The sequence below is a fragment of the Schistocerca serialis genome, chromosome 12, assembly GCF_023864345.2.
Source record: "Schistocerca serialis cubense isolate TAMUIC-IGC-003099 chromosome 12, iqSchSeri2.2, whole genome shotgun sequence".
NCBI lineage: Eukaryota > Metazoa > Arthropoda > Insecta > Orthoptera > Acrididae > Schistocerca > Schistocerca serialis.
The window spans coordinates 186,397,717-186,469,805 of record NC_064649.1 but is presented as its reverse complement, the minus strand read 5'-3'; positions in this window follow the sequence as shown (position 1 = coordinate 186,469,805).

The window sequence follows — 72,089 nt, the reverse complement described above, 5'->3', positions numbered from 1 at the left end:
CTCATCGGCATTTAACTTCTTCTTCTTTCGTGTATTCAACACAAAAGGCATGCTAGGAACTAGAGTACCATAGGGCACTTTAGATAAGAGTCCAGTTGTCTCTGCTATACTCCATGTCTTCCATGTTAAAATATTTGCATCAGGAAAAGCTTCAAGGCCACCGTAATCACAATGATTGCCCCACACAACTGCAAGTGTGAGCCATGTACTCCCTCCAAATAGAGCTTGTACATCACAAGTGAAATTTAATTTAAGTCCACGAAACACATTTGGACCTCCAATCAGTTGTTGTTTATTGAACTGACCAGCCAAGTCAATATCAATTGCCTTCAAAGATCGCATTTAACTTCTTCTTCTTTCGTGTATTCAACACAAAAGGCATGCTAGGAACTAGAGTACCATAGGGCACTTTAGATAAGAGTCCAGTTGTCTCTGCTATACTCCATGTCTTCCATGTTAAAATATTTGCATCAGGAAAAGCTTCAAGGCCACCGTAATCACAATGATTGCCCCACACAACTGCAAGTGTGAGCCATGTACTCCCTCCAAATAGAGCTTGTACATCACAAGTGAAATTTAATTTAAGTCCACGAAACACATTTGGACCTCCAATCAGTTGTTGTTTATTGAACTGACCAGCCAAGTCAATATCAATTGCCTTCAAAGATCTGTAAACAGGAACGCTGCGTCGCCAGCGACGACGCCATGCACGTCGCAGAGGCATTGCTGTGGCACGTTGATACAAGTACATGGCTCTGCGACGTGCATGGCGTCGTCGCTGGCGACGCAGCGTTCCTGTTTACAGATCTTTGAAGGCAATTGATATTGATTTGGCTGGTCAGTTCAATAAACAACAACTGATTGGAGGTCCAAATGTGTTTCGTGGACTTAAATTAAATTTCACTTGTGATGTACAAGCTCTATTTGGAGGGAGTACATGGCTCACACTTGCAGTTGTGTGGGGCAATCATTGTGATTACGGTGGCCTTGAAGCTTTTCCTGATGCAAATATTTTAACATGGAAGACATGGAGTATAGCAGAGACAACTGCACTCTTATCTAAAGTGCCCTATGGTACTCTAGTTCCTAGCATGCCTTTTGTGTTGAATACACGAAAGAAGAAGAAGTTAAATGCCGATGAGTACTTGTTTATATGGGCTAAAGTTGGCAATGGAAATTGTAAAATAAAAATAACTGGTGATTGTATGTTAAGTGGTCACGTGACTTGCGTCACGCGCGTAGCGAAGCGAACAGCCAAGCGTGCTAAGTCCCGCTCAAGGTCACGCGCCTAGCACACAACCAACATAGACTGTAAGAAGTGTCAATTTTCTTGTACTTAAGACGGCATTGGGCCTTTTGTATATAATTCCGATACAATTTCTGTGTTTTATCGCCAATAAGGTCAGCTGGATACAGTAAACCTTAAGTGAAACATCGGAATCTATAATTAGTGTCACAGGAATGGTTCAAATCATAGACAGGAAGAAGAGTCAGTTGTCTTGTACTTAAGTCGGCATTATGCCGATTGTATTTAATTCCGAAGCAATTTCTGTGTTTCGTCGTCAATAAGAAGGTCCAAGGGATACAGTAAATCTGAAGTGAAGGATCGGAATCTATAAATAGGGTCACAGGAATGGTTCAAAACATAGACAGTAAGAAGAGTCAGTCTTCTTGTACTTGAGTCGGCATTGTGCCTTTTGTATATATTTCCGATGCAATTTCTGTGTTTCATCGTCAATAAGAAAGTCAGAGAGATACAGTAAAACTAAAGTGAAGCATCGGAATCTGTAACTAGTGTCACAGGAATGGTTCAAAACATAGACAGTAAGAAGAGTCAGTCTTCTTGTACTTAAGTCGGCATTGTGATTTTTGTATTTAATTCCGATCCAATTTCTGTGTTTCATCGTCAATAAGAAGGTCAGCTGGATACAGTAAACCTGATGTGAAGCATCGGAATCTATAATTTGTGTCACAGGAATGGTTCAAAACATACACAGGAAGAAGAGTCAGTTTTCTTGTACTTAAGTTGGCATTGTGAGTTTTCTATTTAATTCCGATGCAATTTCTGTGTTTAGTCGTCAATAAGAAGACAAAGGGATACAGTAAACCTGAAGTGAAGCATCGGTATCTAAAACCAGTCTCACAGGAAAGGTTCAAAACATAGACAGTAAGAAGAGCCATACTTCTTGTACTTGAGTCGGCATTGAGCCTTTTGTATTTAATTCCGATGCAATTTCTGTGTTTCAACGTCAATAAGACGGTCAGAAGGGATATAGTAAACCTGAAGTGAAGCATCGGAATCAATAACTAGTGTCACAGGAATGGTTGAAGGCATAGACAGTAGGAAGAGCCAGTCTTGTTGTACATAAGTCGGCATTGTGCCTTTTGTATATAATTCCGATGCAATTTCTGTGTTTCATCGTCAATAAGAAGGTCAGCAGGATACAGTAAACCTGAAGTGAAGCATCGGAATCTATAACTAGTGTCACAGGAATGGTTCAAAACATAGGCAGTAAGAAGAGGCAGTCTTCTTGTACTTGAGTCGGCATTGTGCCTTTTGTATTTAATTCTGATGAAATTGCTGTGTTTGATCGTCAATAAGAAGGTAAGAGGGATACAGTAAACCTGAAGAGAGGCATCGGAATCCTTAACTAGTGTCACAGGAATGGTTCAAAACATAGACAAGGAGAAGAGCCAGTCTTCTTGTACTTGAGTCGGCATTGTGCCTTTTGGATTTAATTCCGATGCAATTTCTGTGTTTCATCGTCAATACGACGGTCAGAGGGATACAGTAAACCTTAAGTGCAGCATCGGAATCTATAACTAGTGTCACAGGAATGGTTCAAATCATAGATAGTAAGAAGAGTCAGTCTTCTAGTATTGGAGACGGCATTGTGCCTTTTGTATTTAATTCCGATGCAATTAATGTGTTTCGTCGTCAATAAAAAGGGCCAAAGGATACAGTAAACCTGAAGTCAAGCATCGGAATCTAAAACCGGTCTCACAGGATAGGTTCAAAACATAGACAGTAAGAAGAGCCAGACTTCTTGTACCTGAATCGGCATTGTGCGTTTTGTATTTAATTCCACTGCAATTTCTGTGTTTCGTCGTCAATAAGACAGTCAGTGGGATACAGTAAACCAGAAGTGAAGCATCGGAATCTATAACTAGTGTCAGAGGAATGGTTCAAATCATAGACAGTAGAAAGAGTCCGTCTTCTTGTGCTTAAGTCGGCATTGTGGCATTTGTATTTAATCCGATGCAATTTCCGTGTTTCATCGTCAATAAGAAGGTCAGAGGGATACAGTAAACCAGAAGTGAAGCATCGGAATCTATAACTAGTGTCACAGGAATGGTTCAAAGCATAGTCAGTAGAAGGAGTCCGTCTTCTTGTACTTAAGCCGGCATTGTGGCATTTGTATTTAATACGATGCAATTTCCGTGTTTCATCGTCAATAATAAGGTCAGCTGGATACAGTAAACCTGAAGTGAAACATCGTAATCTATAACTAGTGTCACAGGAATAGTTCAAAACATAGACAGGAAAAAGAGTCAGTTTTCTTGTACTTAAGTCGGCGTTGTGCATTTTCTATTTAATTCCGATGCAATTTCTGTCTTCGCCGTCAATAAGAAGGTCCAAGGAATATAGTAAACCTGAAGTGAAGCATCGGAATCTAAAACCGGTGTCACAGGAAAAGTTCAAAACATAGACAGTAAGAAGAGCCACACTTGTTGTACTTGAGTCGGCATTGTGATTTTTGTATTTAATTTCGATGCAATTTCTGTGTTTCATCGTCAATAAGACGGTCACAGGGATACAGTAAAACTGAAGTGATGCATCGGAATCTATAACTAGTGTCACAGGAATGGTTCAAAACATAGGCAGTAAGAAGAGGCAGTCTTTTTGTACTTGAGTCGGCATTGTGCCTTTTGTATTTCATTCCGATGAAATTTCTGTGTTTGATCGTCAATAAGAAGGTCAGAGGGATACAGTAAACCTGAAGAGAGGCATCGGAATCCATAACTAGTTTCACAGGAATGGTTCAAAAGATAGACAGGAAGAAGAGCAAGTCTTCTTGTACTTGAGTCGGCATTATGCCTGTTGTATTTAATTCCGATGCAATTTCTGCGTTTCATCGTCAATACGACGGTCAGAGGGATACAGAAAGCCTGAAGTGCAGCATCGGAATCTGTAACTAGTGTCACAGGAATGGTTAAAAACATACATAGTAAGAAGAGTCAGTCTTCTAGCATTGGAGTCGGCATTGTGCCTTTTGTATTTAATTCCGATGCAATTTCTATGTTTCATCGTCAATAAGAAAGTCAGACGGATACAGTAAACCTGAAGTGAAGCATCGGAATCTATAACTAGTGTCACAGGAATGTTTCAAAACATAGACAGTAAGAACAGTCAGTCTTCTTGTACTTAAGTCGGCATTGTACCTTTTGTATTTAATTCTGATGCAATTTCTGTGTTTCATCGTCAATAAGAAGGTCAGCTGGATACAGTAAACCTGAAGTGAGGCATCGGAATCTATAACTAGTGTCACAGGAATGGTTCAAAGCACAGATATTAAGAAGTCGGCATTGTTCCTTTTCTATTTAATTCCGATGCAATTTCTGTGTTTCGTCGTCAGTAAGAAGGGCCAAGGGATACAGTAAACCTGAGGTGAAGTATCGGAATCTAAAACCTGTCTCACAGGAAAGGTTCAAAACATAGACAGTAAGAAGAGCCAGACGTCTTGTACCTGAGTCGGCATTGTGACTTTTGAATTTAACTCCGATGCAATTTCTGTGTTTCATCGTCAATAAGACGGTCAGAGGGATACAGTAAACCTGAAGTGAAGCATCGGAATCTACAACTAATGTCACAGGAATGGTCCAAAACATAGACAGTAGGAAGAGTCCGTCTTCTTGTAATTAAGTTGGCATTGTGCCATTTGTATTTAATCCGATGCAATTTCCGTGTTTCATCGCCAATAATAAGGTCAGCTGGATACAGTAATCCTGAAGTGAAACATCGTAATCTATAACTAGTGTCACAGGAATGGTTCAAAACATAGACAGGAAAAAGAGTCATTTTTCTTGTACTTAAGTCGGCGTTGTGCATTTTCTATTTAATTCCGATGCAATTTCTTTGTTTGATCGTCAATAAGAAGGTCAGAGGGATACAGTAAACCTGAAGAGAGGCATCGGAATCCATAACTAGTGTCACAGGAATGGTTCAAAACATAGACAGGAAGAAGAGCCAGTCTTCTTGTACTTGAGTCGGCATTGTGCCTTTTGTATTTAATTCCGATGCAATTTCTGTGTTTCATCGTCAATACGACGGTCAGAGGGATACAGTAAACCTGAAGTGCAGCATCGGAATCTATAACTAGTGTCACAGGAATGGTTCAAAACATAGATAGTAAGAAGAGTCAGTCTTCTAGAATTGGAGTCGGCATTGTGCCTTTTGTATTTAATTCCGATGTATTTTCTGTGTTTCATCGTCAATAAGAAGGTCAGAGGGATACAGTAAACCTGAAGTGCAGCATCGGAATCTATAACTAGTGTCACAGGAATGGTTCAAAACATAGACAGTAAGAAGAGCCAGACTTCTTGTACCTGAGTCGGCATTGTGCCTTTTGTATTTAATTCCGAAGCAATGTCTGTGTTTCATCGTCAATAAGACGGTCAGTGGGATACAGTAAATCTGAAGTGAAGCATCGGAATCTATAACTAGTGTCACAGGAATGGTTCAAAACATAGACAGTAGGATGAGTCCGTCTTCTTGTACATAGGTCGGCATTGTGCATTTTGTATTTAATTCCGATTCAATTTCTGTGTTTCATCGTCAATAAGAGGGTCAGCTGGATACAGTAAATCTGAAGTGAAGCATCGGAATCTATAACTAGTGTCACAGGAATGGTTCAAAGCATTGACAGTAAGAAGAGCCAGTCTTCATGTACTTGAGTCGGCATTGTGCCTTTAGTATGTAATTCCGATGAAATATCTGTGTTTGATCGTCAATGAGAAGGTCAGAGGGATACAGTAAACCAGAAGTGAAGCATCGGAATCTATAACTAGTGTCACAGGAATGGTCCAAATTACAGACAGTAAGAAGAGTGACTCTTTTTGTACTTAAGTCGGCAGTGTGCCTTTTGTATTTAATTAAGATGCAATTTTTGTGTTTCATACTCAATAAGGAGGTCAGAGGGATACAGTAAACCTGAAGTGAAGCATCGGCATCCAAAACTAATGTCACAGGAATGGTCCAAAACATAGACAGTAGGAAGAGTCAGTCTTCTTGTACTTAAGTCGCCATTGTCCCTTTTGTATTTAATTCCGATGCCATTTCTCTGTCTCATCGTCAATAAGAAGGTCAGAGGGATGCAGTAAAACTGAAGTGACGCTTCGGATTCTATAACTGGTGTCTCAGGAATGGTTAAAAACATAGACGGTAAGAAGAGTCAGTCTTCTTGTACTTAGGTCGGCATTGTGCTTTTTGTATCTAATACCGATGCAATTTCTGTGTCTCATCGTCAATAAGGTCGGCTGGATACAGTAAACCTGAAGTGAAGCATCGGAATCTATAACTAGTGTCATAGGAATAGTTCAAAACATAGACAGTATGAAGAGCCAGTCTTCTTGTACTTGAGCGGCATTGTGCATTTTGTATTGAATTCCGATCAATTTTCTGTGTTTGATCGTCAATAAGAAGGTCAGAGGGATACAGTAAACCTGAAGTGAAGCATCGGAATCTATAACTAGTGTCATAGGAAAGTTCAAACATAGACACTAAGAAGAGTCAGTCTTCTTGTACCTAAGTCGGCACTGTGCCTTTTGTATATAATTCCGATGCAATTTCTGTGTTTCATCGTCAATAAGAAGGTCAGCAGGATACAGTAAACCTGAAGTGAAGCATCGGAATCAATAACTAGTGTCACAGGATTGGTTCAAAACATAGGCAGTAAGAAGAGGCAGTCTTCTTGTACGTGAGTCGGCATTGTGCCTTTTGTATTTAATTCCCATGAAATTTCTGTGTTTGATCGTCAATAGGAAGGTAAGAGGGATACAGTAAACCTGAAGAGAGGCAACGGATTCCATATCTAGTGTCACAGCATTGGTTCAAAACATAGACAGGAAGAAGAGCCAGTCTTCTTGTACTTTAGGCGGCATTGTGCCATTTGTATTTAATTCCGATGCAATTTCTGTGTCTCATCGTCAATAAGAAGGTCAGCTGGATACAGTAAACCTGAAGTGAAGCATCGGAATCTAAAACCGGTGTCACAGGAAAAGTTCAAAACATAGACAGTAAGAAGAGCCAGACTTCTTGTACTTGAGTCGGCATTGTGATTTTTGTATTTAATTCCGATGCAATTTCTGTTTTTCATCGTCAATAAGACGGTCACAGGGATATAGTAAAACTGAAGTGAAGCATCGGAATCTATAACTAGTGTCACAGGAATGGTTCAAAACATTGACAGTGAGAAGAGTCAGTCTTCTTGTACTTAGATCGGCACTGTGCATTTTTGTATTTAATTCCTATGCAATTTCTGTGTTTCATCGTCAATAAGAAGGTCAGCTGGACACAGTAAACCTTAAGTGAAGCATCGGAATCTATAACTAGTGTCACGGAAATGGTTCAAAACATTGACAGTAAGAAGAGCCAGTCTTCTTGTACTTGAGTCGGCATTGTGCCTTTAGTATATAATTCCGATGAAATTTCTGTGTTTGATCGTCAATGAGAAGGTCAGAGGGATACAGTAAACCAGAAGTGAAGCATCGGAATCTATAACTAGAGTCACAGGAATGGTTCAAAAGATAGACAGTAAGAAGAGTCACTCTTGTTGTACTTAAGTCGGCAGTGTGCCTTTTGTATTTAATTAAGATGCAATTTCTGTGTTTCATCGTCAATAAGAAGGTCAGAAGGATACAGTAAACCTGAAGTGAAGCATCGGAATCTATAACTAGTGTCATAGGAATAGTTCAGAACGTAGACAGTAAGAAGAGTGACTCTTTTTGTACTTAAGTCGGCAGTGTGCCTTTTGTATTTAATTAAGATGCAATTTCTGTGTTTCATACTCAATATGCAGGTCAGAGGGATACAGTAAACCTGAAGTGAAGCATCGGAATCCAAAACTAATGTCACAGGAATGGTTCAAAACATAGACACTAGGAAGTGTCAGTCTTCTAGTACTTAAGTCGCCATTGTCCCTTTTGTATTTAATTCCGATGCCATTTCTCTGTCTCATCGTCAATAAGAAGGTCAGAGGGATGCAGTAAAACTGAAGTGACGCTTCGGAATCTATAACTGGTGTCTCAGGAATGGTTCAAAACATAGACAGTAAGAAGAGTCAGTCTTCTTGTACTTAGGTCGGCATTGTGCTTTTTGTATCTAATACCGATGCAATTTCTGTGTCTCATCGTCAATAAGGTCAGCTGGATACAGTAAACCTGAAGTGAAGCATCGGAATCTATAACTAGTGTCATAGGAATAGTTCAAAACATAGACAGTATGAAGAGCCAGTCTTCTTGTACTTGAGCGGCATTGTGCCTTTTGTATTTAATTCCGATCAATTTTCTGTGTTTGATCGTCAATAAGAAGGTCAGAGGGATACAGTAAACCTGAAGTGAAGCATCGGAATCTATAACTAGTGTCATAGGAAAGTTCAAACATAGACAGTAAGAAGAGTCAGTCTTCTTGTACCTAAGTCGGCACTGTGCCTTTTGTATATAATTCCGATGCAATTTCTGTGTTTCATTGTCAATAAGAAGGTCAGCAGGATACAGTAAACCTGAAGTGAAGCATCGGAATCAATAACTAGTGTCACAGGATTGGTTCAAAACATAGGCAGTAAGAAGAGGCAGTCTTCTTGTACTTGAGTCGGCATTGTGCCTTTTGTATTTAATTCCCATGAAATTTCTATGTTTGATCGTCAATAAGATGGTAAGAGGGATACAGTAAACCTGAAGAGAGGCCACGGAATCCATATCTAGTGTCACAGCATTGGTTCAAAACATAGACAGGAAGAAGAGCCAGTCTTCTTGTACTTTAGTCGGCATTGTGCCTTTTGTATTTAATTCCGATGCAATTTCTGTGTTTGATCGTCAATACGACGGTCAGAGGGATACAGTAAACCTGAAGTGCAGCATCGGAATCTATAACTAGTGTGTGTGGTTCAAAACATAGATAGTAAGAAGAGTCAGTCTTCTAGTACTTGAGTCGGCTTTGTGCCTTTTGTATTTAATTCCGATGCAATTTCTGTGTTTCATCGTCAATAAGAAGGTCAGAGGGATACAGTGAAACTGAAGTGAAGCATCGGAATCTATAACTAGTGTCACAGGAATGGTTCAAAACATAGAAAGTAAGAAGAGTCAGTTATCTTGTACTTAGGTCGGCATTGTGCCATTTGTATTTAATTCCGATGCAATTTCTGTGTCTCATCGTCAATAAGAAGGTCAGCTGGATACAGTAAACCTGAAGTGAAGCATCGGAATCTAAAACCGGTGTCACAGGAAAAGTTCAAATCATAGACAGTAAGAAGAGCCAGACTTCTTGTACTTGAGTCGGCATTGTGATTTTTGTATTTAATTCCGATGCAATTTCTGTTTTTCATCGTCAATAAGACGGTCACAGGGATACAGTAAAACTGAAGTGAAGCATCGGAATCTATAACTAGTGTCACAGGAATGGTTCCAAACATTGACAGTGAGAAGAGTCAGTCTTCTTGTACTTAGATCGGCACTGTGCATTTTTGTATTTAATTCCTATGCAATTTCTGTGTTTCATCGTCAATAAGAAGGACAGCTGGACACAGTAAACCTTAAGTGAAGCATCGGAATCTATAACTAGTGTCACGGGAATGGTTCAAAACATTGACAGTAAGAAGAGCCAGTCTTCTTGTACTTGAGTCGGCATTGTGCCTTTAGTATATAATTCCGATGAAATTTCTGTGTTTGATCGTCAATGAGAAAGTCAGAGGGATACAGTAAACCAGAAGTGAAGCATCGGAATCAATAACTAGTGTCACAGGAATGGTTCAAAGCATAGACAGTGAGAAGAGTCAGTCTTCTTGTACTTAGGTCGTCATTGTGCATTTTGTATTTAATTCCGATTCAATTTCTGTGTTTCATCGTCAATAAGAAGGTCAGCTTTATACAGTAAACCTGAAGTGAAGCATCGGAATCTATAACTAGTGTGACGGGAATGGTTCAAAGCATTGACAGTAAGAAGAGCCAGTCTTCATGTACTTGAGTCGGCATTGTGCCTTTAGTATATAATTCCGATGAAATATCTGTGTTTGATCGTCAATGAGAAGGTCAGAGGGATACAGTAAACCAGAAGTGAAGCATCGGAATCTATAACTAGTGTCACAGGAATGGTTCAAAACATAGACAGTGAGAAGAGTCAGTCTTCTTGTACTTAGGTCGGCATTGTGCAATTTGTATTTAATTCCGATTCAATTTCTGTGTTTCATCGTCAATAAGAAGGTCAGCTGGATACAGTAAACCTGAAGTGAAGCATCGGAATCTATAACTAGTGTCACGGGAATGGTTCAAAGCATTGACAGTAAGAAAAGCCAGTCTTCATGTACTTGAGTCGGCATTGTGCCTTTAGTATATAATTCCGATGAAATATCTGTGTTTGATCGTCAATGAGAAGGTCAGAGGGATACAGTAAACCAGAAGTGAAGCATCGGAATCTATAACTAGTGTCACAGGAATGGTTCAAAACACAGACAGTAAGAAGAGTGACTCTTTTTGTACTTAAGTCGGCAGTGTGCCTTTTGTATATAATTAAGATGCAATTTCTGTGTTTCATACACAATAAGGAGGTCAGAGGGATACAGTATACCTGAAGTGAAGCATCGGAATCCAAAACTAATGTCACAGGAATGGTTCAAAACATAGACAGTAGGAAGAGTCAGTCTTCTTGTACTTAAGTCGCCAATGTCCCTTTTGTATTTAATTCCGATGCCATTTCTCTGTCTCATCGTCAATAAGAAGGTCAGAGGGATGCAGTAAAACTGAAGTGACGCTTCGGAATCTATAACTGGTGTCTCAGGAATGGTTCAAAACATAGACAGTAAGAAGAGTCAGTCTACTTGTACTTAGGTCGGCATTGTGCTTTTTGTATCTAAAACCGATGCAATTTCTGTGTCTCAACGTCAATAAGGTCAGCTGGATACAGTAAACCTGAAGTGAAGCATCGGAATCTATAACTAGTGTCATAGGAATAGTTCAAAACATAGACAGTATGAAGAGCCAGTCTTCTTGTACTTGAGCGGCATTGTGCCTTTTGTATTTAATTCCGATCAATTTTCTGTGTTTGATCGTCAATAAGAAGGTCAGAGGGATACAGTAAACCTGAAGTGAAGCATCGGAATCTATAACTAGTGTCATAGGAAAGTTCAAACATAGACAGTAAGAAGAGTCAGTCTTCTTGTACCTAAGTCGGCACTGTGCCTTTTGTATATAATTCCGATGCAATTTCTGTGTTTCATCGTCAATAAGAAGGTCAGCAGGATACAGTAAACCTGAAGTGAAGCATTGGAATCAATAACTAGTGTCACAGGATTGGTTCAAAACATAGGCAGTAAGAAGAGGCAGTCTTCTTGTACTTGAGTCGGCATTGTGCCTTTTGTATTTAATTCCCATGAAATTTCTGTGTTTGATCATCAATAAGAAGGTAAGAGGGATACAGTAAACCTGAAGAGAGGCAACGGAATCCATATCTAGTGTCACAGCATTGGTTCAAAACATAGACAGGAAGAAGAGCCAGTCTTCTTGTACTTTAGTCGGCATTGTGCCTTTTGTATTTAATTCCGATGCAATTTCTGTGTTTGATCGTCAATACGACGGTCAGAGGGATACAGTAAACCTGAAGTGCAGCATCGGAATATATAACTAGTGTGTGTGGTTCAAAACATAGATAGTAAGAAGAGTCAGTCTTCTAGTACTTGTGTCGGCTTTGTGCCTTTTGTATTTAATTCCGATGCAATTTCTGTGTTTCATCGTCAATAAGAAGGTCAGAGGGATACAGTGAAACTGAAGTGAAGCATCGGAATCTATAACTAGTGTCACAGGAATGGTTCAAAACATAGAAAGTAAGAAGAGTCAGTTTTCTTGTACTTAGGTCGGCATTGTGCCATTTGTATTTAATTCCGATGCAATTTCTGTGTCTCATCGTCAATAAGAAGGTCAGCTGGATACAGTAAACCTGAAGTGAAGCATCGGAATCTAAAACCGGTGTCACAGGAAAAGTTCAAAACATAGACAGTAAGAAGAGCCAGACTTCTTGTACTTGAGTCGGCATTGTGATTTTTGCATTTAATTCCGATGCAATTTCTGTTTTTCATCGTCAATAAGACGGTCACAGGGATACAGTAAAACTGAAGTGAAGCAACGGAATCTATAACTAGTGTCACAGGAATGGTTCAAAACATTGACAGTGAGAAGAGTCAGTCTTCTTGTACTTAGATCGGCACTGTGCATTTTTGTATTTAATTCCTATGCAATTTCTGTGTTTCATCGTCAATAAGAAGGTCAGCTGGACACAGTAAACCTTAAGTGAAGCATCGGAATCTATAACTAGTGTCACGGGAATGGTTCAAAACATTGACAGTAAGAAGAGCCAGTCTTCTTGTACTTGAGTCGGCATTTTGCCTTTAGTATATAATTCCGATGAAATTTCTGTGTTTGATCGTCAATGAGAAAGTCAGAGGGATACAGTAAACCAGAAGTGAAGCATCGGAATCAATAACTAGTGTCACAGGAATGGTTCAAAACATAGACAGTGAGAAGAGTCAGTCTTCTTGTTCTTAGGTCGGCATTGTGCATTTTGTATTTAATTCCGATTCAATTTCTGTGTTTCATCGTCAATAAGAAGGTCAGCTGGATACAGTAAACCTGAAGTGAAGCATCGGAATCTATAACTAGTGTGACGGGAATGGTTCAAAGCATTGACAGTAAGAAGAGCCAGTCTTCAAGTACTTGAGTCGGCATTGTGCCTTTAGTATATAATTCCGATGAAATATCTGTGTTTGATCGTCAATGAGAAGGTCAGAGGGATACAGTAAACCAGAAGTGAAGCATCGGAATCTATAACTAGTGTCACAGGAATGGTTCAAAACATAGACAGTGAGAAGAGTCAGTCTTCTTGTACTTAGGTCGGCATTGTGCATTTTGTATTTAATTCCGATTCAATTTCTGTGCTTCATCGTCAATAAGAAGGTCAGCTGGATAGAGTAAACCTGAAGTGAAGCATCGGAATCCAAAACTAATGTCACAGGAATGGTTCAAAACATAGACAGTAGGAAGAGTCAGTCTTCTTATACTTAAGTCGCCATTGTCCCTTTTGTATTTTATTCCGATGCCATTTCTCTGTCTCATCGTCAATAAGAAGGTCAGAGGGATGCAGTAAAACTGAAGTGACGCTTCGGAATCTATAACTGGTGTCTCAGGAATGGTTCAAAACATAGACAGTAAGAAGAGTCAGTCTACTTGTACTTAGGTCGGCATTGTGCTTTTTGTATCTAAAACCGATGCAATTTCTGTGTCTCAACGTCAATAAGGTCAGCTGGATACAGTAAACCTGAAGTGAAGCATCGGAATCTATAACTAGTGTCATAGGAATAGTTCAAAACATAGACAGTATGAAGAGCCAGTCTTCTTGTACTTGAGCGGCATTGTGCCTTTTGTATTTAATTCCGATCAATTTTCTGTGTTTGATCGTCAATAAGAAGGTCAGAGTGATACAGTAAACCTGAAGTGAAGCATCGGAATCTATAACTAGTGTCATAGGAAAGTTCAAACATAGACAGTAAGAAGTGTCAGTCTTCTTGTACCTAAGTCGGCACTGTGCCTTTTGTATATAATTCCGATGCAATTTCTGTGTTTCATCGTCAATAAGAAGGTCAGCAGGATACAGTAAACCTGAAGTGAAGCATTGGAATCAATAACTAGTGTCACAGGATTGGTTCAAAACATAGGCAGTAAGAAGAGGCAGTCTTCTTGTACTTGAGTCGGCATTGTGCCTTTTGTATTTAATTCCCATGAAATTTCTGTGTTTGATCGTCAATAAGAAGGTAAGAGGGATACAGTAAACCTGAAGAGAGGCAACGGAATCCATATCTAGTGTCACAGCATTGGTTCAAAACATAGACAGGAAGAAGAGACAGTCTTCTTGTACTTTAGTCGGCATTGTGCCTTTTGTATTTAATTCCGATTCAATTTCTGTGTTTGATCGTCAATACGACGGTCAGAGGGATACAGTAAACCTGAAGTGCAGCATCGGAATCTATAACTAGTGTGTGTGGTTCAAAACATAGATAGTAAGAAGAGTCAGTCTTCTAGTACTTGTGTCGGCTTTGTGCCTTTTGTATTTAATTCCGATGCAATTTCTGTGTTTCATCGTCAATAAGAAGGTCAGAGGGATACAGTGAAACTGAAGTGAAGCATCGGAATCTATAACTAGTGTCACAGGAATGGTTCAAAACATAGAAAGTAAGAAGAGTCAGTTTTCTTGTACTTAGGTCGGCATTGTGCCATTTGTATTTAATTCCGATGCAATTTCTGTGTCTCATCGTCAATAAGAAGGTCAGCTGGATACATAAACCTGAAGTGAAGCATCGGAATCTAAAACCGGTGTCACAGGAAAAGTTCAAAACATAGACAGTAAGAAGAGCCAGACTTCTTGTACTTGAGTCGGCATTGTGATTTTTGTATTTAATTCCGATGCAATTTCTGTTTTTCATCCTCAATAAGACGGTCACTGGGATACAGTAAAACTGAAATGAAGCAACGGAATCTATAACTAGTGTCACAGGAATGGTTCAAAACATTGACAGTGAGAAGAGTCAGTCTTCTTGTACTTAGATCGGCACTGTGCATTTTTGTATTTAATTCCTATGCAATTTCTGTGTTTCATCGTCAATAAGAAGGTCAGCTGGACACAGTAAACCTTAAGTGAAGCATCGGAATCTATAACTAGTGTCACGGGAATGGTTCAAAACATTGACAGTAAGAAGAGCCAGTCTTCTTGTACTTGAGTCGGCATTGTGCCTTTAGTATATAATTCCGATGAAATTTCTGTGTTTGATCGTCAATGAGAAAGTCAGAGGGATACAGTAAACCAGACGTGAAGCATCGGAATCAATAACTAGTGTCACAGGAATGGTTCAAAACATAGACAGTGAGAAGAGTCAGTCTTCTTGTACTTAGGTCGGCATTGTGCATTTTGTATTTAATTCCGATTCAATTTCTGTGTTTCATCGTCAATAAGAAGGTCAGCTGGATACAGTTAACCTGAAGTGAAGCATCGGAATCTATAACTAGTGTGACGGGAATGGTTCAAAGCATTGACAGTAAGAAGAGCCAGTCTTCATGTACTTGAGTCGGCATTGTGCCTTTAGTATATAATTCCGATGAAATATCTGTGTTTGATCGTCAATGAGAAGGTCAGAGGGATACAGTAAACCAGAAGTGAAGCATCGGAATCTATAACTAGTGTCACAGGAATGGTTCAAAACACAGACAGTAAGCAGAGTGACTCTTTTTGTACTTAAGTCGGCAGTGTGCCTTTTGTATTTAATTAAGATGCAATTTCTGTGTTTCATACTCAATAACGAGGTCAGAGGGATACAGTAAACCTGAAGTGAAGCATCGGAATCCAAAACTAATGTCACAGGAATGGTTCAAAACATAGACAGTAGGAAGAGTCAGTCTTCTTGTACTTAAGTCGCCATTGTCCCTTTTGTATTTAATTCCGATGCCATTTCTCTGCCTCATCGTCAATAAGAAGGTCAGAGGGATACAGTAAAACTGAAGTGACGCTTCGGAATCTATAACTGGTGTCTCAGGAATGGTTCAAACATAGTCAGTAAGAAGAGTCAGTCTTCTTGTACTTAGGTCGGCATTGTGCCTTTTGTATCTAATACCGATGCAATTTCTGTGTCTCAAAGTCAATAAGGTCAGCTGGATACAGTAAACCTGAAGTGAAGCATCGGAATCTATAACTAGTGTCATAGGAATAGTTCAAAACATAAACAGTATGAAGAGCCAGTCTTCTTGTACTTGAGCGGCATTGTGCCTTTTGTATTGAATTCCGATCAATTTTCTGTGTTTGATCGTCAATAAGAAGGTCAGAGGGATACAGTAAACCTGAAGTGAAGCATCGGAATCTATAACTAGTGTCATAGGAAAGTTCAAACATAGACAGTAAGAAGAGTCAGTCTTCTTGTACCTAAGTCGGCACTGTGCCTTTTGTATATAATTCCGATGCAATTTCTGTGTTTCATCGTCAATAAGAAGGTCAGCAGGATACAGTAAACCTGAAGTGAAGCATCGGAATCAATAACTAGAGTCACAGGATTGGTTCAAAACATAGGCAGTAAGAAGAGGCAGTCTTCTTGTACTTGAGTCGGCATTGTGCCTTTTGTATTTAATTCCCATGAAATTTCTGTGTTTGATCGTCAATAAGAAGGTAAGAGGGATACAGTAAACCTGAAGAGAGGCAACGGAATCCATATCTAGTGTCACAGCATTGGTTCAAAACATAGACAGGAAGAAGAGCCAGTCTTCTTGTACTTTAGCCGGCATTGTGCCTTTTGTATTTAATTCCGATGCAATTTCTGTGTGTGATCGTCAATACGACGGTCAGAGGGATACAGTAAACCTGAAGTGCAGCATCGGAATCTATAACTAGTGTGTGTGGTTCAAAACATAGATAGTAAGATGAGTCAGTCTTCTAGTACTTGAGTCGGCTTTGTGCCTTTTGTATTTAATTCCGATGCAATTTCTGTGTTTCATCGTCAATAAGAAGGTCAGAGGGATAAAGTGAAACTGAAGTGAAGCATCGGAATCTATAACTAGTGTCACAGGAATGGTTCAAAACATAGAAAGTAAGAAGAGTCAGTTTTCTTGTACTTAGGTCGGCATTGTGCCATTTGTATTTAATTCCGATGCAATTTCTGTGTCTCATCGTCAATAAGAAGGTCAGCTGGATACAGTAAACCTGAAGTGAAGCATCGGAATCTAAAACCGGTGTCACAGGAAAAGTTCAAAACATAGACAGTAAGAAGAGCCAGACTTCTTGTACTTGAGTCGGCATTGTGATTTTTGTATTTAATTCCGATGCAATTTCTGTTTTTCATCGTCAATAAGACGGTCACAGGGATACAGTAAAACTGAAGTGAAGCATCGGAATCTATAACTAGTGTCACAGGAATGGTTCAAATCATTGGCAGTGAGAAGAGTCAGTCTTCTTGTACTTAGATCGGCACTGTGCATTTTTGTATTTAATTCCGATGCAATTTCTGTGTTTCATCGTCAATAAGAAGGTCAGCTGGACATAGTAAACCTTAAGTGAAGCATCGGAATCTATAACTAGTGTCACGGGAATGGTTCAAAACATTGACAGTAAGAAGAGCCAGTCTTCTTGTACTTGAGTCGGCATTGTGCCTTTAGTATATAATTCCGATGAAATTTCTGTGTTTGATCGTCAATGAGAAAGTCAGAGGGATACAGTAAACCAGAAGTGAAGCATCAGAATCAATAACTAGTGTCACAGGAATGGTTCAAAACATAGACAGTGAGAAGAGTCAGTCTTCTTGTACTTAGGTCGGCATTGTGCATTTTGTATTTAATTCCGATTCAATTTCTGTGTTTCATCGTCAATAAGAAGGTCAGCTGGATACAGTAAACCTGAAGTGAAGCATCGGAATCTAAAACTAGTGTGACGGGAATGGTTCAAAGCATTGACAGTAAGAAGAGCCAGTCTTCATGTCCTTGAGTCGGCATTGTGCCTTTAGTATATAATTCCGATGAAATATCTGTGTTTGATCGTCAATGAGAAGGTCAGAGGGATACAGTAAACCAGAAGTGAAGCATCGGAATCTATAACTAGTGTCACAGGAATGGTTCAAAACATAGACAGTGAGAAGAGTCAGTCTTCTTGTACTTAGGTCGGCATTGTGCATTTTGTATTTAATTCCGATTCAATTTCTGTGTTTCATCGTCAATAAGAAGGTCAGCTGGATACAGTAAACCTGAAGTGAAGCATCGGAATCCAAAACTAATGTCACAGGAATGGTTCAAAACATAGACAGTAGGAAGAGTCAGTCTTCTTGTACTTAGGTCGTCATTGTCCCTTTTGTATTTAATTCCGATGCCATTACTCTGTCTCATCGTCAATAAGAAGGTCAGAAGGATGCAGTAAAACTGAAGTGACGCTTCGGAATCTATAACTGGTGTCTCAGGAATGGTTCAAAACATAGACAGTAAGAAGAGTCAGTCTACTTGTACTTAGGTCGGCATTGTGCTTTTTGTATCTAATACCGATGCAATTTCTGTGTCTCATCGTCAATAAGGTCAGCTGGATACAGTAAACCTGAAATGAAGCATCGGAATCTATAACTAGTGTCATAGGAATAGTTCAAAACATAGACAGTATGAAGAGCCAGTCTTCTTGTACTTGAGCGGCATTGTGCCTTTTGTATTTAATTCCGATCAATTTTCTGTGTTTGATCGTCAATAAGAAGGTCAGAGGGATACAGTAAACCCGAAGTGAAGCATCGGAATCTATAACTAGTGTCATAGGAAAGTTCAAACATAGACAGTAAGAAGAGTCAGTCTTCTTGTACCTAAGTCGGCACTGTGCCTTTTGTATATAATTCCGATGCAATTTCTGTGTTTCATCGTCAATAAGAAGGTCAGCAGGATACAGTAAACCTGAAGTGAAGCATCGGAATCAATAACTAGTGTCACAGGATTGGTTCAAAACATAGGCAGTAAGAAGAGGCAGTCTTCTTGTACTTGAGTCGGCATTGTGCCTTTTGTATTTAATTCCCATGAAATTTCTGTGTTTGATCGTCAATAAGGAGGTCAGAGGGATACAGTGAACCTGAAGTGAAGCATCGGAATCTATAACTAGTGTCACGGGAATGGTTCAAAACATTGACAGTAAGAAAAGCCAGTCTTCTTGTACTTGAGTCGGCATTGTGAATTTAGTATATAATTCCGATGAAATTTCTGTGTTTGATCGTCAATGAGAAGGTCAGAGGGATACAGTAAACCAGAAGTGAAGCATCGGAATCTATAACTAGAGTCACAGGAATGGTTCAAAAGATAGACAGTTAGAAGAGTCACTCTTGTTGTACTTAAGTCGGCAGTGTGCCTTTTGTATTTAATTAAGATGCAATTTCTGTGTTTCATCGTCAATAAGAAGGTCAGAAGGATACAGTAAACCTGAAGAGAAGCATCGGAATCTATAACTAGTGTCATAGGAATAGTTCAGAACATAGACAGTAAGAAAAGCCAGTCTTCTTGTACTTGAGCGGCATTGTGCCTTTTGTATTTAATTCCGATCAATTTTCTGTGTTTGATCGTCAATAAGGAGGTCAGAGGGATACAGTGAACCTGAAGTGAAGCATCGGAATCTATAACTAGTGTCATAGGAATGGTTCAAACATAGACAGTAAGAAGAGTCAGTCTTCTTGTACCTAAGTCGCCATTGTGCCATTTGTATTTAATTCCGATGCAATTTCTGTGTCTCATCGTCAATAAGAAGGTCAGCTGGATACAGTAAACCTGAAGTGAAGCATCGGAATCTAAAACCGGTGTCACAGGAAAAGTTCAAATCATAGACAGTAAGAAGAGCCAGACTTCTTGTACTTGAGTCGGCATTGTGATTTTTGTATTTAATTCCGATGCAATTTCTGTGTTTCATCGTCAATAAGAAGGTCAGCAGGATACAGTAAAGCTGAAGTGAAGCATCGGAATCTATAACTAGTGTCACAGGAATGGTTCAAAACATAGGCAGTAATAAGAGGCAGTCTTCTTGTACTTGAGTTGGCATTGTGCCTTTTGTATTTAATTCCGATGAAATTTCTGTGTTTGATCGTCAATAAGAAAGTCAGAGGGATACAGTAAACCTGAAGAGAGGCATCGGAATCCGTAACTAGTGTCACAGGAATTTTTCAAAACATAGACAGTAAGAAGAGTCAGTCATCTTGTACTTAGGTCGGCATTGTGACTTTTGTATTTAATTCCGATGCAATTTCTGTGTTTCATCGTCAATAAGAAGGTCGGCTGGATACAGTAAACCTGAAGAGAGGCATCGGAATCCATAACTAGTGTCACAGGAATGGTTCAAAACATAGACAGAAAGATGAGCCAGTCTTCTTGTACTTGAGTCGGCATTGTGCCTTTTGTGTTTAATTCCGATGCAATTTCTGTGTTTCATCGTCAATACGACGGTCAGAGGGATACAGTAATTCTGAAGTGCAGCATCGGAATCTATAACTAGTGTCACAGGAATGGTTCAAAACATAGATAGTAAAAAGAGTCAGTCTTCTAGTATTGGAGTCGGCATTGTTCCTTTTGTATTTAATTCCGATGCAATTTCTGTGTTTCATCGTCAATAAGAAGGTCAGAGGGATACAGTAAAACTGAAGTGAAGCATCGGAATCTATAACCAGTGTCACAGGAATGTTTCAAAACATTGACAGTAAGAAGAGTCAGTCTTCTTGTACTTAAGTCGGCATTGTACCTTTTGTTTTTATTTCCGATGCAATTTCTGTGTTTCATCGTCAATAAGAAAGTAAGCTGGATACAGTAAACCTGAAGTGAGGCATCGGAATCTATAACTAGTGTAACAGGAATGGTTCAAAACATAGATATTAAGAAGAGTCTTTTTACATGTACTTAAGTCGGCGTTGTGCATTTTCTATTTAATTCCGATGCAATATCTGTGTTCGTCGTCAATAAGAAAGTCCAAGGAATACAGCAAACCTGAAGTGAAGCACCTGAACCTAAAACCGGTGTCACAGGAAAAGTTCAAAACATAGACAGTAAGAAGAGCCAGACTTCTTGTACTTGAGTCGGCATTGTGCCTTTAGTATGTAATTCCGATGAAATTTCTGTGTTTGATCGTCAATGAGAAGGTCATAGGGATACAGTAAACCATAAGTGAAGCATCGGAATCAATAACTAGTGTCACAGGAATGGTTCAAAACATAGACAGTAAGAAGAGTCACTCTTGTTGTACTTACGTCGGCAGTGTGCCTTTTGTATTTAATTAAGATGCAATTTCTGTGTTTCATCGTCAATAAGGAGGTCAGAGGGATACAGTAAACCTGAAGTGAGGCATCGGAATCCAAAACTAATGTCACAGGAATGGATCAAAATATAGACAGTAGGAAGAGTCAGTCTTCTTGTACTTGAATCGGCATTGAGCCTTTTGTATCTAATTCCGAAGCAATTTCTGTGTTTCATCGTCAATTAGAAGGTCAGAGGAATACAGTAAAACTGAAGTGAAGCATCGGAATCTATAACTAGTGTCACAGGAATGGTTCAAAACATAGACAGTAGGAAGAGTCCGTCTTCTTGTAATTAAGTCGGCATTGTGCCATTTGTATTTAATCCGATGCAATTTCCGTGTTTCATCGTCAATAATTAGGTCAGCTGGATACAGTATACGTGAAGTGAAACATCGTAATCTATAACTAGTGTCACAGGAATGGTTCAAAACATAGACAGGAGAAAGAGTCAATTTTCTTGTACTTTAGTCGGCGTTGTGCAATTTCTATTTAATTCCGATGCAATTTCTGTGTTCGTCGTCAATAAGACGGTCCAAGGAATACAGTAAACTTGAAGTGAAGCATCGGAATCTAAAACCGGTGTCACAGGAAAAGGTCAAAACATAGACAGTAAGAAGAGTCAGACTTCCTGTACATGAGTCGGCATTGTGATATTTGTATTTCATTACGATGCAATTTCTGTGTTTCATCGCCAATAAGACGGTCACAGGGATACAGTAAAACTGAAGTGAAGCATCGGAATCAATAACTAGTGTCACAGGAATGGTTCAAAACAAAGACAGTGAGAAGAGTCAGTCTTCTTGTACTTAGGTCGGCATTGTGCATTTTGTATTTAATTCCCATGCAATTTCTGTGTTTCATCGTCATTAAGAAGGTCAGCTGGATACAGTAAACCTGAAGTGAAGCAACGGAATCTATAGCTAGTGTCACGGAAATGGTTCAAATCATTGACAGTAAGAAGAACCAGTCTTCTTGTACTTGAGTCGGCATTGTGCCTTTAGTATGTAATTGCGATGAAATTTCTGTGTTTGATCGTCAATGAGAAGGTCAGAGGGATACAATAAACCAGACGTGAAGCATCGGAATCTATAACTAGTGTCACAGGAATGGTTCAAAACATAGACAGTAAGAAGAGTCACTCTTGTTGTACTTAAGTCGGCAGTGTGCCTTTTGTATTTAATTAAGATGCAATTTCTGTGTTTCATCGTCAATAAGGAGGTCAGAGGGATACAGTAAACCTGAAGTGAAGCATCGGAATCCAAAACTAATGTCACAGGAATGGTTCAAAACATAGACAGTAGGAAGAGTCAGTCTTCTTGTACTTGAGTCGGCATTGAGCCTTTTGTATCTAATTCCGATGCAATTTCTGTGTTTCATCGTCATTTAGAAGGAGAGGGATACAGAAAACTGAAGTGAAGCATCGGAATCTATAACTAGTGTCACAGTAATGGTTCAAAACATAGACAGTAGGAAGTGTCCGTCTTCTTGTAATTAAGTCGGCATTGTGCCATTTGTATTTAGTCCGATGCAATTTCCTTGTTTCATCGTCAATAATAAGGTCAGCTGGATACAGTAAACCTGAAGTGAAACATCGTAATCTATAACTAGTGTCACAGGAATGGTTCAAAACATAGACAGGAAAAAGAGTCAGTTTTCTTGTACTTTAGTCGGCGTTGTGCATTTTCTATTTAATTCCGATGCAATTTCTGTGTTCGTCATCAATAAGAAGGTCCAAGGACTACAGTAAACCTGAAGTGAAGCATCGGAATCTATAACTAGTGTCACAGGAATGGTTCAAAACATAGGCAGTAAGAAGAGTCACTCTTGTTGTATTTAAGTCGGCAGTGTGCCTTTTGTATTTAATTAAGATGCAATTTCTGTGTTTCATCGTCAATAAGGAGGTCAGAGGGATACAGTAAACCTGAAGTGATGCATCGGAATCCGAAACTAATGTCACAGGAATGGTTCAAAACATAGACAGTAGGAAGACACAGTCTTCTTGTACTTGAGTCGGCATTGAGCTTTTGTAACTAATTCCGATGCAATTTCTGTGTTTCATCGTCAATTAGAAGGTCAGAGGGATACAGTAAAACTAAAGTGAAGCATCGGAATCTAAAACCGGTCTCACAGGAAAGGTTCAGAAATAGATAGTAAGAAGAGCCAGACTTCTTGTACCTGAGTCGGCATTGTGCCTTTTGTATTTAATTCCGATGCAATTTCTTTGTTTCATCGCCAATAAGACGGTCAGAGGGATACAGTAAACCTGAAGTGAAGCATCGCAATCTATAACTAGTGTCACAGGAATGGTTCAAAACATAGACCAAAGGAAGAGTCCGTCTTTTTGTATGTAAGTCTGCATTGTGCCATTGTATTTCATCCGATGCAATTTCCGTGTTTCATCGTCAATAATAAGGTCAGCTGGACACAGTAAACCTGAAGTGAAACATCGTAATCTATAACTAGTGTTACAGGAATGGTTCAAAACATAGACAGGAAAAAGAGTCAGTTTTCTTGTAGTTAAGTCGGCGTTGTGCTATTTCTATTTACTTCCGATGCAATTTCTGTGTTCGTCGTCAATAAGAAGGTTCAAGGAATACAGTAAACCTGAAGTGAAGCATCGGAATCTAAAACCGATGTCACAGGAAAAGTTCAAAAGATAGACAGTAAGAAGAGCTAGACTTCTTGTACTTGAGTCGGCATTGTGATTTTTGTATTTAATTCCGATGCAATTTCAGTGTTTCGTCGTCAATAAGAAGGTCCAAGGGATACAGTAAAAGTGAAGTCAAGCATCAGAATCTAAAACTGGTCTCACAGGAAAGGTTCAAACATAGACAGTAAGAAGAGGCAGTCATCTTGTACTTGAGTCGGTATTGTGCCTTTTGTATTTAATCCCGATGCAATTTCTAGGTTTCATCGTCAATAAGAAAGTCAGAGGGATACAGTAAACCTAAAGGGAAGCATCGGAATCTATAACTAGTGTCACAGGAATGGTTCAATGCATAGACAGTAAGAAGAGGCAGTCATCTTGTACTTTAGTCGGTATTGTGCCTTTTGTATTTAATCCCGATGCAATTTCTAGGTTTCATCGTCAATAAGAAAGTCAGAGGGATACAGTAAACCTGAAGTGAAGCATCGGAATCTAAAACCAGTCTCACAGGAAAGGTTCAAAACATAGACAGTAAGAAGAGCCATACTTCTGTACTTGAGTCGGCATTGAGCCTTTTGTATTTAATTCCGATGCAATTTCTGTGTTTCAACGTCAATAAGACGGTCAGAAGGGATACAGTAAACCTGAAGTGAAGCATCGGAATCTATAACTAGTGTCACAGGAATGGTTCAAAACATAGACAGTAGGAAGAGTCAGTCTACTTGTACTTAAGTCTGCATTGTGCTTTTAGTATCTAATTCCGATGCAATTTCTGTGTTTCATCGTCAATTAGAAGGTCAGAGGGATACAGTAAAACTGAAGTGAAGCTTCGGAATCTATAACTAGTGTCACAGGAATGGTTCAAAACATAGACAGTAGGAAGAGTCAGTCTACTTGTACTTAAGTCTGCATTGTGCCTTTAGTATCTAATTCCGATGCAATTTCTGTGTTTGATCGTCAATAAGAAAGTCAGAGGGATACAGTAAACCTGAAGAGAGGCATCGGAATCCATAACTAGTGTCACAGGAATGGTTCAAAAACATAGACAGGAAGAAGAGCCAGTCTTCTTGTACTTGAGTCGGCATTGTGCGTTTTGTATTTAATTCCGATGCAATTTCTGTGTTTCATCGTCAATACGACGGTCAGAGGGATACAGTAAACCAGATGTGCAGCATCGGAATCTATAACTAGTGTCACAGGAATGGATCAAATGATAGATAGTAAGATGAGTCAGTCTTCTAGTATTGGAGTCGGCATTGTGCCTTTTGTATTTAATTCCGATGCAATTTCTGTGTTTCATCGTCAATAAGAAGGTCAGAGGGATACAGTTAAAATGAAGTGAAGCATTGTAATCTATAACTAGTGTCACAGGAATGTTCAAAACATAGAAAGTAAGAAGAGTCAGTCTTCTTGTACTTAAGTCGGCATTGTACATTTTGTATTTAATTCCGATGCAATTTCTGTGTTTCATCGGTAATACGAAGGTCAGCTGGATACAGTAAACCTGAAGTGAGGCATCGGAATCTATGACTAGTGTCACAGGAATGGTTCAAAACATAGATATTAAGAAGAGTCTTTTTTCTTGTACTTAAGTCGGCATTGTTCCTTTTCTATTTAATTCCGATGCAATTTCTGTGTTTCGTCGTCAATAAGAAGGGCCAAGGGATACAGTAAACCTGGAGTGAAGCATCGGAATCTAAAACCGGTCTCACAGAAAAGGTTCAAAACATAGACAATAAGAAGAGCCAGACTTCTAGTACCTGAGTCGGCATTGTGCCTTTTGTATTTAATTCGGATGCAATATCTGTATTTCATCGTCAATAAGACGGTCAGAGGGATACAGTAAACCTGAAGTGAAGCTTCGGAATCTATAACTAGTGTCACAGGAATGGTTCAAAACATAGACAGAAGGTATAGTCCGTCTTCTTGTACATAAGTCGGCATTGTGCCATTGTATTTAATCCGATGCAATTACCGTGTTTCATCGTCAATAATAAGGTCAGCTGGATGCAGCAAACCTGAAGTCAAAAATCGTAATCTATAACTAGTGCCACAGGAAAGGTTCAAAACATAGACAGGAGAAAGAGTCAGTTTTCTTGTACTTAAGTCGGCGTTGTGCATTTTCTATTTAATTCCGATGCAATTTCTGTGTTCGTCGTCAATAAGAAGGTCCAAGGGATCCAGTAAAAGTGAAGTCAAGCATCGGAATCTAAAACTGGTCTCACAGGAATGGTTCAAACATAGACAGTTAGAAGAGGCAGTCATCTTGTACTTGAGTCGGTATTGTGCCTTTTGTATTTAATCCCGATGCAATTTCTAGGTTTCATCGTCAATAAGAAAGTCAGAGGGATACAGTAAACCTGAAGTGAAGCATCGGAATCTATAACTAGTGTCACAGGAATGGTTCAAAGCATAGACAGGAAGAAGAGTCAGTTGTCTTGTACTTAAGTCGGCATTGTGCCTTTTGTACTTAATTCCGATGCAATTTCTAGGTTTCGTCGTCAATAAGAAGGTCCGAGGGATACAGTAAACCTGAAGTGAAGCATCGGAATCTATAAATTGGGTCACAGGAATGGTTCAAATCATAGACAGTAAGAAGAGTCAGTCTTCTTGTATTTGAGTCGGCATTGTGCCTTTTGTATATACTTCCGATGCAATTTCTGTGTTGCATCGTCAATAAGAAGGTCAGAGGGATGCAGTAAAACTGAAGTGAAGCATCGGAATCTATAACTAGTGTCAAAGGGTTGGTTCAAAACATAGACAGTAAGAAGGGTAAGTTTTCTTGTACTTAAGTCGGCATTGTGATTTTTGTATTTAATTCCGATGCAATTTCTCTGTTTCATCGTCAATAAGAAGGACAGCTGGATACTGTAAACCTGATGTGAAGCATCGGAATCTATAACTAGTGTCACAGGAATGGTACAAAACATAGACAGGAAGAAGAGTCAGTTTTCTTGTACTTAAGTCGGCATTGTGCCTTTTCCATTTAATTCCGATGCAATTTCTGTGTTTCGTCGTCAATAAGAAGGTCCAAGGGATACAGTAAACCTGAAGTGAAGCATCGGAATCTAAAACCGGTCTCACAGGAAAGGTTCAAAGCATAGACAGTAAGAAGAGGCATACTTCTGTACTTGAGTCGGCATTGAGTCTTTTGTATTAAATTCCGATGCAATTTCTGTGTTTCAACGTCAATAAGACGGTCAGAAGGGATACAGTAAACCTGAAGTGAAGCATCGGAATCAATAACTAGTGTAACAGGAATGGTTCAAAACATAGACAGTAGGAAGAGTTAGTCTACTTGTACTTAAGTCGGCATTGTGCCTTTAGTATCTAAGTCCGATGCAATTTCTGTGTTTCATCGTCAATAATACGGTCATAGGGATACAGTAAAACTGAAGTGAAGCATCGGAATCTATAACTAGTGTCACAGGAGTGGTTCAAAATATAGAAAGTGAGAAGACTCAGTCTTCTTGTACTTAAGTCGGCATTGTGGGTTTTGTATTTAATTCCGATGCAATTTCTGTGTTTCATCGTCAATAATAAGGTCAACTGGATACAGTAAACCTAAGTGAAGCATCGGAATCTATAACTAGTGTCACTGGAATGATTCAAACCATAGACAGTAAGAAGAGTCACTCTTCTTGTACTTAAGTCGGCATTGTGCCTTTTGTATTTAATTAAGATGTAATTTCTGTGTTTCATCGTCAACAATGAGGTCAGAGGGATACAGTAAACCTGAAGTGAAGCATCGGATACTAAAACTAGTGTCACAGGAATGGTTCAAAACATAGACAGTAGGAAGAGTCAGTCTTCTTGTACTTGAGTCGCCATTGTCCCTTTTGTATTTAATTCCGATGCAATTTCTGTGACTCATCGTCAATAAGAAGGTCAGAGGGATACAGTAAAACTGAAGTGAAGCACCGGAATCTATAACTTGTGCTTCAGGAAAGGTTCAAATCATAGGCAGTAAGAAGAGCCGGTCTTCTTGTACTTGAGTCGGCATTGGGCCTTTTGTACTTAATTCCGATGCAGTTTCTGTGTTTCATCGCCAATAAGGTCAGCTGGATACAGTAAACCTTAAGGGAAGCACCGGAATCTATAATTAGTGTCGCAGGAATGGTTAAAATCATAGATAGGAAGAAGAGTCTGTTGTCTTGTACTTAAGTCGGCATTGTGCCTTTTATATTTAATTCCGATGCAATTTCTGTGTTTAGTCGTCAATACGAAGGTCCAAGGGATACAGTAAACCTGATGTGAAGCATCGGAATCTAAAACCGGTCTAACAGGAAAGGTTCAAAACATAGACAGTAAGAAGAGCCATACTTCTGTACTTGAGTCGGCATTGAACCTTTTGTATTTAATTCCGATGCAATTTCTGTGTTTCAACGTCAATAAGACGGTCAGAAGGGATACGGTAAACCTGAAGTGAAACATCGGAATCAATAACTAGTGTCACAGGAATGGTTCAAAACGTAGACAGTAGGAAGAGTCAGTCGACTTGTACTTAAGTCGGCATTGTGCCTTTAGTATCTAATTCCGATGAAATTTCTGTGTTTCATCGTCAATTAGAAGGTCAGAGGGATACAGGAAAACTGATGTGAAGCATCGGAATCGATAACTAGTGTCACAGGAATGGTTCAAAGCATAGGCAGTAAGAAGAGTAAGTCTTCTTGTACCTAAGTCGGTATTATGCCTTTTGTATATAATTCCGATGCAATTTCTGTGTTTCATCGTCAATAAGAAGGTCAGCTGGATACAGTAAACCTGAAGTGAAGCACCGGAATCTATAACTAGTGTCACAGGAATGGTTCAAAACATAGGCAGTAAGAAGAGGCAGTCTTCTTGTACTTGAGTTGGCATTGTGCCTTTTGTATTTAATTCTGATGAAATTTCTGTGTTTGATCGTCAATAAGAAGGTCAGAGGGATACAGTAAACCTGAAGTGAAGCATCGGAATCTGTAACTAGTGTCACAGGAATGGTTCAAAACATAGACAATAAGAAGAGTCAGTGTTCTTGTACTTAAGTCGGTATTCTGATTTTGTATTTAATTACGATGCAATTTCTGTGTTTCATCGTCAATAAAGAGGTCAGAGGGATACAGTAAACCTGAAGTGAAGCATCGGAATCTATAACTAGTGTCACAGGAATGGTTCAAAACATAGACACTAGGAAGAGTCAGTCTTCTTGTACTTAAGTCGCCATTGTCCCTTTTGTATTTCATTCCGATGCAATTTCTGTGTCTCATCGTCAATAAGAAGGTCAGAGGGATACAGTAAAACTGAAGTGAAGCACCGGAATCTATAACTTGCGTCTCAGGAATGGTTCAAAACGTAGAAAGTAAGAATAGTCAGTCTTCTTGTAATTAGGTCGGCATTGTGCCTTTTGTATTTAATTCCGATGCAATTTCTGTGTTTCATCGTCAATAAGAAGTTCAGCTGGATACAGTAAACCTGAAGTGAAGCATCGGAATCTATAACTAGTGTCATAGGAATTGTTCAAAACATAGACAGTAAGAAGAGCCAGTCTTCTTGTACTTGAGCGGCATTGTGCCTTTTGTATTTAATTCCGATCAATTTTCTGTTTTTTGATCGTCAATAAGAACGTCAGAGGGATACAGTAAACCTGAAGTGAAGCATCGAAATCTATAACTAGTGTCATAGGAATGGTTCAAACATAAACAGTAAGAAGATTCAGTTTTTTTGTACTTATGTCGGCATTGTGTCTTATGTATTTAATTCCGATGCAATTTTTGTGTTTCATCGTCAATAAGGAGGTCAGAAGGATACAGTAAAGTTGAAGTGAAGCACTGGAATCTATAACTACTGTCACAAAAATGGTTCAAACATAGACAGTAAGACGAGTCAGTCTTCTTGTACTTAAGTATGCATTGAGCCTTTTGTATTTAGTTAAGATGCAATTTCTGTGTTTCATCGTCTATAAGGAGGTCATAGAGATACAGTAGAACTGAAGTGAAGCATCGGAATCTATAACGAGTATCACACGGATAGTTCAAAACATAGACAGTAAGAAGAGTCAGTCTTCTTGTACTAAAGTCGGCATTGTGCCTTTTGTATTTAACTCCGATGCAATATCTGTGCATCATAATCAATAAGATGGTCAGCTGGATACATTATACCTGAAGTGCAGCATCTGAATCTATAACTAGTGTCACAGGAATGGTTCAATCCATAGACAGTAAGAAGAGTCAGTCTTCTTGTATTTAAGTCTGCATTGTGCCTTTTGTATTTAGTTAAAACGCAATTCCTGTGATTCATCGTCAATAAGGAGGTCAGAGAGATACAGTAAACCTGAAGTGAAGCATCGGAATCTATAACTAGTGTCACAGGAATGGTTCAACACATAGACAGTAAGAAGAGTCAGTTTTCTTGTACTTAAGTCGGCATTTTGCCTATTCTATTTAACTCCGATGCAATTTCTGTGTTTCGGCGTCAATAAGAAGGTCCAAGGGATACGGTAAACCTGAAGTGAAGCATCGGAATCTAAAACCGGTCTCACAGGAACGGTTCAAAACATAGACAGTAAGAAGAGCCATACTTCTGTACTTGAGTCGGCATTGTGCCTTCTGTATTTAATTCCGATGCAATTTCTGTGTTTCATAGTCAATAAGAAGGTCGGCTGGATACAGTAAACCTGAAGTGAATCATCGGAATCTATAACTAGTGTCATAGGAATTGTTCAAAACATAGACAGTATGAAGAGCCAGTCTTCTTGTACTTGAGGGGCTTTGTGCCTTTTGTATTTAATTCCGATCAATTTTCTGTGTTTGATCGTCAATAAGAAGGTCAGAGGGATACAGTAAACCTGAAGTGAAACCTCAGAATCTATAACTAGTGTCATAGGAATGGTTCAAACATAGACAGTAAGAAGAGTCAGTTTTCTTGTACTTAAGTCGGCATTGTGTCTTATGTATTTAATTCTGATGCAATTTCTTTGTTTCATTGTCAATAAGAAGGTCAGAGGTATACAGTAAACCTGAAGTGAAGCATCGGAATCTATAACTAGTGTCACAGGAATCGTTCAAATCATAGACTGTAAGAAGAGTCAGTTTTCTTGTCCTTAAGTCGGCATTGTGCCTTTTGTATTTACTTCCGATGCATTTTCTGTGTTTTATCGTCAATAAGAAGGTCAGAGGGATACAGTAAACTTGAAGTGAAGCATCGGAATCTAAAACCGGTCTAACAGGAGATGTTCAAATCATAGACAGTAAGAAGAGCCGGTCTTCTTGTACTTGAGTCGGCATTGGGACTTTTGTATTTAATTACGATGCAGTTTCTGTGTTTCATCGCCAATAAGGTCAGCTGGATACAGTAAACCTTAAGGGAAGCACAGGAATCTATAATTAGTGTCGCAGGAATGGTTAAAATCATAGATAGGAAGAAGAGTCTGTTGTCTTGTACTTAAGTCGGCATTGTGCCTTTTATATTTAATTCCGATGCAATTTCTGTGTTTAGTCGTCAATACGAAGGTCCAAGGGATACAGTAAACCTGATGTGAAGCATCGGAATCTAAAACCGGTCTAACAGGAAAGGTTCAAAACATAGACAGTAAGAAGAGCCATACTTCTGTACTTGAGTCGGCATTGAACCTTTTGTATTTAATTCCGATGCAATTTCTGTGTTTCAACGTCAATAAGACGGTCAGAAGGGATACGGTAAACCTGAAGTGAAACATCGGAATCAATAACTAGTGTCACAGGAATGGTTCAAAACGTAGACAGTAGGAAGAGTCAGTCTACTTGTACTTAAGTCGGTATTGTGCCTTTAGTATCTAATTCCGATGAAATTTCCGTGTTTCATCGTCAATTAGAAGGTCAGAGGGATACAGGAAAACTGATGTGAAGCATCGGAATCGATAACTAGTGTCACAGGAATGGTTCAAAGCATAGGCAGTAAGAAGAGTAAGTCTTCTTGTACCTAAGTCGGCATTATGCCTTTTGTATATAATTCCGATGCAATTTCTGTGTTTCATCGTCAATAAGAAGGTCAGCTGGATACAGTAAACCTGAAGTGAAGCATCGGAATCTATAACTAGTGTCACAGGAATGGTTCAAAACATAGGCAGTAAGAAGAGGCAGTCTTCTTGTACTTGAGTTGGCAATGTGCCTTTTGTATTTAATTCTGATGAAATTTCTGTGTTTGATCGTCAATAAGAAGGTCAGAGGGATACAGTAAACCTGAAGTGAAGCATCGGAATCTGTAACTAGTGTCACAGGAATGGTTCAAAACATAGACAATAAGAAGAGTCAGTGTTCTTGTATTTAAGTCGGTATTCTGATTTTGTATTTAATTACGATGCAATTTCTGTGTTTCATCGTCAATAAAGAGGTCAGAGGGATACAGTAAACCTGAAGTGAAGCATCGGAATCTATAACTAGTGTCACAGGAATGGTTCAAAACATAGACAGTAGGAAGAGTCAGTCTTCTTGTACTTAAGTCGCCATTGTCCCTTTTGTATTTCATTCCGATGCAATTTCTGTGTCTCATCGTCAATAAGAAGGTCAGAGGGATACAGTAAAACTGAAGTGAAGCACCGGAATCTATAACTTGCGTCTCAGGAATGGTTCAAAACATAGAAAGTAAGAATAGTCAGTCTTCTTGTAATTAGGTCGGCATTGTGCCTTTTGTATTTAATTCCGATGCAATTTCTGTGTTTCATCGTCAATAAGAAGTTCAGCTGGATACAGTAAACCTGAAGTGAAGCATCGGAATCTATAACTAGTGTCATAGGAATTGTTCAAAACATAGACAGTAAGAAGAGCCAGTCTTCTTGTACTTGAGCGGCATTGTGCCTTTTGTATTTAATTCCGATCAATTTTCTGTTTTTTGATCGTCAATAAGAACGTCAGAGGGATACAGTAAACCTGAAGTGAAGCATCGAAATCTATAACTAGTGTCATAGGAATGGTTCAAACATAGACAGTAAGAAGATTCAGTTTTTTTGTACTTATGTCGGCATTGTGTCTTATGTATTTAATTCCGATGCAATTTATGTGTTTCATTGTCAATAAGAAGGTCAGAGGGATACAGTAAACATGAAGTGAAGCATCGGAATCTATAACTAGTGTCACAGGAATGGTTCAAAACATAGACTGTAAAAAGCGTCAGTTTTCTTATACTTAAGACGGCATTGTGCCTTTTCTATTTAATTCCGATGCAATTTCTGTGTTTCGGCGTCAATAAGAAGGTCCAAGGGATACAGTAAACCTGAAGTGAAGCATCGGCGTCTAAAACCCGTCACACAGGAAAGGTTCAAAACATACACAGTAAGAAGAGCCAGTCTTCTTGTACTTGAGTCGGCATTGTGCGTTTTGTATTTAATTCCGATGCAATTTTTGTGTTTCATCGTCAATAAGGAGGTCAGAGGGATACAGTAAAGTTGAAGTGAACCACTGGAATCTATAACTACTGTCACAAAAATGGTTCAAACATAGACAGTAAGACGAGTCAGTCTTCTTGTACTTAAGTATGCATTGAGCCTTTTGTATTTAGTTAAGATGCAATTTCTGTGTTTCATCGTCAATAAGGAGGTCACAGAGATACAGTAGAACTGAAGTGAAGCATCGGAATCTATAACTAGTATCACACGAATAGTTCAAAACATAGACAGTAAGAAGAGTCAGTCTTCTTGTACTAAAGTCGGCATTGTGCCTTTTGTATTTAACTCCGATGCAATTTCTGTGCATCATAATCAATAAGATGGTCAGCTGGATACAGTATACCTGAAGTGCAGCATCTGAATCTATAACTAGTGTCACAGGAATGGTTCAATCCGTAGACAGTAAGAAGAGTCAGTCTTCTTGTATTTAGGTCTGCATTGTGCCTTTTGTATTTAGTTAAAACGCAATTCCTGTGTTTCATCGTCAATAAGGAGGTCAGAGAGATACAGTAAACCTGAAGTGAAGCATCGGAATCTATAACTAGTGTCACAGGAATGGTTCAACACATAGACAGTAAGAAGTGTCAGTTTTCTTGTACTTGAGTCGGCATTGTGCCTTCTGTATTTAATTCCGATGCAATTTCTGTGTTTTATCGTCAATCAGAAGGTTAGAGGGATACAGTAAACCTGAAGTGAAGCATCAGAATCTATAACTAGTGTCACAGGAATGGTTCAAAACATAGACAGTAAGAAGAGCCAGTTTCCTTGTACTTATGTCGGCATTGTGCCTTTTGTATTTAATTCCGATGCAATTTCTGTGTTTCATCGTCAATAAGAAGGTCAGAGAGATACAGTAAACTTGAAGTGAAGCATCGGAATCTATAACTAGTGTCACAGAAATGGTTCAAAACATATACAGTAAGAAGTGTCAGTTTTCTTGTGCTTAAGTCGGCGTTGTGCCTTTTGTATTCAATGCCGATGCAATTCTGCTTTTCGTCGTCAACGAGAAGGTCGACGGGATACAGTAAACCTGAAGTGAAGCTTCGGAATCTAAAACCGGTCTCACAGGAAAGGTTCAAAACATAGACAGTAAGGAGAGCCAGTCTTCTTGTACTTGAGTCGGCATTGTGCCTTTTGTATTTAATTCCGATGCAATTTCTGTGTTTCATCGTCAATAAGAAAGTCAGAGGGATACAGTAAACCTGACGTGAAGCATCGGAATCTATAACTAGTGTCACAGGAATGGTTCAAAGCATAGACAGGAAGAAGAGTCAGTTGTCTTGTACTTAAGTCGGGATTGTGCCTTTTGTACTTAATTCCGATGTAATTTCTAGGTTTCGTCGTCAATAAGAAGGTCCGAGGGATACAGTAAACCTGAAGTGAAGCATCGGAATCTATAAATAGGGTCACAGGAATGGTTCAAATCATAGACAGTAAGAAGAGTCAGTCTTCTTGTATTTGAGTCGGCATTGTGCCTTTTGTATATACTTCCGATGCAATTTCTGTGTTGCATCGTCAATAAGAAGGTCAGAGGGATGCAGAAAAACTGAAGTGAAGCATCGGAATCTATAACTAGTGTCAAAGGGTTGGTTCAAAACATACACTGTAAGAAGAGTCAGTTTTCTTGTACTTAAGTCGGCATTGTGATTTTTGTATTTAATTCCGATGCAATTTCTCTGTTTCATCATCAATAAGAAGGACAGCTGGATACTGTAAACCTGATGTGAAGCATCGTAATCTATAACTAGTGTCACAGGAATGGTAAAAAACATAGACAGGAAGAAGAGTCAGTTTTCTTGTACTTAAGTCGGCATTGTGCCTTTTCCATTTAATTCCGATGCAATTTCTGTGTTTCGTCGTCAATAAGAAGGTCCAAGGGATACAGTAAACCTGAAGTGAAGCATCGGAATCTAAAACCGGTCTCACAGGAAAGGTTCAAAGCATAGACAGTAAGAAGAGGCATACTTCTGTACTTGAGTCGGCATTGAGTCTTTTGTATTAAATTCCGATGCAATTTCTGTGTTTCAACGTCAATAAGACGGTCAGAAGGGATACAGTAAACCTGAAGTGAAGCATCGGAATCAATAACTAGTGTCACAGGAATGGTTCAAAACATAGACAGTAGGAAGAGTTAGTCTACTTGTACTTAAGTCGGCATTGTGCCTTTAGTATCTAAGTCCGATGCAATTTCTGTGTTTCATCGTCAATAATACGGTCATAGGGATACAGTAAAACTGAAGTGAAGCATCGGAATCTATAACTAGTGTCACAGAAATGGTTCAAAATATAGAAAGTGAGAAGACTCAGTCTTCTTGTACTTAAGTCGGCATTGTGGGTTTTGTATTTAATTCCGATGCAATTTCTGTGTTTCATCGTCAATAATAAGGTCAACTGGATACAGTAAACCTAAGTGAAGCATCGGAATCTATAACTAGTGTCACAGGAATGATTCAAACCATAGACAGTAAGAAGAGTCACTCTTCTTGTACTTGAGCGGCATTGTGCCTTTTGTATTTAATTCCGATCAATTTTCTGTTTTTTGATCGTCAATAAGAACGTCAGAGGGATACAGTAAACCTGAAGTGAAGCATCGAAATCTATAACTAGTGTCATAGGAATGGTTCAAAACATAGACAATAAGAAGAGTCAGTGTTCTTGTACTTAAGTCGGTATTCTGATTTTGTATTTAATTACGATGCAATTTCTGTGTTTCATCGTCAATAAAGAGGTCAGAGGGATACAGTAAACCTGAAGTGAAGCATCGGAATCTATAACTAGTGTCACAGGAATGGTTCAAAACATAGACAGTAGGAAGAGTCAGTCTTCTTGTACTTAAGTCGCCATTGTCCCTTTTGTATTTCATTCCGATGCAATTTCTGTGTCTCATCGTCAATAAGAAGGTCAGAGGGATACAGTAAAACTGAAGTGAAGCACCGGAATCTATAACTTGCGTCTCAGGAATGGTTCAAAACATAGAAAGTAAGAATAGTCAGTCTTCTTGTAATTAGGTCGGCATTGTGCCTTTTGTATTTAATTCCGATGCAATTTCTGTGTTTCATCGTCAATAAGAAGTTCAGCTGGATACAGTAAACCTGAAGTGAAGCATCGGAATCTATAACTAGTGTCATAGGAATTGTTCAAAACATAGACAGTAAAAAGAGCCAGTCTTCTTGTACTTGAGCGGCATTGTGCCTTTTGTATTTAATTCCGATCAATTTTCTGTTTTTTGATCGTCAATAAGAACGTCAGAGGGATACAGTAAACCTGAAGTGAAGCATCGAAATCTATAACTAGTGTCATAGGAATGGTTCAAACATAGACAGTAAGAAGATTCAGTTTTTTTGTACTTATGTCGGCATTGTGTCTTATGTATTTAATTCCGATGCAATTTATGTGTTTCATTGTCAATAAGAAGGTCAGAGGGATACAGTAAACATGAAGTGAAGCATCGGAATCTATAACTAGTGTCACAGGAATGGTTCAAAACATAGACTGTAAAAAGCGTCAGTTTTCTTATACTTAAGACGGCATTGTGCCTTTTCTATTTAATTCCGATGCAATTTCTGTGTTTCGGCGTCAATAAGAAGGTCCAAGGGATACAGTAAACCTGAAGTGAAGCATCGGCGTCTAAAACCCGTCACACAGGAAAGGTTCAAAACATACACAGTAAGAAGAGCCAGTCTTCTTGTACTTGAGTCGGCATTGTGCGTTTTGTATTTAATTCCGATGCAATTTTTGTGTTTCATCGTCAATAAGGAGGTCAGAGGGATACAGTAAAGTTGAAGTGAACCACTGGAATCTATAACTACTGTCACAAAAATGGTTCAAACATAGACAGTAAGACGAGTCAGTCTTCTTGTACTTAAGTATGCATTGAGCCTTTTGTATTTAGTTAAGATGCAATTTCTGTGTTTCATCGTCAATAAGGAGGTCACAGAGATACAGTAGAACTGAAGTGAAGCATCGGAATCTATAACTAGTATCACACGAATAGTTCAAAGCATAGACAGTAAGAAGAGTCAGTCTTCTTGTACTAAAGTCGGCATTGTGCCTTTTGTATTTAACTCCGATGCAATTTCTGTGCATCATAATCAATAAGATGGTCAGCTGGATACAGTATACCTGAAGTGCAGCATCTGAATCTATAACTAGTGTCACAGGAATGGTTCAACACATAGACAGTAAGAAGTGTCAGTTTTCTTGTACTTGAGTCGGCATTGTGCCTTCTGTATTTAATTCCGATGCAATTTCTGTGTTTTATTGTCAATCAGAAGGTTAGAGGGATACAGTAAACCTGAAGTGAAGCATCAGAATCTATAAGTAGTGTCACAGGAATGGTTCAAAACATAGACAGTAAGAAGAGCCAGTTTCCTTGTACTTATGTCGGTATTGTGCCTTTTGTATTTAATTCCGATGCAATATCTGTGTTTCATCGTCAATAAGAAGGTCAGAGAGATACAGTAAACTTGAAGTGAAGCATCGGAATCTATAACTAGTGTCACAGAAATGGTTCAAAACATATACAGTAAGAAGTGTCAGTTTTCTTGTGCTTAAGTCGGCGTTGTGCCTTTTGTATTCAATGCCGATGCAATTCTGCTTTTCGTCGTCAACGAGAAGGTCCACGGGATACAGTAAACCTGAAGTGAAGCTTCGGAATCTAAAACCGGTCTCACAGGAAAGGTTCAAAACATAGACAGTAAGGAGAGCCAGTCTTCTTGTACTTGAGTCGGCATTGTGCCTTTTGTATTTAATTCCGATGCAATTTCTGTGTTTCATCGTCAATAAGAAAGTCAGAGGGATACAGTAAACCTGACGTGAAGCATCGGAATCTATAACTAGTGTCACAGGAATGGTTCAAAGCATAGACAGGAAGAAGAGTCAGTTGTCTTGTACTTAAGTCGGTATTGTGCCTTTTGTACTTAATTCCGATGCAATTTCTAGGTTTCGTCGTCAATAAGAAGGTCCGAGGGATACAGTAAACCTGAAGTGAAGCATCGGAAACTATAAATAGGGTCACAGGAATGGTTCAAATCATAGACAGTAAGAAGAGTCAGTCTTCTTGTATTTGAGTCGGCATTGTGCCTTTTGTATATACTTCCGATGCAATTTCTGTGTTGCATCGTCAATAAGAAGGTCAGAGGGATGCAGTAAAACTGAAGTGAAGCATCGGAATCTATAACTAGTGTCAAAGGGTTGGTTCAAAACATACACTGTAAGAAGAGTCAGTTTTCTTGTACTTAAGTCGGCATTGTGATTTTTGTATTTAATTCCGATGCAATTTCTCTGTTTCATCATCAATAAGAAGGACAGCTGGATACTGTAAACCTGATGTGAAGCATCGGAATCTATAACTAGTGTCACAGGAATGGTAAAAAACATAGACAGGAAGAAGAGTCAGTTTTCTTGTACTTAAGTCGGCATTGTGCCTTTTCCATTTAATTCCGATGCAATTTCTGTGTTTCGTCGTCAATAAGAAGGTCCAAGGGATACAGTAAACCTGAAGTGAAGCATCGGAATCTAAAACTGGTCTCACAGGAAAGGTTCAAAGCATAGACAGTAAGAAGAGGCATACTTCTGTACTTGAGTCGGCATTGAGTCTTTTGTATTAAATTCCGATGCAATTTCTGTGTTTCAACGTCAATAAGACGGTCAGAAGGGATACAGTAAACCTGAAGTGAAGCATCGGAATCAATAACTAGTGTCACAGGAATGGTTCAAAACATAGACAGTAGGAAGAGTTAGTCTACTTGTACTTAAGTCGGCATTGTGCCTTTAGTATCTAAGTCCGATGCAATTTCTGTGTTTCATCGTCAATAATACGGTCATAGGGATACAGTAAAACTGAAGTGAAGCATCGGAATCTATAACTAGTGTCACAGAAATGGTTCAAAATATAGAAAGTGAGAAGACTCAGTCTTCTTGTACTTAAGTCGGCATTGTGGGTTTTGTATTTAATTCCGATGCAATTTCTGTGTTTCATCGTCAATAATAAGGTCAACTGGATACAGTAAACCTAAGTGAAGCATCGGAATCTATAACTAGTGTCACAGGAATGATTCAAACCATAGACAGTAAGAAGAGTCACTCTTCTTGTACTTAAGTCGGCATTGTGCCTTTTGTATTTAATTAAGATGTAATTTCTGTGTTTCATCGTCAACAATGTTTTCAGAGGGATACAGTAAACCTGAAGTGAAGCATCGGATACTAAAACTGGTGTCACAGGAATGGTTCAAACCATAGACAGTAAGAAGAGTCAGTCTTCTTGTACTTGAGTCGCCATTGTCCCTTTTGTATTTAATTCCGATGCAATTTCTGTGACTCATCGTCAATAAGAAGGTCAGAGGGATACAGTAAAACTGAAGTGAAGCACGGGAATCTATAACTTGTGTCTCAGGAAAGGTTCAAAACATAGACAGTAAGAAGAGTCAGTCTTCTTGTACTTATGTCGGTATTGTGCCTTTTGTATTTAATTCCGATGCAATTTCTGTGTTTCATAGTCAATAAGAAGGTCAGCTGGATACAGTAAACCTGAAGTGAATCATCGGAATCTATAACTAGTGTCATAGGAATTGTTCAAAACATAGACAGTATGAAGAGCCAGTCTTCTTGTACTTGAGGGGCTTTGTGCCTTTTGTATTTAATTCCGATCAATTTTCTGTGTTTGATCGTCAATAAGAAGGTCAGAGGGATACAGTAAACCTGAAGTGAAACCTCAGAATCTATAACTAGTGTCATAGGAATGGTTCAAACATAGACAGTAAGAAGAGTCAGTTTTCTTGTACTTAAGTCGGCATTGTGTCTTATGTATTTAATTCCGATGCAATTTCTTTGTTTCATTGTCAATAAGAAGGTCAGAGGGATACAGTAAACCTGAAGTGAAGCATCGGAATCTATAACTAGTGTCACAGGAATCGTTCAAATCATAGACTGTAAGAAGAGTCAGTTTTCTTGTCCTTAAGTCGGCATTGTGCCTTTTGTATTTACTTCCGATGCATTTTCTGTGTTTTATCGTCAATAAGAAGGTCAGAGGGATACAGTAAACTTGAAGTGAAGCATCGGAATCTAAAACCGGTCTAACAGGAGATGTTCAAATCATAGACAGTAAGAAGAGCCGGTCTTCTTGTACTTGAGTCGGCATTGGGCCTTTTGTACTTAATTCCGATGCAGTTTCTGTGTTTCATCGCCAATAAGGTCAGCTGGATACAGTAAACCTTAAGGGAAGCACCGGAATCTATAATTAGTGTCGCAGGAATGGTTAAAATCATAGATAGGAAGAAGAGTCTTTTGTCTTGTACTTAAGTCGGCATTGTGCCTTTTATATTTAATTCCGATGCAATTTCTGTGTTTAGTCGTCAATACGAAGGTCCAAGGGATACAGTAAACCTGATGTGAAGCATCGGAATCTAAAACCGGTCTAACAGGAAAGGTTCAAAACATAGACAGTAAGAAGAGCCATACTTCTGTACTTGAGTCGGCATTGAACCTTTTGTATTTAATTCCGATGCAATTTCTGTGTTTCAACGTCAATAAGACGGTCAGAAGGGATACGGTAAACCTGAAGTGAAACATCGGAATCAATAACTAGTGTCACAGGAATGGTTCAAAACGTAGACAGTAGGAAGAGTCAGTCTACTTGTACTTAAGTCGGCATTGTGCCTTTAGTATCTAATTCCGATGAAATTTCTGTGTTTCATCGTCAATTAGAAGGTCAGAGGGATACAGGAAAACTGATGTGAAGCATCGGAATCGATAACTAGTGTCACAGGAATGGTTCAAAGCATAAGCAGTAAGAAGAGTAAGTCTTCTTGTACCTAAGTCGGCATTATGCCTTTTGTATATAATTCCGATGCAATTTCTGTGTTTCATCGTCAATAAGAAGGTCAGCTGGATACAGTAAACCTGAAGTGAAGCATCGGAATCTATAACTAGTGTCACAGGAATGGTTCAAAACATAGGCAGTAAGAAGAGGCAGTCTTCTTGTACTTGAGTTGGCATTGTGCCTTTTGTATTTAATTCTGATGAAATTTCTGTGTTTGATCGTCAATAAGAAGGTCAGAGGGATACAGTAAACCCTAAGTGAAGCATCGGAATCTGTAACTAGTGTCACAGGAATGGTTCAAAACATAGACAATAAGAAGAGTCAGTGTTCTTGTACTTAAGTCGGTATTCTGATTTTGTATTTAATTACGATGCAATTTCTGTGTTTCATCGTCAATAAAGAGGTCAGAGGGATACAGTAAACCTGAAGTGAAGCATCGGAATCTATAACTAGTGTCACAGGAATGGTTCAAAACATAGACAGTAGGAAGAGTCAGTCTTCTTGTACTTAAGTCGCCATTGTCCCTTTTGTATTTCATTCCGATGCAATTTCTGTGTCTCATCGTCAATAAGAAGGTCAGAGGGATACAGTAAAACTGAAGTGAAGCACCGGAATCTATAACTTGCGTCTCAGGAACGGTTCAAAACATAGATAGTAAGAATAGTCAGTCTTCTTGTAATTAGGTCGGCATTGTGCCTTTTGTATTTAATTCCGATGCAATTACTGTGTTTCATCGTCAATAAGAAATTCAGCTGGATACAGTAAACCTGAAGTGAAGCATCGGAATCTATAACTAGTGTCATAGGAATTGTTCAAAACATAGACAGTAAGAAGAGCCAGTCTTCCTTTACTTGAGCGGCATTGTGCCTTTTGTATTTAATTCCGATCAATTTTCTGTTTTTTGATCGTCAATAAGAACGTCAGAGGGATACAGTAAACCTGAAGTGAAGCATCGAAATCTATAACTAGTGTCATAGGAATGGTTCAAACATAGACAGTAAGAAGATTAAGTTTTTTTGTACTTATGTCGGCATTGTGTCTTATGTATTTAATTCCGATGCAATTTATGTGTTTCATTGTCAATAAGAATTTCAGAGGGATACAGTAAACCTGAAGTGAAGCATCGGAATCTATAACTAGTGTCACAGGAATGGTTCAAAACATAGACTGTAAAAAGCGTCAGTTTTCTTATACTTAAGACGGCATTGTGCCTTTTCTATTTAATTCCGATGCAATTTCTGTGTTTCGGCGTCAATAAGAAGGTCCAAGGGATACAGTAAACCTGAAGTGAAGCATCGGCGTCTAAAACCCGTCACACAGGAAAGGTTCAAAACATAGACAGTAAGAAGAGCCAGTCGTCTTGTACTTGAGTCGGCATTGTGCGTTTTGTATTTAATTCCGATGCAATTTTTGTGTTTCATCGTCAATAAGGAGGTCAGAGGGATACAGTAAAGTTGAAGTGAAGCACTGGAATCTATAACTACTGTCACAAAAATGGTTCAAACATAGACAGTAAGACGAGTCAGTCTTCTTGTACTTAAGTATGCATTGAGCCTTTTGTATTTAGTTAAGATGCAATTTCTGTGTTTCATCGTCAATAAGGAGGTCACAGAGATACAGTAGAACTGAAGTGGAGCATCGGAATCTATAACTAGTATCACACGAATAGTTCAAAACATAGACAGTAAGAAGAGTCAGTCTTCTTGTACTAAAGTCGGCATTGTGCCTTTTGTATTTAACTCCGATGCAATTTCTGTGCATCATAATCAATAAGATGGTCAGCTGGATACAGTATACTTGAAGTGCAGCATCTGAATCTATAACTAGTGTCACAGGAATGGTTCAATCCATAGACAGTAAGAAGAGTCAGTCTTCTTGCATTTTAGTCTGCATTGTGCCTTTTGTATTGAGTTAAAACGCAATTCCTGTGTTTCATCGTCAATAAGGAGGTCAGAGAGATACAGTAAACCTGAAGTGAAGCATCGGAATCTATAACTAGTGTCACAGGAATGGTTCAACACATAGACAGTAAGAAGAGTCAGTTTTCTTGTACTTAAGTCGGCATTGTGCCTATTCTATTTAACTCCGATGCAATTTCTGTGTTTCGGCGTCAATAAGAAGGTCCAAGGGATACGGTAAACCTGAAGTGAAGAATCGGAATCTAAAACCGGTCTCACAGGAACGGTTCAAAACATAGACAGTAAGAAGAGCCAGTCTTCTTGTACTTGAGTCGGCATTGTGCCTTCTGTATTTAATTCCGATGCAATTTCTGTGTTTTATCGTCAATCAGAAGGTTAGAGGGATACAGTAAACCTGAAGTGAAGCATCGGAATCTATAACTAGTGTCACAGGAATGGTTCAAAACAGACAGTAAGAAGAGCCAGTTTCCTTGTACTTATGTCGGCATTGTGCCTTTTGTATTTAATTCCGATGCAATTTCTGTGTTTCATCGTCAATAAGAAGGTCAACTGGATACAGTAAACCTAAGTGAAGCATCGGAATCTATAACTAGTGTCACAGGAATGATTCAAACCATAGACAGTAAGAAGAGTCACTCTTCTTGTACTTAAGTCGGCATTGTGCCCTTTGTATTTAATTAAGATGTAATTTCTGTGTTTCATCGTCAATAATGAGGTCAGAGGGATACAGTAAACCTGAAGTGAAGCATCGGATACTAAAACTAGTGTCACAGGAATGGTTCAAAACATAGACAGTAGGAAGAGTCAGTCTTCTTGTACTTGAGTCGCCATTGTCCCTTTTGTATTTAATTCCGATGCAATTTCTGTGTCTCATCGTCAATAAGAAGGTCAGAGGGATACAGTAAAACTGAAGTGAAGCACCGGAATCTATAACTTGTGTCTCAGGGAAGGTACAAAACATAGACAGTAAGATGAGTCAGTTTTCTTGTACTTAAGTCGGCATTGTGTCTTATGTATTTAATTCCGATTCAATTTCTTTGTTTCATTGTCAATAAGAAGGTCAGAGGTATACAGTAAACCTGAAGTGAAGCATCGGAATCTATAACTAGTGTCACAGGAATCGTTCAAATCATAGACTGTAAGAAGAGTCAGTTTTCTTGTCCTTAAGTCGGCATTGTGCCTTTTGTATTTACTTCCGATGCATTTTCTGTGTTTTATCGTCAATAAGAAGGTCAGAGGGATACAGTAAACTTGAAGTGAAGCATCGGAATCTAAAACCGGTCTAACAGGAGTTGTTCAAATCATAGACAGTAAGAAGAGCCGGTCTTCTTGTACTTGAGTCGGCATTGGGCCTTTTGTATTTAATTCCGATGCAGTTTCTGTGTTTCATCGCCAATAAGGTCAGCTGGATACAGTAAACCTTAAGGGAAGCACAGGAATCTGTAATTAGTGTCGCAGGAATGGTTAAAATCATAGATAGGAAGAAGAGTCTGTTGTCTTGTACTTAAGTCGGCATTGTGCCTTTTATATTTAATTCCGATGCAATTTCTGTGTTTAGTCGTCAATACGAAGGTCCAAGGGATACAGTAAACCTGATGTGAAGCATCGGAATCTAAAACCGGTCTAACAGGAAAGGTTCAAAACATAGACAGTAAGAAGAGCCATACTTCTGTACTTGAGTCGGCATTGAACCTTTTGTATTTAATTCCGATGCAATTTCTGTGTTTCAACGTCAATAAGACGGTCAGAAGGGATACGGTAAACCTGAAGTGAAACATCGGAATCAATATCTAGTGTCACAGGAATGGTTCAAAACGTAGACAGTAGGAAGAGTCAGTCTACTTGTACTTAAGTCGGCATTGTGCCTTTAGTATCTAATTCCGATTAAATTTCTGTGTTTCATCGTCAATTAGAAGGTCAGAGGGATACAGGAAAACTGATGTGAAGCATCGGAATGGATAACTAGTGTCACAGGAATGGTTCAAAGCATAGGCAGTAAGAAGAGTAAGTCTTCTTGTACCTAAGTCGGCATTATGCCTTTTGTATATAATTCCGATGCAATTTCTGTGTTTCATCGTCAATAAGAAGGTCAGCTGGATACAGTAAACCTGAAGTGAAGCATCGGAATCTATAACTAGTGTCACAGGAATGGTTCAAAACATAGGCAGTAAGAAGAGGCAGTCTTCTTGTACTTGAGTTGGCATTGTGCCTTTTGTATTTAATTCTGATGAAATTTCTGTGTTTGATCGTCAATAAGAAGGTCAGAGGGATACAGTAAACCTGAAGTGAAGCATCGGAATCTGTAACTAGTGTCACAGGAATGGTTCAAAACATAGACAATAAGAAGAGTCAGTGTTCTTGTACTTAAGTCGGTATTCTGACTTTGTATTTAATTACGATGCAATTTCTGTGTTTCATCGTCAATAAAGAGGTCAGAGGGATACAGTAAACCTGAAGTGAAGCATCGGAATCTATAACTAGTGTCACAGGAATGGTTCAAAACATAGACAGTAGGAAGAGTCAGTCTTCTTGTACATAAGTCGCCATTGTCCCTTTTGTATTTCATTCCGATGCAATTTCTGTGTCTCATCGTCAATAAGAAGGTCAGAGGGATACAGTAAAACTGAAGTGAAGCACCGGAATCTATAACTTGCGTCTCAGGAATGGTTCAAAACATAGAAAGTAAGAATAGTCAGTCTTCTTGTAATTAGGTCGGCATTGTGCCTTTTGTATTTAATTCCGATGCAATTTCTGTGTTTCATCGTCAATAAGAAGTTCAGCTGGATACAGTAAACCTGAAGTGAAGCATCGGAATCTATAACTAGTGTCATAGGAATTGTTCAAAACATAGACAGTAAGAAGAGCCAGTCTTCTTGTACTTGAGCGGCATTGTGCCTTTTGTATTTAATTCCGATCAATTTTCTGTTTTTTGATCGTCAATAAGAACGTCAGAGGGATACAGTAAACCTGAAGTGAAGCATCGAAATCTATAACTAGTGTCATAGGAATGGTTCAAACATAGACAGTAAGAAGATTCATTTTATTTGTACTTATGTCGGCATTGTGTCTTATGTATTTAATTCCGATGCAATTTATGTGTTTCATTGTCAATAAGAAGGTCAGAGGGATACAGTAAACCTGAAGTGAAGCATCGGAATCTATAACTAGTGTCACAGGAATGGTTCAAAACATAGACTGTAAAAAGCGTCAGTTTTCTTATACTTAAGACGGCATTATGCCTTTTCTATTTAATTCCGATGCAATTTCTTTGTTTCGGCGTCAATAAGAAGGTCCAAGGGATACAGTAAACCTGAAGTGAAGCATCGGCGTCTAAAACCCGTCACACAGGAAAGGTTCAAAACATAGACAGTAAGAAGAGCCAGTCTTCTTGTACTTGAGTCGGCATTGTGCGTTTTGTATTTAATTCCGATGCAATTTTTGTGTTTCATCGTCAACAAGGAGGTCAGAGGGATACAGTAAAGTTGAAGTGAAGCACTGGAATCTATAACTACTGTCACAAAAATGGTTCAAACATAGACAGTAAGACGAGTCAGTCTTCTTGTACTTAAGTATGCATTGAGCCTTTTGTATTTAGTTAAGATGCAATTTCTGTGTTTCATCGTCAATAAGGAGGTCACAGAGATACAGTAGAACTGAAGTGAAGCATCGGAATCTATAACTAGTATCACACGAATAGTTCAAAACATAGACAGTAAGAAGAGTCAGTCTTCTTGTACTAAAGTCGGCATTGTGCCTTTTGTATTTAACTCCGATGCAATTTCTGTGCATCATAATCAATAAGATGGTCAGCTGGATACAGTATACCTGAAGTGCAGCATCTGAATCTATAACTAGTGTCACAGGAATGGTTCAATCCATAGACAGTAAGAAGAGTCAGTCTTCTTGTATTTAAGTCTGCATTGTGCCTTTTGTATTTAGTTAAAACGCAATTCCTGTGTTTCATCGTCAATAAGGAGGTCAGAGAGATACAGTAAACCAGAAGTGAAGCATCGGAATCTATAACTAGTGTCACAGGAATGGTTCAACACATAGACAGTAAGAAGAGTCAGTTTTCTTGTACTTAAGTCGGCATTGTGCCTATTCTATTTAACTCCGATGCAATTTCTGTGTTTCGGCGTCAATAAGAAGGTCCAAGGGATACGGTAAACCTGAAGTGAAGCATCGGAATCTAAAACCGGTCTCACAGGAACGGTTCAAAACATAGACAGTAAGAAGAGCCAGTCTTCTTGTACTTGAGTCGGCATTGTGCCTTCTGTATTTAATTCCGATGCAATTTCTGTGTTTTATCGTCAATCAGAAGGTCAGAGAGATACAGTAAACTTGAAGTGAAGCATCGGAATCTATAACTAGTGTCACAGAAATGGTTCAAAACATATACAGTAAGAAGTGTCAGTTTTCTTGTGCTTAAGTCGGCATTGTGCCTTTTGTATTCAATGCCGATGCAATTCTGCTTTTCGTCGTCAACGAGAAGGTCCACGGGATACAGTAAACCTGAAGTGAAGCTTCGGAATCTAAAACCGGTCTCACAGGAAAGGTTCAAAACATAGACAGTAAGGAGAGCCAGTCTTCTTGTACCTGAGTCGGCATTGTGACTTTTGTATTTAATTCCGATGCAATTTCTGTGTTTCATCGTCAATAAGAAAGTCAGAGGGATACAGTAAACCTGACGTGAGGCATCGGAATCTATAACTAGTGTCACAGGAATGGTTCAAATCATAGACAGTAAGAAGAGTCAGTTTTCTACTACTTAAGTCGGTATTGTGCCTTTTGTATTTAAATGCGATGCAATTTCTGTTTTTCGTCGCCAATAAGAAGGTCCATGGGATACAGTAAACCGGAAGTGAAGCAACGGAATCTAAAACCTGTCTTACAGGAAAGGTTCACAACATAGACAGTAAGAAGAGACGGTATTCTTGTACTTGAGTCGGCATTGTGCCTTTTGTGTTTAATTCCGATGCAATTTCTGTGTTTCGTCGTCAATAGGAATGGCCAAGGGATACAGTAAACCTGAAGTGAAGCATCGGAATCTAAAACCGGGCTCACAGGAAAGGTTCAAAACAGAGACAGTAAGAAGAGCCAGTCTTCTTGTACTTGAGTCGGTATTGTGCCTTTTGTATTTAATTCCGATGCAATTTCTGTGTTTCATCGTCAATAAGGAGGCCAGATGGATACAGTAAACCTGAAGTAAAGCATCGGAATCTATAACTAGTGTCACAGGAATGGTTAAAAACATAGACAGTAAGAAGAGTCAGTTTTTTTGTACTTAAGTCGGCATTGTGCCTGTTGTAACTAAATCCGATGCAATTTCTGTGTTTCATCGTCAATAAGAAGGTCACAGTGATACAGTAAACTTGAAGTGAAGCATCGGAATCTATAACTAGTGCCACAGGAATGGTTCAAAACGTAGACAGTAAGAAGAGTCAGTTTTCTTGTACTTAAGTCGGCATTTTGCCTTTTCTATTTAATTCCGATGCAATTTCTGTGTTTCATCGTCAATATGAAGATCAGAGGGATACAGTAAACCTGAAGTGAAGCATCGGAATCTATAACTAGTATCACAGGAATGGTTCAAAACATAGACAGTAAAAAGTGTCAGTTTTCTTGTACTTAAGTCGGCATTGTGCCTTTTGAATTCAATTCCGATGCAATTTCTACTTTTCGTCGTCAATAAGAAGGTCCACGGGATACAGTAAACCTGAAGTGAAGCATCGGAATCTAAAACCGGAATCACAGGAAAGGTTCAAAACATAGACAGTAAGAAGAGCCAGTCTTTTTGTACTTGTGTCGGCATTGTGTCATTTGTATTTAATTCCGATGCAATTTCTGTGTTTCATCGTCAATAAGAAAGTCAGAGGGATACAGTAAACCTGAAGTGAAGCATCGGAATCTATAACTAGTGTCACAGGAATGGTTCAAATCATAGACAGTAAGAAGAGTCAGTTACCTTGTACTTTAGTCGGTATTGTGCCTTTTGTATTTAATTCCGATGCAATTTTTGTGTTTCGTCGTCAATAAGAAGGTCCATGGGATACAGTAAAAAGGAAGTGAAGCAACGGAATCTAAAACCTGTCTCACAGGGAAGGTTCACATTATAGACAGTCAGAAGAGCCAGTCTTCTTGTACTTGAGTCGGCATTGTGGCTTTTGTATTTAATTCCGATGCAATTTCTGTGTTTCATCGTCCATAAGAAGGTCAGAGGGATACAGTAAACCTGAAGTGAAGCATCGGACTCAATAACTAGTGTCACAGGAATGGTTCAAAACATAACAGTAAGAAGAGTCCGTTTTCTGGTAATTATGTCGGCATTGTGCCTTTTGAGTTTAATTCCGATGCACTTTCAGTGTTTCATCGTCAATAACAAGGTCAGAGGGATACAGTAAATGTAATGTGAAGCATCGGAATCCATAACTAGTGTCACAGGAATGATTAAAACATAGACAGTAAGAAGAGTCAGTTTTCTTGTACTTAAGTCGGCATTGTACCTTCTGTATATAATACCGAAGCAATTTCTGTGTTTCATCGTCAATAAGAAGGTCAGAGGGATACAGTAAACCTGAAGTGAAGCATCGGAATCTATAACCAGTGTCACAGGAATGGTTCAAAACATAGACAGTAAGAAGAGTCAGTTTTCTTGTACTTAGGTCGGCATTGTGCCTATTCTATTTATTTCCGATGCAATTTCTGTGTTTCGGCGTCAATAAGAAGGTCCAAGGGATTCGGTAACCCTGAAGTGAAGCATCGGAATCTAAAACCGGTCTCACATGAAATGTTCAAACATAGAGAGTAAGAAGAGCCAGTCTTCTTGTACTTGAGTCGGCATTGTGCTTTTTTTGTATTTAATTCCGATGCAATTTCTGTGTTTCATCGTCAATAAGAAGGTCAGAGGGATACAGTAAACCTGAAGTGAAGCATCGGAATCTATAACTAGTGTCACAGGAATGGTTCAAAACATACACAGTAAGAGGAGCCAGTCTTCATGTACTTGGGTCGGCATTGTGCTTTTTTTGTATTTAATTCCGATGCAATTTCTGTGTTCCATCGTCAATAAGAAGGTCAGAGGGATACAGTAAACCTGAAGTGAAGCATCGGAATCCATAACTAGTGTCACAGGAATGGTTCAAAACATAGAAATTAGGAAGAGTCAGTCTTCTTGTACTTAAGTCGGCATTGTGCATTTTGTATTTAATTCCGATGCAATTTCTGTGTTTCATCGTCAATAAGAAGGTCAGAGGGACACAGTAAACCTGAAGTGAAGCATCGGAATCTATAACTAGTGTCACAGGAATCGTTCAAAACATAGACAGTAAGAAGAGACAGTATTCTTGTACTTAAGTCGGCATTGTGCCTTTTGTGTTTAATTCCGATGCAATTTCTGTGTTTCGTCGTCAATAAGAAAGTCAGAGGGATACACTAAACCTGAAGTGAAGCATCGGACTCTATAACTAGTGTCACAGGAATGGTTCAACACATAGACAGTAAGAAGAGTCAGTTTTCTTGTACTTAAGTCGGCATTGTGCCTATTCTATTTAACTCCGATGCAATTTCTGCTTTTCGTCGTCAATGAGAAGGTCCACGGGATACAGCAAACCTGAAGTGAAGCTTCGGAATCTAAATCCGGTCTCACAGGAAAGGTTCAAAACATAGACAGTAAGGAGAGCCAGTCTTCTTGTACATGAGTCGGCATTGTGCCTTTTGTATTTAATTCCGATCAATATCTGTGTTTCATCGTCAATAAGAAAGTCAGAGGGATACAGTAAACCTGACGTGAAGCATCGGAATCTATAACTAGTGTCACAGGAATGGTTCAAATCCAAGACAGTAAGAAGAGTCAGTTTTCTAGTACTTAAGTCGGTATTGTGCCTTTTGCATTTAATTCCGATGCAATTTCTGTGTTTTGTCGTCAATAAGAAGGTCCATGGGATACAGTAAACCGGAAGTGAAGCAACGGAATCTAAAACCTGTCTTACAGGAAAGGTTCACAACATAGACAGTAAGAAGAGACAGTCTTCTTGTACTTGAGTCGCCATTGTGCCTTTTGTGTTTAATTCCGATGCAATTTCTGTGTTTCATCGTCAATAAGAAGGTCAGAGGGACACAGTAAACCTGAAGTGAAGCATCGGAATCTATAACTAGTGTCACAGGAATCGTTCAAAACATAGACAGTAAGAAGAGACAGTATTCTTGTACTTAAGTCGGCATTGTGCCTTTTGTGTTTAATTCCGATGCAATTTCTGTGTTTCGTCGTCAATAGGAATGTCCAAGGGATACAGTAAACCTGAAGAGAAGCATCGGAATCTAAAACCGGGCTCACAGGAAAGGTTCAAAACAGAGACAGTAAGAAGAGCCTGTCTTCTTGTACTTGAGTCGGTATTGTGCCTTTTGTATTTAATTCCGATACAATTTCTGTGTTTCATCGTCAATAAGGAGGCCAGATGGATACAGTAAACCTGAAGTGAAGCATCGGAATCTATAACTAGTGTCACAGGAATGGTTCTAACATAGACAGTAAGAAGAGTCAGTTTTCTTGTACTTAAGTCGGCATTGTGCCTTTTGTATATAATTCCAATGCAATTTCTGTGTTTCATCGTCAAAAGAAGGTCAGAGGGATACAGTAAACCTGAAGTGAAGCATCGGAATCTATAACTAGTGGCACAGGAATGGTTCAAAACATAGACAGTAAGAAGAGTCAGTTATCTTGTACTTAAGTAGGCATTGTGCCTTTTGTATTTAATTCCGAAGCAATTTCTGTGTTTCATCAGCAATAAGAAGGTCAGAGGGATACAATAAACCTGAAGTAAAGCATCGGAATCTATAACGAGTGTCACATGAATGGTTCAAAACATAGACAGTAAGAAGAGTCAGTTTCCTTGTAGTTAAGTCCACATTGTGCCTTTTGTATTTAATTCCGATGCAATTTTTGTGTTTCATCGTCAATAAGATGTTCAGAGGGATACAGTAAACCTGAAGTGAAGCATCGGAATCTATAACTAGTGTCACAGGAATGGTTCAAATGATAGACAGTAAGAAGAGTCAGTTTTCTTGTACTTAAGTCGGCATTGTACCCTCTGTATATAATACCGAAACAATTTCTGTGTTTCATCGTCAATAAGAAGGTCAGAGGGATACAGTAAACCTGAAGTGAAGCATCGGAATCTATAAATAGTGTCACAGGAACGGTTCAAAGCTTTGACAGTAAGAAGAGTCAGTTTTCTTGTACTTAAGTCGGCATTGTGCCTTTTGTATATAATTCCAATGCAATTTCTGTGTTTCATCGTCAAAAGAAGGTCAGAGGGATACAGTAAACCTGAAGTGAAGCATCGGAATCTATAACTAGTGTCACAGGAATGGTGCAAATCATAGACAGCAAGAAGAGTCAGTTTTCTTGTACTTAGGGGCGGCATTGTGCCTTTTCTATTTAATTCCGATGCAATTTCCGTGTTTCGGCGTCAATAAGAAGGTCCAAGGGATACGGTAAACCTGAAGTGAAGCATCGTAATCTAAAACCGGGCTCACAGGAAAGGTTCGAAACATAGACAGTAAGAAGAGCCAGTCTTCATGTATTTGAGTCGGCATTTTGCCTTTTGAATTTAATCCCGATGCAATTTCTAAGTTTCATCGTCCATAAGATGTTCAGAGGGATACAGTAAATCTGAAGTGAAGCATCGGAATCTATAACTAGTGTCACAGGAATGGTTCAAAACACAGACAGTAAGAAGAGCCAGTCTTCTTGTACTTGAGTAGGCATTGAGCCTTTTGTATTTAATTCCGATGCAATTTCTGTGTTTCATCGTCAATAAGAAGGTCAGAGGGATACAGTAAGCTTGAAGTGAAGCATCGGAATATATAACTAGTGTCACAGGAATGGTTGAAAACATAGACAGTAAGAAGAGTCAGTTTTCTTGTACTTAAGTCGGCATTGTGACTTTTGTATTTAATTCCGATGCAATTGCTGTGTTTCATCGCCAATAAGAGGGTCAGAGGGATACAGTAAACCCGAAGTGAAGCATCAAAATCTATAACTGGTCTCACAGGAAAGTTCATAACATAGACAGTAAGAAGAGCCAGTCTTCTTGTATTTGAGTCGGCGTTGTGCGTTTTGAACTTAATTCCGATGCAATATCTGTGTTTCATCGTCAATAAGAAGATCAGCGGGATTCAGTAAACCTGAAGTGAAGTATCGGAATGTATAAGTAGTGTCACAGGAATGGTTCAAAAGATAGACAGTAAGATCAGTCAGTTTACGTGAACTTAAGTCGGCATTGTGCCTTTTGAATTTAATTCCGATCCAATTTCTGTATTTCGTCGTAAATAAGAAGGTCCAAGGGTCACAGTAAACCTGAAGTGAAGCTTCGGAATCTATAACTAGTGTCATAGGAATGGTTCAAATCATAGACAGTAAGAAGAGTCAGTTATCTTGTACTTAAGTCGGTATTGTGTATTTATATTTAATTCCGATGCTATATCTGTGTTCCGTCATCAATTCGAAGGTCCATGGGATACAGTAAAAAGGAAGTGAAGCATCAGAATCTATAACTGGTGTCACAGGAATGGTTCAAAACATAGCCAGTAAGAAGAGTCAGTTTTCTTGTACTTAAGTCGGCATTGTGCCTTTTGTATTTTATTCCGATGCAATTTATGTGTTTCATCGTCAATAAGAAGGTCAGAGGGATACAGTAAACCTGAAGTGAAGCATCGGAATCTATAACTACTGTCACAGGAATGGTTGAAAGCATAGCTAGTAAGAAGAGCCAGTCTTCTTGTATTTGAGTCGGCGTTGTGCCTTTTGTATTAAATTCCGATGCAATATCTGTTTTTCATCGTCAATAGGAAGGTCAGTGGGATTCAGTAAACCTGAAGTGAAGTATCGGAATGTATAAGTAGTGTCACAGGAATGGTTCAAAAGATAGACAGTAAGAACAGTCAGTTTTCTTGAGCTTAAGTCGGCGTTGTGCCTTTTGAATTTAATTCCGATCCAATTTCTGTATTTCGTCGTAAATAGGAAGGTCCAAGGGTCACAGTAAACATGAAGTGAAGCTCGGAATCTATAACTAGTGTCACAGGAATGGTTCAAAACATAGACAGTAAGAAGAGTCAGTTTTCTTGTACTTAAGACGGCATTGTGCCTTTTGTATTTAATTCCGATGCAATATCTGTTATTCATCGTCAATAAGAAGGTCAGAGGAATACAGTAAACCTGAAGTGAAGCATCGGAATCTATAACTAGTGGCACAGGAATGGTTCAAAACATAGACAGTAAGAAGAGTCAGTTATCTTGTACTTAAGTAGGCATTGTGGCTTTTGTATTTAATTCCGATGCAATTTCTGGGTTTCATCGTCATTAAGAAGGTCAGAGGGATACAGTAAACCTGAAGTGAAGCATCGGAATCTATAAATAGTGTCACAGGACCGGTTCAAAGCATTGACAGTAAGAAGAGTCAGTTTTCTTGTACTTAAGTCGGCATTGTGCCTTTTGTATATAATTCCAATGCAATTTCTGTGTTTCATCGTCAAAAGAAGGTCAGAGGGATACAGTAAACCTGAAGTGAAGCATCGGAATCTATAACTAGTGTCACAGGAATGGTGCAAAACATAGACAGCAAGAAGAGTCAGTCTTCTTGTACTTAGGTCGGCATTGTGCCTATTCTATTTAATTCCGATGCAATTTCCGTGTTTCGGCGTCAATAAGAAGGTCCAAGGGATACGGTAAACCTGAAGTGAAGCATCGTAATCTAAAACCGGGCTCACAGGAAAGGTTCGAAACATAGACAGTAAGAAGAGCCAGTCTTCATGTATTTGAGTCGGCATTTTGCCTTTTGTATTTAATCCCGATGCAATTTCTAAGTTTCATCGTCCATAAGAAGTTCAGAGGGATACAGTAAATCTGAAGTGAAGCATCGGAATCTATAACTAGTGTCACAGGAATGGTTCAAAACACAGACAGTAAGAAGAGCCAGTCTTCTTGTACTTGAGTAGGCATTGAGCCTTTTGTATTTAATTCCGATGCAATTTCTGTGTTTCATCGTCAATAAGAAGGTCAGAGGGATACAGTAAGCTTGAAGTGAAGCATCGGAATATATAACTAGTGTCACAGGAACGGTTCAAAGCATTGACAGTAAGAAGAGTCAGTTTTCTTGTACTTAAGTCGGCATTGTGCCTTTTGTATATAATTCCAATGCAATTTCTGTGTTTCATCGTCAAAAGAAGGTCAGAGGGATACAGTAAACCTGAAGTGAAGCATCGGAATCTATAACTAGTGTCACAGGAATGGTGCAAAACATAGACAGCAAGAAGAGTCAGTTTTCTTGTACTTAGGTCGGCATTGTGCCTATTCTATTTAATTCCGATGCAATTTCCGTGTTTCGGCGTCAATAAGAAGGTCCAAGGGATACGGTAAACCTGAAGTGAAGCATCGTAATCTAAAACCGGGCTCACATGAAAGGTTCGAAACATAGACAGTAAGAAGAGCCAGTCTTCATGTATTTGAGTCGGCATTTTGCCTTTTGTATTTAATCCCGATGCAATTTCTAAGTTTCATCGTCCATAAGAAGTTCAGAGGGATACAGTAAATCTGAAGTGAAGCATCGGAATCTATAACTAGTGTCACAGGAATTTTTCAAAACACAGACAGTAAGAAGAGCCAGTCTTCTTGTACTTGAGTAGGCATTGAGCCTTTTGTATTTAATTCCGATGCAATTTCTGTGTTTCATCGTCAATAAGAAGGTCAGAGGGATACAGTGAGCTTGAAGTGAAGCATCGGAATATATAACTAGTGTCACAGGAATGGTTGAAAACATAGACAGTAAGAAGAGTCAGTTTTCTTGTACTTAAGTCGGCATTGTGACTTTTGTATTTAATTCCGATGCAATTGCTGTGTTTCATCGCCAATAAGAGGGTCAGAGGGATACAGTAAACCCGAAGTGAAGCATCAAAATCTATAACTGGTCTCACAGGAAAGTTCATAACATAGACAGTAAGAAGAGCCAGTCTTCTTGTATTTGAGTCGGCGTTGTGCGTTTTGAACGTAATTCCGATGCAATATCTGTGTTTCATCGTCAATAAGAAGATCAGCGGGATTCAGTAAACCTGAAGTGAAGTATCGGAATGTATAAGTAGTGTCACAGGAATGGTTCAAAAGATAGACAGTAAGAACAGTCAGTTTTCTTGAGCTTAAGTCGGCGTTGTGCCTTTTGAATTTAATTCCGATCCAATTTCTGTATTTCGTCGTAAATAGGAAGGTCCAAGGGTCACAGTAAACATGAAGTGAAGCTCGGAATCTATAACTAGTGTCACAGGAATGGTTCAAAACATAGACAGTAAGAAGAGTCAGTTTTCTTGTACTTAAGACGGCATTGTGCCTTTTGTATTTAATTCCGATGCAATATCTGTTATTCATCGTCAATAAGAAGGTACGAGGAATACAGTAAACCTGAAGTGAAGCATCGGAATCTATAACTAGTGGCACAGGAATGGTTCAAAACATAGACAGTAAGAAGAGTCAGTTATCTTGTACTTAAGTAGGCATTGTGGCTTTTGTATTTAATTCCGATGCAATTTCTGGGTTTCATCGTCATTAAGAAGGTCAGAGGGATACAGTAAACCTGAAGTGAAGCATCGGAATCTATAACTAGTGTCACAGGAATGGTTCAAATCATAGACAGTAAGAAGAGTCAGTTTTTTTGTACTTAAGTGGGCATTGTGCTTTTTGTATGTAATTCCGATGCTTTTTCTGTGTTTCATCGTCAATAAGAAGGTCAGACTGATACAGTAAACATGAAGTGAAGCATCGGAATCTATAACTAGTGTCACAGGAATGGTTCAAAACATAGACAGTAAGAAGAGTCAGTTTTCTTGTACTTAAGTCGTCATTGTGCCTTTTGTATTTAATTCCGATGCAATTTCTGAGTTTCATCGTCAATAAGGAGGTCGGAGGGATACAGTAAACCTGAAGTGAAGTATCGGAATCTATTACTAGTGTCACAGGAATGTTTCAAAACATAGACAGTAAGAAGAGCCAGTATTCTTGTACTTGAGACAGCATTGAGCCTTTTGTATTTAATTCCGATGCAATTTCAGTGTTTCATCGTCAATAAGAAGGTCAGAGTGATACAGTAAGCTTGAAGTGAAGCATCGGAATATATAACTAGTGTCACAGGAATGTTTCAAAACATAGACAGTAAGAAGAGTCAGATTTCTTGTACTTAAGTGGGCATTGTGTCTTTTGTATTTAATTCCGATGAAATTTCTGTGATTCATCGTCAATAAGAAGGTCAGAGGGATACAGAAAGCCTGAAGTGAAGCATCGGAATCTATAACTAGTGTCACAGGAATGGTTCAAAACATTGACAGTAAGAAGAGTCAGTTTTCTTGTACTTAAGACGGCATTGTGCCATTTGTATTAAATTCCGATGCAAATTCTATCTTTCTTCTTCAATAAGAAGGGATACAGTAAAGTGCTTAAGTCGGCATTCTGCTTTTTGTATTTAATTCCAATGCAATTTCTGTATTTCATCGTCAATAAGAAGGTCAGAGGGATACAGTGAACCTGAAGTGAAGCATCGGAATCTATAACTAGTGTCACAGGAATGGTTCCAAGCATAGACAGTGAGAAGAGTCAGTTTTCTTGCACTTAAGTCGGCATTGTGCCTTTTGTATTTAGTTCCGATGCAATTTCTGTGTTTCATCGTCAATAAGAAGGTCAGAGGGATAAAGTAAACCTGAAGTGAAGCATCGGAATCTATAACTAATGTCACTGGAATTGTTCAAAACATGGAAAGTAAGAAGAGGCAGTCTTCTTGTACTTAAGTCGGCATTGTGCCTTTTGTATTTAATTCCGATGCAATTTCTGTGTTTCACCGTCAATAAGAGAGTCAGAGGGATACAGTAGACCTGAAGTGAAGCCTCGGAATCTATAACTAGTGTCACAAGAATGGTTCAAAAGATAGACAGTAAGAACAGTCAGTTTCCTGAACTTAAGTCGGCATTGTGCTTTTGTATTTAATTCCGATGTAATTTCTGTGTTTCGTCGTAAATAAGAAGGTCCTAGGGACACAGTAAACCTGAAGTGAAGCTTCGGAATCTACAACTAGTGCCACAAGAATAATTCAAAACATAAACAATAAGAAGAGTCAGTTTACCTGTACTTAAGACGGCATTGCACCTTTTGTATTTAATTCCGATGTAATTTCTGTGTTTCATCGTCAGTAAGAAGGTCAGCGGGATTCAGTAAAACTGAAGTGAAGATTCGGAATCTATAACTAGTGTCACAGGAATGGTTCAAAACATAGACAGTAAGAAGAGTCAGTTTTCTAGTACTTAAGTCGGCATTGTGCCTTTTCTATTTAATTCCGATGCAATTTCTGTATTTCGTCGTCAATAATAAGGTCCAAGGGATACAGTTAACCTGAGGTGAAGCATCGGAATCTAAAACAGGTCTCACAGGAAAGGTGCATAACATAGACAGTAAGAAGAGCCACTCTTCTTGTATTTGAGTCGGCATTGTGCATTTTGTATTTAATTCCGATGCAATTTCTGTGTTTCATCGTCAATAAGAAGGTCAGCGGGATTCAGTAAACCTGAAGTGAAGAATCGGAATCTATAACTAATGTCACTGGAATTGTTCAAAACATGGAAAGTAAGAAGAGGCAGTCTTCTTGTACTTAAGTCGGCATTGTGCCTTTTGTATTTAATTCCGATGCAATTTCTGTGTTTCACCGTCAATAAGAGAGTCAGAGGGATACAGTAGACCTGAAGTGAAGCCTCGGAATCTATAACTAGTGTCACAAGAATGGTTCAAAAGATAGACAGTAAGAACAGTCAGTTTCCTGAACTTAAGTCGGCATTGTGCTTTTGTATTTAATTCCGATGTAATTTCTGTGTTTCGTCGTAAATAAGAAGGTCCTAGGGACACAGTAAACCTGAAGTGAAGCTTCGGAATCTACAACTAGTGCCACAAGAATAATTCAAAACATAAACAATAAGAAGAGTCAGTTTACCTGTACTTAAGACGGCATTGCACCTTTTGTATTTAATTCCGATGTAATTTCTGTGTTTCATCGTCAGTAAGAAGGTCAGCGGGATTCAGTAAAACTGAAGTGAAGATTCGGAATCTATAACTAGTGTCACAGGAATGGTTCAAAACATAGACAGTAAGAAGAGTCAGTTTTCTAGTACTTAAGTCGGCATTGTGCCTTTTCTATTTAATTCCGATGCAATTTCTGTATTTCGTCGTCAATAATAAGGTCCAAGGGATACAGTTAACCTGAGGTGAAGCATCGGAATCTAAAACAGGTCTCACAGGAAAGGTGCATAACATAGACAGTAAGAAGAGCCACTCTTCTTGTATTTGAGTCGGCATTGTGCATTTTGTATTTAATTCCGATGCAATTTCTGTGTTTCATCGTCAATAAGAAGGTCAGAGGGATACAGTAAACCTGAAGTGAAGCATCGGAATCTATAACTAGTGTCACAGGAATTTTTCAAAACATAGACAGTAAGAAGAGTCAGATTTCTTGTACTTAAAACGGCATTGTGCCTTTTGTATTTAATTCCGATGCAATTTGTGTGTTTCATCGCCAACAAGAAGGTCAGAGGGAGGCAGTGGACCTGAAGTTGAGCATCCGAATCCATAGCTAGTGTCACAGGAATGGTTCAAAACATAGACAGTAAGAAGAGCCAGTCTTCTTGTACTTGAGTCGGCATTGTCCCTTATGTATTTAATTCCAATGCAATTTCTGTGTTTCATCGTCAATAAGAAGGTCAGAGGGATACAGTAAAGCTGAAGTGAAGGATCGTAATCTATAACTAGTGTCACAGGAATGGTTCAAAACATAGACAATAACAAGAATCAGTTTTCTTGTACATAAGTCTTCATTGTGCCTTTTTTAATTAATTCCGATGCAATTTCTGTGTTTCGTCGTCAGTAAGAAGGTCCATGCGATACAGTAAACCTGAAGTGAAGCATCGGAATCTAAAACCGGTGTCACAGGAAAGGTTCAAAAACATAGACAGTATGTAGAGCCAGCCTTCTTGTACTTGAGTCGGCATTGTGCCTTTTGTATTTAATTCCGATGCAATTTCTGTGTTTCATCGTCAATAAGAAGGTCAGCGGGATTCAGTAAACCTGAAGTAAAGAATCGGAATCTATAACTAATGTCACTGGAATTGTTCAAAACATAGAAAGTAAGAAGAGGCAGTCTTCTTGTACTTAAGTCGGCATTGTGCCTTTTGTATTTAATTCCTATGCAATTTCTGTGTTTCACCGTCAATTAGAAGGTCAGAGGGATACAGTAGACCTGAAGTGAAGCATCGGAATCTATAACTAGTGTCACAAGAATGGTTCAAAACATAGACAGTAAGAAGAGTCAGTTTTCCTGTACTTGAGACGGCATTGTGCCTTTTGTATTTAATTATGATGCAATTTCTGTGTTTCATAGTCAATAAGAAGGGTAGAGGGAGACAGTAAACCTGAACTGAAGCGTCGGCATCTATAACTAGTGACACAGGAATGGTTCAAAACATAGACAGTAAGAAGAGTCAGTTTTCTTGTACTTAAGTCGACATTTTGCCTTTTGTATTTAATTCCGATGCAATTATTGTGTTTCATCGTCAATAAGAAGGTCAGAGGGATACAGTAAACCTGAAGTGAAGCATCAGAATGTATAACTAGTGTCACAGGAATGGTTCAAAAATTAGACAGTAAGAACAGTCAGTTTTCCTGAACTTAAGTCGGCATTGTGCTTTTGTATTTAATTCCGATGTAATTTCTGTGTTTCGTCGTAAATAAGAAGGTCCTAGGGACACAGTAAACCTGAAGTGAAGCTTCGGAATCTATAACTAGTGCCACAAGAATAATTCAAAACATAAACAATAAGAAGAGTCAGTTTACCTGTACTTAAGACGGCATTGCGCCTTTTGTATTTAATTCCGATGCAATTTCTGTGTTTCATCGTCAGTAAGAAGGTCAGCGGGATTCAGTAAAACTGAAGTGAAGATTCGGAAACTATAACTAGTGTCACAGGAATGGTTCAAAACATAGACAGTAAGAAGAGTTAGCTTTCTTGTACTTAAGTCGGCATTGTGCCTTTTCTATTTAATTCCGATGCAATTTCTGTGTTTCGTCGTCAATAATAAGGTCCAAGGGATACAGTTAATCTGAGGTGAAGCATCGGAATCTAAAACCGGTCTCACAGGAAAGGTGCATAACATAGACAGTAAGAAGAGCCAGTCTTCTTGTATTTGAGTCGGCATTGTGCATTTTGTATTTAATTCCGATGCAATTTCTGTGTTTCATCGTCAATAAGAAGGTCAGAGGGATACAGTAAACCTGAAGTGAAACATCGGAATCTATAACTAGTGTCACAGGAATGGTTCAAAACATAGACAGTAAGAAGAGTCAGTTTTCTTGTACTTAATACGGCATTGTGCCTGTTGTATTTAATTCCGATGCAGTTTGTGTGTTTCGTCGCCAACAAGAAGGTCAGAGGGAGGCAGTGGACCTGAAGTTGAGCATCCGAATCCATAACTAGTGTCACAGGAATGGTTCAAAACATAGACAGTAAGAAGAGCCAGTCTTCTTGTACTTGAGTCGGCATTGTCCCTTATGTATTTAATTCCAATGCAATTTCTGTGTTTCATCGTCAATAAGAAGGTCAGACGGATACAGTAAAGCTGAAGTGAAGGATCGTAACCTATAACTATTGTCACAGGAATGGTTCAAAACATAGACAATAACAGGAATCAGTTTTCTTGTACATAAGAAGGCATTGTGCCTTTTTTAATTAATTCCGATGCAATTTCTGTGTTTCGTCGTCAGTAAGAAGGTCCATACGATACAGTAAACCTGAAGTGAAGCATCGGAATCTAAAACCGGTGTCACAGGAAAGGTTCAAAAACATAGACAGTATGTAGAGCCAGCCTTCTTGTACTTGAGTCGGCATTTTGCCTTTTGTATTTAATTCCGATGCAATTTCTGTGTTCCATCGTCAATAAGAAAGTCAGAGGGATACAGTAAACCTGAAGTGAAGCATCGGAATCTATAACTAGTGTCAATGGAATGGTTCAAAACATAGACAGTAAGAAGAGTCAGTTTTCTTGTACTTAAGTGGGCATTGTGCCCTTTGTATTTAATTCCGATGCAATTTCTGTGTTTCATCGTCAATAAGAAGGACAGAGGGATACAGTAAACCTGAAGTGAAGCATCGGAATCTATAACTACTGTCACAGGAATGGTTGAAAACATAGTCAGTAAGAAGAGTCAGTTTTCTTGTACTTAAGTCGGCATTGTGCCATTTGTATTTAATTCCGATGCAATTTCTGTGTTTCATTGTAAATAAGAAGGCCGGAGGGATACAGTAAACCTGAAGTGAAGCATCGGAATCTATAACTAGTGTCACAGGAATGGTTCACAACATAGACAGTAAGAAGAGTCAGTTTTCTTGTACTTAAGTCGGCATTGTGCCTTTTGTATTTAATTCAGATGCAATTTCTGTGATTCATCGTCAGTAAGAAGGTCAGAGGGATACAGTTAACCTGAAGTGAAGCATCGGAATCTATAACTAGTGTCACAGGAATGGATCAAAACTTAGACAGTAAGAAGAGTTAGTTTTCATGTACGTAAGTCGGCATTGTGCCTTTTGTATTTAATTCCGATGCAATTTCTGTGTTTCATCGTCAATAAGAAGGTCAGAGGGATACAGTAAACCTGAAGTGAAGCATCGGAATCTATAACTAGTGTCACAGGAATGGTTCAAAACATAGACAGTAAGAAGAGTCAGTTTTCTTGTAATTAAGTCGGCATTGTGCCTTTTGTATTTAATTCCGATGCAATTTCTGTGTTTCGTGCTCAATAAGAAGGTCCATGGGATACAGTAAACCTGAAGTGAAGCATCGAAATCTAAAACCGGTGTCACAGGAAAGGTTCAAAAACATACACAGTATGTAGAGCCAGCCTTCTTGTACTTGAGTCGGCATTGTGCCTTTTGTATTTAATTCCGATGCAATTTCTGTGTTCCATCGTCAATAAGAAAGTCAGAGGGATACAGTAAACCTGAAGTGAAGCATCGGAATCTATAACTAGTGTCAATGGAATGATTCAAAACATAGACAGTAAGAAGAGTCAGTTTTCTTGTGTTTAAGTCGGCATTGTGCCCTTTGTATTTAATTCCGATGCAATTTCTGTGTTTCATCGTCAATAAGAAGGACAGAGGGATACAGTAAACCTGAAGTGAAGCATCGGAATCTATAACTACTGTCACAGGAATGGTTGAAAACATAGCCAGTAGGAAGAGTCAGTTTTCTTGTACTTAAGTCGGCATTGTGCCTTTTGTATTGAGTTCCGATGCAATTTCTGTGTTCCATCGTCAATAAGAAGGTCAGAGGGATACAGTAAACCTGAAGTGAAGCATTGGAATCTATAGCAAGTGTCACAGGAATGGTTCAAAACATAGACAGTAAGAAGAGTCAGTTTTCTTGTACTTAAGTCGGCATTGTGCCTTTTGTATTTAATTCCGATGCAATTTCTGTGTTTCATTGTAAATAAGAAGGCCGGAGGGATACAGTAAATCTGAAGTGAAGCATCGGAATCTATAACTAGTGTCACAGGAATGGTTCAAAGCATAGACAGTAAGAAGAGTCAGTTTTCTTGTACTTAAGTCGTCATTGTGCCTTTTGTATTTAATTCAGATGCAATTTCTGTGATTCATCGTCAGTAAGAAGGTCAGTGGGATACAGTAAACCTGAGGTGAAGCATCGGAATCTATAACTAGTGTCACAGGAATGGATCAAATCTTAGACAATAAGAAAAGTTAGTTTTCATGTACGTAAGTCGGCATTGTGCCTTTTGTGTTTAATTCCGATGCAATTTCTGTGTTTCATCGTCAATAAGAGGGTCAGAGCGATACAGTAAACCTGAAGTGAAGCATCGGAATCTATAACTAGTGTCACAGGAATGGTTCAAAACATAGACAGTAAGAAGAGTCAGTTTTCTTGTACTTAAGTCGGCATTGTGCTTTTTGTATTAAATTCCGATGCAATTTCTGTGATTCATCGTCAATAAGAAGGTCAGAGGGATACAGTAAACCTGAAGTGAAGCATCGGAATCTATAACTAGTGTCACATGAATGGTTCACCACATAGACAGTAAGAAGAGTCAGTTATCTTGTACATAAGTCAGCATTGGGCCTATTGTATTTAATTGCGATGCAATTTCTGTGTTTCATCGTCAATAAGAAGGTCAGTGGGATACAGCAAACCGGAAGTGAAGCATCGGAATCTATAACTAGTGTCACAGGAATGGTTCAAAGCATAGACAGTAAGAAGAGTCAGTTATCTTGTACTTAAGTTGGCATTGTGCCTTTTGTATTTAATTCCGATGCAATTTCTGTGTTTCATCGTCAATAAGAAGGTCAGAGGGATACAGAAAACTTGTAGTGAAGCATCGGAATCTATTACTGGTGTCACATGAATGGTTCAAAATATAGACAGTAAGAAGAGTCAATTTTCATGTACGTAAGTCGACATTGTGCCTTTTGTATTTAATTCCGATGCAATTTCTGTGTTTCATCGTCAATAAGAAGGTCAGAGGGATACAGTAAACCTGAAGTGAAGCATCGGAATCTATAACTAGTGTCACAGGAATGGTTCAAAGCATAGACAGTAAGAAGAGTCAGTTTTCTTGTACTTAAGTCGGCATTGTGCCTTTTGTATTTAATTCCGATGCAATTTCTGTGATTCATCGTCAATAAGAAGGTCAGAGGGATACAGTAAACCTGAAGTGAAGCATCGGAATCTATAACTTGTGTCACATGAATGGTTCAACACATAGACAGTAAGAAGAGTCAGTTATCTTGTACATAAGTCAGCATTGGGCCTTTTGTATTTAATTCCGATGCAATTTCTGTGTTTCATCGTCAATAAGAAGGTCAGTGGGATACAGCAAACCGGAAGTGAAGCATCGGAATCTATAACTAGTGTCACAGGAATGGTTCAAAACATAGACAGTAAGAAGAGTCAGTTTTCTTGTACTTAAGTTGGCATTGTGCCTTTTGTATTTAATTCCGATGCAATTTCTGTGTTTCATCGTCAATAAGAAGGTCAGAGGGATACAGAAAACTTGTAGTGAAGCATCGGAATCTATTACTAGTGTCACATGAATGGTTCAAAACATAGAAGGTAAGAAGAGTCAGTTTTCTTGTAATTAAGTCGGCATTGTGCCTTTTGTATTTAATTCCGATGCAATTTCTGTGTTTCGTGCTCAATAAGAAGGTCCATGGGATACAGTAAACCTGAAGTGAAGCATCGAAATCTAAAACCGGTGTCACAGGAAAGGTTCAAAAACATAGACAGTATGTAGAGCCAGCCTTCTTGTACTTGAGTCGGCATTGTGCCTTTTGTATTTAATTCCGATGCAATTTCTGTGTTCCATCGTCAATAAGAAAGTCAGAGGGATACAGTAAACCTGAAGTGAAGCATCGGAATCTATAACTAGTGTCACAGGAATGGTTCAAAGCATAGACAGTAAGAAGAGTCAGTTTTCTTGTACTTAAGTCGGCATTGTGCCTTTTGTATTTAATTCCGATGCAATTTCTGTGTTTCATTGTAAATAAGAAGGCCGGAGGGATACAGTAAACCTGAAGTGAAGCATCGGAATCTATAACTAGTGTCACAGGAATGGTTCAAAGCATAGACAGTAAGAAGAGTCAGTTTTCTTGTACTTAAGTCGGCATTGTGCCTTTTGTATTTAATTCAGATGCAATTTCTGTGATTCATCGTCAGTAAGAAGGTCAGAGGGATACAGTAAACCTGAGGTGAAGCATCGGAATCTATAACTAGTGTCACAGGAATGGATCAAATCTTAGACAATAACAAAAGTTAGTTTTCATGTACGTAAGTCGGCATTGTGCCTTTTGTGTTTAATTCCGATGCAATTTCTGTGTTTCATCGTCAATAAGACGGTCAGAGCGATACAGTAAACCTTAAGTGAAGCATCGGAATCTATAACTAGTGTCACAGGAATGGTTCAAAACATAGACAGTAAGAAGAGTCAGTTTTCTTGTACTTAAGTCGGCATTGTGCCTTTTGTATTTAATTCCGATGCAATTTCTGTGATTCATCGTCAATAAGAAGGTCAGAGGGATACAGTAAACCTGAAGTGAAGCATCGGAATCTATAACTAGTGTCACATGAATGGTTCACCACATAGACAGTAAGAAGAGTCAGTTATCTTGTACATAAGTCAGCATTGGGCCTATTGTATTTAATTCCGATGCAATTTCTGTGTTTCATCGTCAATAAGAAGGTCAGTGGGATACAGCAAACCGGAAGTGAAGCATCGGAATCTATAACTTGTGTCACAGGAATGGTTCAAAGCATAGACAGTAAGAAGAGTCAGTTATCTTGTACTTAAGTTGGCATTGTGCCTTTTGTATTTAATTCCGATGCAATTTCTGTGTTTCATCGTCAATAAGAAGGTCAGAGGGATACAGAAAACTTGTAGTGAAGCATCGGAATCTATTACTAGTGTCACATGAATGGTTCAAAATATAGACAGTAAGAAGAGTCAATATTCATGTACGTAAGTCGGCATTGTGCCTTTTGTATTTAATTCCGATGCAATTTCTGTGTTTCATCGTCAATAAGAAGGTCAGAGGGATACAGTAAACCTGAAGTGAAGCATCGGAATCTATAACTAGTGTCACAGGAATGGTTCAAAACATAGACAGTAAGAAGAGTCAGTTTTCTTGTACTTAAGTCGGCATTGTGCCTTTTGTATTTAATTCCGATGCAATTTCTGTGATTCATCGTCAATAAGAAGGTCAGAGGGATACACTAAACCTGAAGTGAAGCATCGGAATCTATAACTAGTGTCACATGAATGGTTCAACACATAGACAGTAAGAAGAGTCAGTTATCTTGTACATAAGTCAGCATTGGGCCTTTTGTATTTAATTCCGATGCAATTTCTGTGTTTCATCGTCAATAAGAAGGTCAGTGGGATACAGTAAACCTGAAGTGAAGCATCGGAATCCAAAACCGGTCTCACAGGAAAGGTTCAAAACATAGACAGGATGAAGAGCCAGCCTTCTTGTACTTGAGTCGGCATTGTGCCTTTTGTATTTAATTCCGATGCAATTTCTGTGTTTCATCTTCAATAACAAGGTCAGAGGGATACAGTAAACCTGACGTGAAGCATCGGAATCTATAACTAGTGTCAATGGAATGGTTCAAAACATAGACAGTAAGAAGAGTCAGTTTTCTTGAACTTAAGTTGGCATTGTGCCTTTTGTATTTAATTCCGATGCAATTTCTGTGTTTCATCGTCAATAAGAAGGTCAGAGGGATACAGAAAACTTGTAGTGAAGCATCGGAATCTATTACTAGTGTCACATGAATGGTTCAAAATATAGACAGTAAGAAGAGTCAATTTTCTTGTACTTATGTCGGCATTGAGCATTTTGTATTTAAATCCGATGCAATATCTGTGTTTCATCGTCAGTAAGAAGGTCAGTGGGATACAGTAAACCTGAAGTGAAGCATCGGAATCTATAACTAGTGTCACAGGAATGGTTCAAAACAAAGACAATAAGAAGAGTCAGTTTTCTTGTACATAAGTCGGCATTGTGCCTTTTGTATTTAATTCCGATGCAATCTCTGTGTTTCATCGTCAATATAAGGTCAGAGGGGTACAGTAAATCTGAAGTGAAGCATCGGAATCTATAACTAGTGTCACAGGAATGGTTCAAAACATAGACAGTAAGAAGAGTCAGTTTTGTTGTACATAAGTCGGCGTTGTGCCTTTTGTATTTAATTCCGATGCAATTTCTGTGTTTCGTCGTCAGTAAGAAGGTCCACGCGATACAGTAAACCTGAAGTGAAGCATCGGAATCCAAAACCGGTCTCACAGGAAAGGTTCAAAACATAGACAGGATGAAGAGCCAGCCTTCTTGTACTTGAGTCGGCATTGTGCCTTTTGTATTTAATTCCGATGCAATTTCGGTGTTTCATCTTCAATAACAAGGTCAGAGGGATACAGTAAACCTGACGTGAAGCATCGGAATCTATAACTAGTGTCAATGGAATGGTTCAAAACATAGACAGTAAGAAGAGTCAGTTTTCTTGTACATAAGTCGGCATTGTACCTTTTGTATTTAATTCCGATGCAATTTCTGTGTTTCATCGTCAATAAGAAGGTCAGAGGGATACAGTAAACCTGAAGTGAAGCATCGGAATCTATATCTACTGTCACAGGAATGGTTCAAATCATAGCCAGTAAGACGAGTCAGTTTTCTTGAACTTAAGTCGGCATTGTGCCTTTTGTAATTAATTCTGATGCAATTTCTGTGTTTCATCGTCAATAAGAAGGTCAGTGGGATACAGTAAAGCGGAAGTGAAACATCGGAATCTATAACTAGTGTCACAGGAATGGTTCAAACATAGACAGTAAGAAGAGTCAGTTTTCTTGTACTTAAGTCGGCATTGTGCCTTTTGTATTTAATACCGATGCAATTTCTGTGTTTCTTCGTCAATAAGAATGTCAGAGGGATACAGAAAACTTGTAGTGAATCATCGGAATCTATTACTAGTGTCACATGAATGGTTTAAAATATAGACAGTAAGAAGAGTCAGTTTTCTTGTACTTAAGTAGGCATTGTGAATATTTTTAAAATTCAGATGCGATTTCTGTGTTTCATCGTCAATAAGAAGGTCAGAGGGATACAATAAACCTGAAGTGAAGCATCGGAATCAATATTTAGTGTCGCAGGAATGGTTCAAAACATAGACAGTAAGAAGAGTCAGTTTTCTTGTACATAACTCAGCATTGGGCCTTTTGTATTTAATTCCGATGAAATTTCTGTGTTTCATCGTCAATAAGAAGGTCAGTGGGATACAGTAAACCGGAAGTGAAGCATCGGAATCTATAACTAGTGTCACAGGAATACATCAAACCTTAGACAGCAAGAAGAGTCAGTTTTCTCGTACTTAAGTCGGCATTGTGCCTTATGTATTTAGTTACGATGCAATTTCTGTGATTCATCGTCAATAAGAAGGACAGAGGGATACAGTAAACCTGAAGTGAAGCATCGGAATCTATAACTACTGTCACAGGAATGGTTCAAAACATAGACAGTAAGAAGAGTCAGTTTTCTTGTACTTAAGTTGGCATTGTGCCTTTTGTATTTAATTCCGATGCAATTTCTGTGTTTCATCGTCAATAAGAAGGTCAGAGGGATACAGAAAACTTGTAGTGAAGCATCGGAATCTATTACTAGTGTCACATGAATGGTTCAAAATATAGACAGTAAGAAGAGTCAATTTTCATGTACGTAAGTCGGCATTGTGCCTTTTGTATTTAATTCCGATGCAATTTCTGTGTTTCATCGTCAATAAGAAGGTCAGAGGGATACAGTAAACCTGAAGTGAAGCATCGAAATCTATAACTAGTGTCACAGGAATGGTTCAAAACATAGACAGTAAGAAGAGTCAGTTTTCTTGTACTTAAGTCGGCATTGTGCCTTTTGTATTTAATTCCGATGCAATTTCTGTGATTCATCGTCAATAAGAAGGTCAGAGGGATACAGTAAACCTGAAGTGAAGCATCGGAATCTATAACTAGTGTCACATGAATGGTTCAACACATAGACAGTAAGAAGAGTCAGTTATCTTGTACATAAGTCAGCATTGGGCCTTTTGGATTTAATTCCGATGCAATTTCTGTGTTTCATCGTCAATAAGAAGGTCAGTGGGATACAGCAAACCGGAAGTAAAGCATCGGAATCTATAACTAGTGTCACAGGAATGGTTCAAAACATAGACAGTAAGAAGAGTCAGTTTTCTTGTACTTAAGTTGGCATTGTGCCTTTTGTATTTAATTCCGATGCAATTTCTGTGTTTCATCGTCAATAAGAAGGTCAGAGGGATACAGATAACTTGTAGTGAAGCATCGGAATCTATTACTAGTGTCACATGAATGGTTCAAAATATAGACAGTAAGAAGAGTCAATTTTCTTGTTCTTAAGTCGGCATTGAGCATTTTGTATTTAAATCCGATGCAATATCTGTGTTTCATCGTCAGTAAGAAGGTCAGAGGGATACAGTAAACCTGAAGTGAAGCATCGGAATCTATAACTAGTGTCACAGGAATGGTTCAAAACATAGACAATAAGAAGAGTCAGATTTCTTGTACATAAGTCGGCATTGTGCCTTTTGTATTTAATTCCGATGCAATCTCTGTGTTTCATCGTCAATATAAGGTCAGAGGGTTACAGTAAATCTGAAGTGAAGCATCGGAATCTATAACTAGTGTCACAGGAATGGTTCAAAACATAGACAGTAAGAAGAGACAGTTTTGTTGTATATTAGTCGGCGTTGTGCCTTTTGTATTTAATTCCGATGCAATTTCTGTGTTTCGTTGTCAGTAAGAAGGTCCACGCGATACAGTAAACCAGAAGTGAAGCATCGGAATCCAAAACCTGTCTCACAGGAAAGGTTCAAAACATAGACAGTATGAAGAGCCAGCCTTCTTGTACTTGTGTCGGCATTGTGCCTTTTGTATTTAATTCCGATGCAATTTCTGTGTTTCATCTTCAATAACAAGGTCAGAGGGATACAGTAAACCTGACGTGAAGCATCGGAATCTATAACTAGAGTCAATGGAATGGTTCAAAACATAGACAGAAAGAAGAGTCAGTTTTCTTGTACTTAAGTCGGCATTGTACCTTTTGTATTTAATTCCGATGCAATTTCTGTGTTTCATCGTCAATAAGAAGGTCAGAGGGATACAGTAAACGTGAAGTGAAGCATCGGAATCTATAACTACTGTCACAGGAATGGTTCAAATCATAGCCAGTAAGACGAGGCAGTTTTCTTGTACTTAAGTCGGCATTGTGCCTTTTGTAATTAATTCTGATGCAATTTCTGTGTTTCATCGTCAATAAGATGGTCAGTGGGATACAGTAAACCGGAAGTGAAACATCGGAATCTATAACTAGTGTCACAGGAATGGTTCAAAACATAGACAGTAAGAAGAGTCGGTTTTCTTGTACTTAAGTCGGCATTGTGCCTTTTGTATTTAATACCGATGCAATTTCTGTGTTTCATCGTCAATAAGAATGTCAGAGGGATACAGAAAACTTGTAGTGAATCATCGGAATCTATTACTAGTGTCACATGAATGGTTTAAAATATAGACAGTAAGAAGAGTCAGTTTTCTTGTACTTAAGTAGGCCTTGTGCATTTTTTTAAAATTCAGATGCGATTTCTGTGTTTCATCGTCAATAAGAAGGTCAGAGGGATACAATAAACCTGAAGTGAAGCATCGGAATCAATATTTAGTGTCGCAGGAATGGTTCAAAACATAGACAGTAAGAAGAGTCAGTTTTCTTGTACATAACTCAGCATTGGGCCTTTTGTATTTAATTCCGATGAAATTTCTGTGTTTCATCGACAATAAGAAGGTCAGTGGGATACAGTAAACCGGAAGTGATGCATCGGAATCTATAACTAGTGTCACAGGAATACATCAAACCTTAGACAGTAAGAAGAGTCAGTTTTCTTGTACTTAAGTCGGCATTGTGCCTTATGTATTTAGTTACGATGCAATTTCTGTGTTTCATCGTCAATAAGAAGGTCAGAGGTATACAGTAAACCTGAATTGAAGCATTGGAATCTATAACTAGTGTCACATGAATGGTTCAACACATAGACAGTAAGAAGAGTCAGTTATCTTGTACATAACTCAGCATTGGGCCTTTTGTATTTTATTCCGATGCAATTTCTGTGTTTCATCGTCAATAAGAACGTCAGTGGGATACAGTAAACCGGAAGTGAAGCATCGGAATCTATAACTAGTGTCTCAGGAATGGTTCAAAACATAGACAGTAAGAAGAGTCAGTTTTCTTGTACTTAAGTCGGCATTGTGCCTTTTGTATTTAAATCCGATGCAATTTCTGTGTTTCATCGTCAATAGGAAGGTCAGAGGGATACAGAAAACTTGTAGTGAAGCATCGGAATCTATTACTAGTGTCACATGAATGGTTCAATATATAGACAGTAAGAAGCGTCAGTTTTCTTGTACTTAAGTAGGCATTGTTCTTTTTTTTTATATTCAGATGCGATTTCTGTGTTTCATCGTCAATAAGAAGGTCAGCGGGATACAGTAAACCTGAAGTGAAGCATCGTCATCTATAACTAGTGTCACAGGAATGGTTCA